The sequence below is a fragment of the Phaethon lepturus genome, unplaced genomic scaffold (genome assembly GCF_000687285.1).
Source record: "Phaethon lepturus isolate BGI_N335 unplaced genomic scaffold, ASM68728v1 scaffold13700, whole genome shotgun sequence".
Classification (NCBI taxonomy): domain Eukaryota; kingdom Metazoa; phylum Chordata; class Aves; order Phaethontiformes; family Phaethontidae; genus Phaethon; species Phaethon lepturus.
This window is the reverse complement of record NW_010511299.1, coordinates 4,413-61,732: the sequence shown is the minus strand read 5'-3', so window position 1 is coordinate 61,732 and position 57,320 is coordinate 4,413. Positions and strand designations below refer to the sequence as shown.

Below are 57,320 nucleotides of genomic sequence, written 5' to 3'. Positions count from 1 at the left end.
GAAAGAGAAACCCACAGGAAATAAGAATGGGAGGAGTTGACATCTTCATAGTGCTTTTATGATTTTCTATTTGCCCATTTCTAAGTAATAAAATTTACTTCTAGTTATTACAGTATGATCACTTCACAATGAAAGCACGTTCTCAATACAAGTGTTACACCAAAGTCTGGCCTAATTTACTGAACAGTATGAAGAAAAACATGCTTGTTGTGATTCTCAAGTGATGAAGGGCATCACCTACCAATCCCATTTGTAGCACATACTTCTCATGGTATTTTAGTTACATGCCAACAAGACAGAAGACATGCTGCCAAATGAAGTTATTTGGAACATTCCACTTTCGAAATAAAAACATTTAACTTACACTTAATACAAATTATGTACAAGATTAGGAAAACCTGAACAGATCCTGAAACATTTTCAGATGCAATATGACTGAGCAAGGAAGAGGGGGAGTAACCCAGTAGCAACCCTTCAAAAACACCAACGTATGCCTGTGACATGAACAATCATTAATATGACTGCTTGAGATGCCACTTTAAAAAAAAAACTCATGTAATGTTAGAACCTCATGAATTATCACTATAAATACATATTTTAAAAAGGAAAACAGAAATAACTATTAACAATGACTGAAAACAGAGCACTAAAGTTAACATACATTGCATGTATTGCAGGCAAGGCAGAGGCATTTTTTAAAGCTTTTGCACAGACTTCATATAATCTTAAAAAAAATATGCTGGCCTTTACAAGGTTCTACTTGCTGAAATAAAAACAATTTCAGTTCATAAAAAGTCACAAGACTTCAGTTTAAAAAAAGGAACAGTTCCAGCCACAGACCAAAAATATATATATTTTTTTAAAACTGGAAGAGTATGGTAATTAGATTATACAAGCATGGTCAGGCTTGGAACCTGAATATACTTCAGAGCAAAAGCTCAGAGGAAAAAAAAATATAAACTATTTGGTAACAAAAGTGTACTATATGTTGTGATACAAAAAAGGTATGGTGAAAATGTACCTTTTATACTAAAGCTTATACAAGTTCCTTGGTCCATAAAAACTATGTTGTGTTCATGTTTTCTAGTTTGCTCAACATGTATCCCAGCCACATTTTTTGTTTCTTGCCCATTAAAAAAACAGCTGAAAAATAGATTTTCAATAAAGTTCTTATGTTTCGGATGTTTGTTTTTTTTTTTATTGTGGCTTCTATATTTAAGATCAGCACTTGCAGGTAACAAGGTTCAAATAATATCACCTAAAATGGAAAGGTGTTTTCCCATGAAACCACAAAAATTGTTCAGTTCTCTTGAATGTAGCACTTAAAAGTCAGTTAAAGTCTAGACAAACAACAGTAGTTAGGAAACTACAGTTGCTGTAGATGATGTGACATTGGTTGGATTTGTGCTGACGTTTGTGTAACTTCCCTCGCTGTTTGTATTTGTTTCACTGGAAGCCATGAGGCTTGAGTTGGCTCTGAGGATTGCTCCAGCAGCACTGCAGTGTGGTCGTGGCCCTGGTTCCGGTGTGTATGTAAAGGTAAGGCTGGTGGAGTAAATTATGCCATCATTACGGACCAAAGTTACTGGAACCTGGACTGGCTGACGGACCCACCTCCAACCCTCTCGAAATGCAGAAATGTCTGGAACAACACATAGCATGCTCTCTGCGCATCTGAAAAACAGGAGAGTCAACTGAGCATAATAAAATTTAAGCTTAAAGAATAGAACAGAACAATTGGAAGGGACCTAAAATAATTATGTAGTCCAACTGCCTGACCACTTCAGGGCTGATCAAAAGTTAAAGAAAATTATTAAGGGCATCGTTCAAATGCCTCTTAAACAGCAACAGTCTTGGGGCATCAACCACCTCTACAGGAAGCCTGTTCCAGTGTTTGACCACCCACTTGGTAAAGAAACGTTTCCCCATGTCAAGTCTGAGCCTACCCAGATGAGGCTTTGAAACATTCCCATGTGTCATGGCACATGATACCAGGACAAAGAGATCAGCACCTCCCTCCCCACTGCCGCTTCTCAGGAAACCTTAGGAGCAAAGAGTTCGCCCTTCATAGGACATTACTTCCAGCCCTTTCACCAGCTTTTTTGCCCTGCTCTGGACACATTTGAGTCTCTTCACACCCTTTTTAAATTGTGGGGCCCAGAACTGTACACAGTGTTCAAGGTGAGGCCACACTAATGCTACATACAGTGGGACAATCACCTCTTTTGACCAGCTGGATGTGGTTTGCCCTCTTGGCTGTCAGGGCACACTGCTGACTCATACTGAGCCTGCTGTCAACCAGCACTCCTGGATCCCTTTCTGCAGGGCAGAAAGCATACACTTGAGTGTATACACATGAGCGTACACTCTTCAAAGCATCCACTAAAACTTAATTGCCATAGAAGTAGCAGGAAATACTGTACCTGTACATGGTTTCAGCTTCCACATCCCCAAACCAGACACGTAAATTTGGAGTGAAGTTCTGTCCTGTAAGTTCCAACATTGCTACATCGCCGCCACCATTCAACTGGAAAAGGAGTGAATAGAAATAAGAAGAAAATCTACAAAAACACATGTATTAATAAAAACAAACACCCCCCTCAGGAAAAAAAAAAAAAAGAAAAAATTCTTCACATGCATACAAGAATGGTAAACAGTGCTGTTTCTATCAGCTGGATCAAACTGAAACACACCTACATGACTGAACTGAAGTAACACATCTAAAAGATATTGCCAATTAATTCAATATCCTGACAGAACTTCTAAGTTTTGATAGTGGCCACTTAGAACAGAAGTCAACAAAGCTCTGAAAACAAAGAACAAAGAATCTTTCAGGGAATGTGTTAGGACAGCTTCAAGTTTTTCCACAGCAGAATGCTGATTTTCTTAATAAGGTTTCAGTGGCTCTCTTTGATCTTTAATCGGCTGTTTTAAGAGCCAAAATCAATTTCTAAATCATCAAATAGAAGTAAAAATCCTAAGGATATCACTACCATAGTATTTTAAGAAATAAAATTCTTAATTTGTATAGAACAATATTAATATTATTCCTGTGATGGACAGGCTCATGTATTCTGAAATGTAGGTAAGAAAAATTATTGCAACATAAAGTAATTTTCAGATTTATAAAGCTAGTAAGAATGTTTTCCTACAGTATTCCACAAAGGTACCATGAAGGTTAAATCAGTATTACAAAAATAATCTCACATACAAGAGTTTATTAAAAAAAACCAAACAAACTTACCTGAAGACTTTCTACAACAGGCACAGGTGTCACTGGAGCATGGACCGGTCCCATCCCCTCATAAAATGTGTATTCTGCTTTATCTGTGCTAATGATTGTCCAAGAAGCTCCATCATTAATCATTTCTTTATTTGGTTCTTTTGGGCATGGAGTGGCCTTAGAAAGAAAGAAAAGCTTTAAACCTGACCTGTAGACTCACTTGCCAAGTCACAGAGCTAAAAATCAACTCAGCCAGTAACAATGTCTACTATTTCAAAAATATGTTTCCTTATGTTTTTCCTCTAACAAAATGACCTAGAGAAAATCACATACATTTCAGCAGAACTAGCAGAAAACTAAAACTTGTGAGAATACTGTAACTCTTACCTATGATACTGTCACCATTCCAAGCTTCTGTTTATTATTGGGTTTTGTTTTAGTTCAGCTTTCAAAGTTTTAACATTATTTGACAGCCATTAACGAAAAAACTAGAGCAACTAGAAGTAGCTAATTTAAAATAGATCTACAGACTGAAATGGAATACTTTTCATTAGTTATGATTTACATCTGGCTAGATTTTTTTTCTTTTTACAGAGTTCTTCACCATCCACAAAATGATGGAAAATGCAAGCTTGTATTGCAGTGTTTGTGCAAAGATATGGGAGAGAAGCTGAAATGACAACCTCGCACATTGGTCAGAAACTTTCAGTCTCCTTGTAAATATTACTAAATTAGTATACATACATATATATATACAGACAGAAAATACACTGACAACTATTTTTCATGGCAACAAAAGCTTCTCTGAACAATACCATCATCTAGCAACCAGTAAGGAAATTGTGTATAAGTTAAACACATACACAGAAAAAAGTGGACTCAAAAATTCTACTTTTAATACCTAAATTCTGTCTTGTTCCATTAAGCTTTAAGGATATCTATGTATGTAACCATAACCTTCACTCTTCAAAACTGTTAGATAAACTTCAATTAGCACAAATTTACCAGTTCAGATGAAAGGAAGCTAAGATCAAAGCTGCATTCTCATGTGGACTCTTCATTCTGATATGATCATGTAAGAAACCACTGAAAACAGCTTGCAAGGTAAGTGTGCAACAAGGATAGTAACTACAGATCTTTCCAAGCTTAAGACCCAACTGATATTTTTCTTAGAAACATATGGAGCTTCTAAATTACTAGTCCAACTTCAAAAGAGGAACTGTTGCATACTATTTCGATGCATGACATTTGTCCTACAGGTTGACTGCAATTCCTGTTGCCATAGACTGACGTACTTAACTCATGACAAATAAAACCATGGATATCAAAAATTAATGACCCTGTACAAGATCCTTGACTGGCTTCTTCAGATCTGCTAAACCCCTGCCACAAAGTGGAAGGCAAATGCCACAGAATTTGTTCTGAAAATTCTGCTATGTCAAAAATAATTTCAGGAACACATTACTCCTTCTGTCATAGAAATCCTTGAAAGATTATGATTCCTCTTCTTCTAGAGAAGCATTCTTCCTTGTCACTTCTCAATATAGCAGTTTACCTTTAGGCACTTTTTCCCCCTCTCTTTCCTTTTATAATTAAACTTTCTCAGCAGGAGGCACTGGAAGATTGAAATGCCTTAACACCATGGTTAGTACCTCATGTATCGACTGGCTTCACATGGAGACAGGATAGGAAACAAACAATTGCATAACACTAACGGACAAAGGACAGAATTCCCCAAGAACTGGTAAACACAACAAGGACACAGACAAAAGGAATCCAAGGAATATAATATATTTGGATTAAAAAAACCCAAACACCAATAACACCCCCCCTCAACCCTCAAGAAAGCTCTGTATTAAAGGCTATTAAATTAAATTATAATGGATTGGAAAAAGTTTTGTTTTGGTTTGTTTTGTTGTGGGTGTTTTTTTGTTTTGTTTTGTTTTTTAATAGAAAGCTAATTAAAGGAAAGCAAAAGGTAGAACTCAACAGTCATTCTCCTTTCAAAACGCACAACAGTCAACAGTGCAGTCCCCTCCCTGAGACTGCTGTTGCAGTCAGTTTTATTCAATGTCCTCCCCAGTGTGCTGGTAAAGTCAAATCTTCAAAATTCTGCATGATCCTAAGTTTTTCAGGTAGTTAAATGCTGTTACAATTGCAAGGATTTTATGTCCAGAAGGACATCAAAATTAACATAGAGGTCAAAAAAGGTGGTAATGAGCTTCAATTTAGATAAAAGTGATATTTCTAAAGAAAAATTCAGTAAATGATGCCCATAAAATACTGAACTGAGAACTGGTAGTTACAAGGCAGGACCCTGGAGTCACCACTGAAAGTCTTCTGAAATCACCAGCCCAACATGCAGTGGCAGCTGCCAAGAGGCAACACAGTGTTGGACACCATCAGAAAAAGAAATTGGTAACAACGTATCAGGTATTATTTTGCCAGTGTAAATACTCTGTTCACCTAATTCTAGAATACTGTGTGCAGTGAAAAAAGAGAAGGTACAAAAGAGGCAACTAAAAATCACCAAGCAGCTGCTGACCTTATAAGAAGAAACTGAAAAGACTGTGACTCTCCAACTGGAGAGAAGAAATTAAGTTGTTGATGGGTAAAGTGAATGCAGAACTGTTGCTCACTAGATTTACAAAACTGGAAGTAGGAATCACTCAAAGAAACTATTAGATCATTCAAAACAAATATAGCAAAAGTTTACTACACAGAAGACAGGAAACCTCTTGAAATTTCTGCCACAGAACACTGCAGAAAAAGAGAGCATCAGCACATTCAAAAGGAATCAAACTGATGGACTACACATCTACAAAATGACACTAGAAGACAGGGTCAGGGATACAGCCTTTAACAGCCCTCAATACAAAAGGTGTGGATGCTGGCAGAGTATAACTGCACTGGACCACATAAAGCAACCAGGTCTGCTTCCCGTAAGCACCACCTCCAGCTGCTGCTGTTAGATATAGATAGGCACTATGCTCTGATCCAGTAAGGCATTACTTCTATTCCTTCTGTATTCTCCAGAATACAGGGACATCTTTAAAAAGATCTGGCTGGTACCTCAGCAACTGAATTTCAGGAGTTTTGTAGGTTCATGCTGACCTGCTGACTTTTTACAGCCTTTCTGCTTTAAGCCTCTAAAGTCTCTATATTGGGCTATTTCCATTCACGCAAGAGAGACTTGTCAACCTAAAGTGAACTTTGGGGTTTTTTTTGTGTGTGGGGTTTTTTTTTTGTTTTGTTTTGTTTTTGTTTTTTGTTTTTTTTTTTCTTTTTACAGTGACCACAGTTTGTCTAGACTCCTACTATAGGAACTGTATTCAACAGTAAATGCTTAAAAGCAGGCAGGTGAATGATGCCAACATGCCTGTTTCTCTGGTCTTGGTCTTCTGGTCCAAAGGAAAACATACATGAAGAGGGACTTCTCTCCTGCCACTGGCAGAAACAGTTTATCTTCCATAGTGATTTCACTTACCAAAGAGTGATAACCGTCCGATGTGCAAGTTAACAGATTTCATTCAACAAGTGGAAGCAGCAGGTACCTATTCCACTAAAAGAATTCAGAATAGTGGGTTGTCCTTTTATCTAAGCCCTACCCATGTGGAAAGTTCAGAGCTCTTATCAGATTAGGCTCCATGAGTGCTGCAGAAACGGAAGAGTGGTAGGATGTCCTGGTAGTCCCACAGGCAATTCCAGGATGTTGAACTAAGGCAGCTGTCAGAAAAGCAGGAGTTGCTTCTTCATTCAGCCGTTCTCATAGAGTAGTTTGAGAAAGATAAAATAGTAAGGCTGATCCTGAGTTATTGCAATCCCCATTTCATAGCTTTCTCCTCTTCTTGACCAAGGTCCATTCTCCTTCACGAGAAAATATATTGATAGATATATTTCTGCTATGTGCTGCAGATAGAACCAATAGATCTGGTCCCTTCTGAGCCACAAGTCATGAAAGTGTTTTCTGAAATATGAACAAAGCTTCTCATATTGTCTTTCCATTGTCCCAATTCAGGATAGAAGTCAATCGAGCCTTTACCAATCCATCTTGTCCCTTCAAAGGGAAATCTTCAGAAAGTTAGCTTCCCCCTTTCCTACCTCTACCTTTCTTACCCAAGAAGCCACAACTGTTCTCCTAAGGAAGTCCGAAGTCTTTCCCGAGTGTGGCCGTCTTCCTGGAGCACACCATTATCTCTCAATACCCTTTGCTATTTGAGCTGCCCTGGATGCTTAAAGAAAGCCGCAATACTTAGGTAGGTCTGAACTTGGCCACAGCCTTGTTACTCTGATGAGAATTAACAAGCTGAAAGTCTGCTAAAAGCATGCTAACATATATGAGACTAAACCCACAATTTGTTAGCATATTGTGCCAGTTGTCAGAAAAATTGTACACTGTGTGGTTTGTGGTTGTTTGGGTTTTTTTACAGCTCTCCCTAGGGGTTCATTCCTGTTACAGTAACTTGCTAGGGACATTTTCCTCCACCTGCTGTAGAAACAAATACTTGAAGACAGAGACAGTTACATTCTTTACAGACAATCAAATTTCTGTGGCTTTACAAATTACTGTGGTCAACTGCCATAGCAGTTTATGCTCTCAGCCAAGAGCAAGATAGCGCAACTCTGCTAAGTTCACCATGAAATAAAACTATCATGAACTCTATCATTTCCTATTTGCTGTAATCTAGAAATGGACACAAATAAGTGGTGCAACTCCACTGGCATATGTCAACATGTTAAGCCACAGTATCATGATTGCACGCACAAGTTCGTAATGTGTTTCCATTTCTTCCATTGAAGAAAATACAGTTCATTGTCTAGAGAGACATGGACGAAGGGTATGAAGAAAGAAAAAACACATTTGGAAAGGGAGACAAAGTTTGTTGCTTTCCATCCTCTGTTTTTTTTTTCCAAGACAAAATCTTAGACTCACATTCAAAACCAAATGCAAAACTGGCATTCATACATATTTTGGGAATATTTGGGAAAACTTTGCAACCACGCTAGTCATCTCTTGAAATAGTTTTAAACAACTCACTTGAAATTGGATAATTCTCTCCTGGGAAAGGCACAAATACATTCTCTCAGTGTCTTTAAGGTAAAATGCACATTTATGGAGCTGCGATACTGGATCATCTGCATCCAATAACGCTGTTTGTTTATCTACTTTTCGAATTATCTGTGAATGAAAATTGTACATATATATTTAGGACAATTTCTGTACTTCATTACATTGGAGATTACATATGTACTGTTAGTAAAGGAAGTGAAAGGTCTTTTTTTCCATGCCTCCTGTTTTAATACCAACATTAGGTTCATAATTCTCAATGGTTTTGAAACAAGAACACAACACTGAAGTGACACTCAGCACTACAGCTTCAATGCGCTGCATGCATATTTATATTCTATCTTCTTTGCTATAAAAGTGGGGGGAAAAAAAAAACTTTAAGCTTCAGCAAAATCTACTCTTGTTCCATTTCCTTGTACAAAAGAGCAGTAAATCAAGCATTAATAAACTTCTACAGAAGCTTCCACTGTTGACAGCATCAACAACATTCTGTGGCAGACTGGTTGATGAACGAGAACAGTTGAAAATAAGGGTTTAATTTAAAGGTATTGAGATGTCCTTAAGTACAGTTTTGCAAGCACAACAATCATAGTGTATCTTAACAATATTTGGTCATTAAATATTACTTAAAGACAACTGCAAATAACAATTGTTCCTTATGTCTGGCAGTTCAGTGAAAAAATATCTGCTGACTTAATTCAGATCTGTTATACTAATTTATTTTTAAAAATTAAAAAATTAATTCCCTTACAGACAGTGGAAATCTGTAGCTTGGAATTTTAACTCAACTTCCAGAAAAAAGTTTAATACTTCATTTTATGCAACATCAGCAGAAGCAGCAGCCAAAGCGCTTGAAGATTTCTAAGCCGACAATCAGAAAGCAATTCTAACGATAATAAATCATTTCTAATAATAAAATGATAAAAGATCATTTCTAATGATAATAAATGGCGTTATTAGCAATATAAGTTTCAAGGTTAACTTGTTTCTTTAAAGTTCTTTGCATTATCTTACAAAATGTCTGCAAGTTACCTTTTAATAGCATCACCTTCAATCAATCTTGTAAGGCAGCATGACAAATGTTCCCAATAACAAACAAAACAGGAACCTTTAGCCTAATTTGTTTTCATCTATTTCTACCTACAAATAAGGTTTCTGGAATCATAACTTATGGCATCTCCTTTCAGCAATAAGAAAATATTAACATGAAGCCCACAAATAAATTGAGATCCTCTTACTGAATTCCATATGCACTGAACCAAATCAATAGTAACCAGGTCTGGATTTTTCTGTCAAATACCATGATTTAAAAAAAAACAAAACAAACAAACAAACAAAAAAAACCAACAACCTACTGAAATTATCATTTTATACCATTTACTCTGAGCAGGCTATCTTCTTCCTTAGCTAGATTTGATATTGGGAGAGAATTTCTCATTTAAATCCTAGTCAAAAGTCTGGGAAGGAGAACGAAAACCTGCCTGCAGGGAAGGTTGGTTTTACATTGATGCATTTTAAAAATTGCTTCTGGTTAAAAGTGGAATTAGCAAAGCCTTGTATGAAATTCATAATGGGCTGACAAACCACAATTTCACAGAAGATCTCATATGAAGCATTGTTTATTATCAGTCACATAAAATTCTACTTAAGCTGGCATTAAGTGCATAAAACAGGAGGAAAAAGAAAAATTTATAAACATACTTAAACTTATTTATAAAAACCATTACTGTGCATCCAGCAATAGTTTGCTTGGTTCACAAACCTTAACTGGTTATAATCAATTTTGTATCTTTGACAAAGACAAAGGCTGAAATTGTCTCTTTATAAAAAAAAAGTTATTCCAAAGGCATTTCCAATGTTCCGTATTATAAATGGACAGTATTAATAAGTGTCCAAAATGCTTTTGCAAGCTGATATCAGTATAATTATGTATCCTTAGAAGTACACAGAAGTGCTTTTAGATTCAAATCAGCAGAGCATTTTTAAAGATGTGCTTAACTCAACAAATGGAATAGTCCTACTGGCTGCAAAGACTTTACTCAACTATTCAGAATCAATATTCAAAGTATTTTGCTACACTGGGACCTACATTACTGTTTTAAAAATAGACATTTTCTTAAGGACAGCTTGCAGATTAACCTACTTTGGCAGGTTTGAATGCTGAAAATTTCCCTATGCTTATTTTACAAGCTGTTCTTTGCTTACAGAATTAATCTGCAGATAGAAAAATACACTTTTATTAAAATGAATGCCATTTTCCATATAAAACAAGTATTACCAAAAGGAAACATACAAAGCCAAAAATTGTAAACAATGCATACCCAATTATGCAATCACATTAAGTAGCCATCTACAAATTAATTACAGCATTGGAGAAATTAAACTGTACCAGTCTTGGGAGTGCCATGCCAGTAACTGAGCATACAAGTTTGACAGTCTGCCCATAATGAATGTAGCCATCTCTCACTGTGAATTCTTCTCCTTCTGATTCATCATCATCCACTGCATAAAACAGGAATTTGTTTTAATCACGGAAAAAATTTGTTTTAAATCCTGAAAAAATGCAGGACTTTTTTGTGGGGATGGAGAGAAACAAAATATACTGCTTCATTTTTACTTACAGAGGTGAATGTAAAATGCTCCCCACTGTTGTGAACTGGCATGGAAATTACCACCTTCTACGTGCAAATATCTGGTGCTAACTGTTTGGGATCGAAGTCTATTAAATAGTGCCACTTTTGTCCCTGATGCAATACATACTGCAAGGAACACATACAGACTTGAGATTATAAAATTACCTCACTATTACATAGAAAAGTAGCAAAAAGTCACAAATACAGTAAAATAAACTGATGAATACTGGAAATCAAGACATATTTCTCAACTATTGGTTAATTCAGAAAATATAAATATTTGTGACAGACCACAAAATCACAAAATTACAAGTGGGATAACATACACAGTGTCTGTTCTCCAAAGGCATGCTAGTTCACAGAATTTTGCCACTTAGCCAAATGGGCCAGTGCATGCCAACTGAAAATTCCTTCTGTTCATAGTTCTCCAACAACTCATCTTTAGCTTGCCCTTGTGAAGTACTTAGACAACTTTCAGTGGTCATTTGGAGTATATTTGAAATATAAAGAAAAACTATTCTTACAAATCATGATCAGCTGAAAGGAAGACAGACACAACTATGTAAAACTGTAACCATGCAACTTGAAATTTTCTCAGATCTGAACTTACTTATCATTCACGAGAGAGAAATGTTAAGTCTGCTCCCCTAAAAAAAATAAATCAGCAACTAGCGTTTTGCCATCAAAACAGGCATGTTTCTTCTACTTGGTTCATATTTACTATCGAAGAATGCTTGGTTCATATTCACTGTCCATCAAAACTATCTGTCTGAATACAAAGTCAACAGTGCATACTCTGAGCCCACGGGCGTGAACTGCACAGCAACAGATTGCCTTTAGTCATGTGGCAAGCTAGCGGCCCCGAGATCCACATTCCATAGGTGAATGGGTTCCAGCCCAACACAGATGGAAGAGCCTTTTAAAGCACTAGTGAAGAGAGAGAGAAAAACAAACAAACAAAAAAGGGTATCTCTTGAGGTGCTCCAGTGGTACGCAGGCAAAAAAGTTTGGAGGAAAAGCAAAAATGCTCCCAATTATACATCAGCACCAGAGATATCTTTAGTTGAAAAACACGGTAAGCAAATAAATCTGGGTGAAATATCACCATACAGATTTCTTAACCAATTACTTAAAAGTAACCATGCAAAAGATATTAAAAATAAAAACAACATGAAAATGGCATGAGACAATAAGAAGGTGGCTGTGATGTGACAAAGTGCAGTTTGGATAACATGATGCTACTCATTTATCACAACCTGAAAGCTTTCTCTTTAATATTGATCAGATCATGGCAGCTTAAGAGATCCAACAGCCTAGAAAGCTGAGGTAGAGCATTCTTTATGCATTTGTCTACAAAGATTCATTCCTCAGAATAAAGGTTTTTTGGTGGACCTTTTATATTTACTAAATAATTAACTGTGCATAAAATTTAGTGTAACCCATCTATATTGGAATACCTTAAAATACACTGATGTGTACAGTTCTGAAATACATTAGAAAAAACAGAAATTGAAAATTTCATTGCATTTAGTTTGTAGTCAGACCTTAGAATAAATAAGATAAAATTCGCAGGAGGCAAAATGAATTGCTACATAAAGAACTGTAAAATACTTACAGTCTGCATTTTTCAGTGACTGTTTCTTTTTAGAAGGTTTGGAGATGACTTTGATCCGTTTACTGAGGAACACACCGATGTCGTCACTATTGCCATAGAACATTTTTACCGATAACATGAAGTGCTTTCTCTTGTCTGAGTCTGATATGTATAATGTTTTGGCAGTGCAATAATTCTGTAGGTGAAAACATGCTGTTGTTTCTTCTTTCAAGTCAACCCAGTTCAAGAAACGATGTATATTTAATCATGAACAAAATAGGAAAACTGATGCAATAGTTTCTAAAACAGATCAGAAACTGCTTTTTCCATCTCTTCCATATGGATCTTTTATGACTACTGTTCAGCTTTGTGAAGTTTAGCACCCAACTTCTGTGCCTTAGCGTCTTTCTTAAAGACCCTTACCAGTACTGGAAAACAGATGATTAGACTACAGCTGTGTCAAAGCCATCTCTGAGTAGTTAGCACTACTAAAAATTACAGTTTAGTAGAGCTATACAGGCAGTAAGTTGGGCATGCACAAGACACTGCCTGTGCAGAAAAGACATTGAGCCAAACTTTACCTGAAAGGACAGGAGATGATTGGGTTTTGAAACATCAGAAAGTTACTTTCTGCTAAGTGTTTACAGTAGGTAATAACAGGAGCTTAAAAAAAAAGAATCTCAAAGATAGCTTTTATTATTATTTTCCTATTCAGCAACATATGAAGCATTTCTAAGTAGACTGTACTGGAAATACTAGGTAGCTATAAAATACTGCTTAATAAAACAACCAGCTAAAATGAGCACTCACGTGCTGCCAGTTCTATTCCACTATATTTTATTAAGATGCTATTTTAATTGTATTTTTATGCAGAAGGACTTAAAGACCACTTCCAGCAGCAGATGTTGTTCAGATACTTCCTTGATGGGATTATCCATTCACTCAAGGCAGGAAGAGGGACACGGAGATCGGGCCAGAAACCTTACTTCAGTTAATGACTAATGCTCACCAAATAAACTAACAGTTTACTGACTCTGAATCAACAACCTACAAACAAAAGGTTAGTACCCTGCTATGATCCCATAAACCAAATCTACCTATTAAATTGTCCTACATATTTCTGAGGGATTTTTTAAAACCCTTTATGTAATATCTGTTACAGTGTAACAAAAGTTAGCAAAATAAGCAAAGGTATTCCTTGAAATATGCACCACGTAGCTATAATATCCTTTGAGTGTTTTATTACAATTCTTCTACCTTTCCTTCCAAGTTCAGCTGCTGCATTTCTTGGTCGCTGTTTCCTATTCCAATGAAGGCGCAAGGCTGCGACTCTTGCTCAGTGCAACCATCCCGTTCCATTTGCTCTTTTTTTTTCTTCCACCCACTGCCCATAAGATACACACATGGAGGAGGACAAAAGAACCTGAAAATGAAAAACGCATTATAAGATTACACACTGCTTTCCAGAAAATCCTGAGACTGAAACTGTTGTGTACCCAAAAATTTCTCAGCCTGTTCACACTTTGCATTCGATTTTATACATCCATGCCTTTCATTTGCCTTGAAGATTTTCTAAAATGCAAATCAAAAAAAGAGAAAAAGCAAAGAAAAATAAGCATTAGATGCACTGTCACTGAGTATCTTTCCAGTTCAATATACGATAGGTAACAGTCTGCATCTCTGTAAAATGAAAACGCTCTCTACACTTACAAAGAAGAGATTCTCAAAGAAAGTAAAGAAGCCTTGAAAATAACGAGCATTTTGCTTTGTAGGTGCCAAACATGATGCAGCGATTAATACACACAGAACAGTTCCACCAACTAATTTAACAGACAATTGCTGACTACAGTTCCTAAACATGTAGTGTTTAATCATTAATAAGGAAGGAGTCTATTCTGTCCAACCTCTTTTCAGTTTTCAAAAGGAACAGATGATTTCACATCTTCATCAGTAACTGCAAAAGATATGATTTAGTCTTTAGCAGCACTGACTGAAATCAGTCTCTAGATGCTACTAACAGCAACATGTTCGAAGTTAAATGCAGCATTAGCACACAATGTATTGGTTGAAGTATCTGCAAATTGTTAAAATGCAAATTGTAATCACTTTTGGTTTTAGTTTAGCCAACAGCTGCAGTGTTTCTAGTTAAGATCAAAGTTAAAGCAGAATGAGTACATCCAGTTGTCAGGTAGCTAAAAAGGCATGAAGGGAGAGCATAACTGAAAGAGCTTTTAATTATTCCATTTATTTCCATTTGTCAGAGTAGTGCTTAACTTGGCACTTCTGAAACATAGAGGTAGGTAGGGTTTTTTTTTTTAAATTTGGCTTGGGACAACTGAATTCATGGATTATTTCTATTAAACACTATATAAACCCTGACTAGTGGAAGTCAGCTTTAGTATGAAAATCAAGTCTAATAACGCTTCTTTATCACACCTATTCAGCAAAAATATCTTTAACAGATATAAAATGCTTTTCTAAGTAACAGAATTCTTAATAGATGAAACCGAAGTCATGAGTTAATCACATAATAATAAAATGTAAATATTAGGAATCCAAATGCAAAGATTTGTAATCATTTCAGTTAATGCACATTCTTTGTTAGAGAAACAAACAATAAAATTTTAATTTTTACTGCAATACAAAATGTCTCGGTGGTTATGATAACAAGCAAAAATTACCCCCTGCAGGTGAAAAAAACCCCAACAACCCACAACCTTTCTATCTTGCCAATAAATCCACCAAGAAAATTTTTCACTTAATTTTTATAACACACAACAAAATTGATTATATACCAGTACACATACAGCTCAAATATCCATGAACATCTTTCAAAAGTATCATGCTGTGGTTTGAAAAAAGACGGCCTACAAAAGAGAATTTGTAGAAAGCAGCTTGCTATGTGACATCAAAAGATCTGCATGTTCGAGAATCCCATTAATTTCTGAAACTGCTCCTACAGATTGCTTTTAAACTTAATAATTCTAAACAAATAGAAACAAATGCTATATTTCCTCCATTATGATAATCCATTTCAGCAAAGACTTGTAACAATTATTTGTTCCTTTTACTGCCTTCATACTGTTCTGCAGCATAGAAATTTTGATAAAGATGGAATTATGAATTAACAGAAAGCCATTTGTAGAAGCAACCTATTCAAAGTTTCACAACTAACATTTTTTCATGTGCTTATTGCATCAGTTTTAACTATTTGTATTTTATTCTTTGGGGTAATTATGGGTCATATGAGGGTTCTGGATTTTTTTTGTCTTCCAATTGAAAATGCAGAACACAGAGAACCAAGGCAGCAAGTAGAAACTTGCCAATTCACAAGGCAGATGTTTCCTGATGGAACTGTCAACTTGAGAAACTACACAATAAACTACCTCAAAAATAAAATTTAACACTTTTGCAGTAGCAGCACAAGAGAATACTTCCACTAGCCCAACCATGAATCATAAAGTTGAAATTTATAGTTGTCTGACATTAGAATGGGTTATTGTAACTTTATTGCTGTAAGAAGTTCTGAAATTTGAAAATCGCCATGAATAGAAAGAGTAAGCAGTAATAAATGTATCAAACAGCAAACACTATGTATCCCCTTTTTACTTCTTACCTTCTGCTACCTGACCTCTTCCAGCTTTCTTCATGAAGATGCTGAATGATGCAGTAGGAGTATATTTAAGAACATCATGAGTTTCTGTTGCACGATAATTAAATTCTCACCTTCCTACTACAATTATTTTACCTCAAAACCAGGAATGCATTTCCTACTTTTCAATTGCATTTATTTCAAACAGCACAGATAGCATGACCTAATTTCCCTCAAATGCTTCTCTACCTTTCCTTAAAGGAAAAATGATCTTAAAAGGACTTTTGTTTGTGAGGGAGACAGTTCAATGACAATGGTCAAGATCATAAAATTCCCATTGAAGTACAAGGTGTATATTTCCTTTCTACATGATCAATCTAATTTGTACACCCTATATCACCCCACATCTAGAGTAAATACCACAATTGTTGTTAAAAATCTATTCTGAGGCTCATCTACTGGTTATGGCAACTTTCAGCTTGTTTTAAGAAAACAAAAAATCAAAACAAAGCAAGAAATAACAGTTTTAGCATTACACTGAGAAAACTTCTACTGTAGACAACTGTGATCACATTTTAAAAAAATATAATAGATATACACACATATACATGGGGTGGGAAAGAAGCAAGAGCAGAAGAAAGAGTCACGTTTTTATAGGACTGACCAGGGGTCAGGCAAGGGCAATGATCATGCCCAAGTACAATTCAGGAGGCCTACTCTACTTTGCTATCCGAGACAGAGGAAACATGACAGTGGCTTATGAACAATACTTTTCAAATGGGGGTTATGAACTAATTCCAAGGTTAGGAAATGCAATTTGGGGGGAGGGGTGGGGAAGAAACTTCAAGTAACAGACACATTTATACAAGAGTTGATCTTTTGGAAACAAACTCACATTGCCAGAAAAAGCACACCACATAGCTAGTCAGCTTCTGAACTCTCTAACTTGAGTGACAGTACAAGATCCCTCCAATAAAGAAATTATAAACAGACTAAAAATTAGTATCAGCCTTTATTACTGGAACAAAGCTTTTCAAAAAAAGAAACCAAACTCCTTGTATTACAAGTAGGTATAGCACCATAAAGCAAACATCACACATTTACCTTTCTTCCTCATGTACTCTTTTGTATTTGTCTTACTGAAAAACGGTTTTTTTCATATCCTTTTTCATTTCAGCTTTATTCTAAACCAAGTCCTCTGAATAACTATGGCCACTAGATGGCAATGAAGACCTGTAAGAAACAAGTTTTAACCCATAGACAAGACAAAACAAGCCACAACAATTAATGCACCCTGTTTAAATTAGAGCACAGAGAAAAACCTTGGAAAACTATGACTTACTGAACAAATAAAGAAACTTTTGAAGCTGAGAAAATTGTAAGTTTGGTTAAAACTACGAAGCAAGAAGAAAGAGTCTGGACATTCACAATTTCAACAGGTTTTCTTACAGCCTCTTCCTCACTCTTCAGTATGGACAAGTACAGTCTGGGGGCTTCTTACTTCTTATTTACAATTCCAGAAACTAATGTATAGAAGAGATTAACTATAAATTTTCTATCCAATATAGTGCGAGTAAAACATGAGTATCCTCATATATCTGATTTCCACAGGGGATAAAAGAAAATGTCTTTGATATGTATAAAATAACTGCTGGGAACAGGTTTCCTCATTAATAAAACATTTCTGATGTAAATACGAATGTAAATTTTTACATGAGAGGCTGGCTTTCAGATAACTATAAAAAGGAAAAGAGAAAAAAAAAAATCACCTCCCCAAAATAAGTGAAGTAATTTAGGTGAAGTAATTTCCAGTATTACTGATGGAAAGTAAGGTAGGATAATGTTTGGTGGAACAAATGAAAATACTCTTCCTTCACCCTTTGATTTACAGGGCCTACCTCTCTTTTTTCTTTAACCACAAGACTAAAGTAAGACTGAGTAGGAGGTAAAAATTGTTCTGAAGTATTAATCTGACCTATAGTGAAAAGAACATTATGTTGGAGGGAAAGACAGATGCGTCTGGTTCTTCCGCGCTTGTTCAGAATTTTCAGTACAAGAAGTAATGGTGGAAAATCATGTAGGATGTAATTTCCTCACTGGATTTGTAACATTTTCTCTTAATAGCTCTTCCCTATACCATGACCAGACTAGCAATTCCTTGCTGAATGAGCAGTAAAACATCAGAGGACATTCTCCTATGAGGTAAACGCCTAACAACTTGATCTAAAAAACACATGAGATCTGTTAGGGATCAACTCTGAGCTCTTTCATTACGGGAAGTATAACAAACAGGAATGTCTTTCCTGGACAAAACCTATTCCACACTTGTTAGAGCTGCATGATGAGATGCAGATTCAGTGCTTCCCACTCGTTGATACAAAGCACAGTGACTGAACCAGTGTAACATTTTGGGATACCAGGTCTCTGCAAATACTGAATGCATTTATCATATCTTTACACCATTTTTCATAGACTCCTAGTTTCTCAGAAGAAGCTCTCTGCGATGCTCCTCCTATGCATCTTCCAAGAATTTGTGATCAGTGTAATTAAAACAATGGCTAATCTTAAATGAACCTAACATTGGGACTGATATTAGCCATGACAGGATCAATCTCCAAAAAGTAAATGGTATCTCCATAGTGCCTTCTTGCACTGTAATTTCACAGGCCATTCAAGTTTGGAAAGACTTGTATTACAGTGGTCAAATATTGGAACAGACTGCCCAGGGAGGTGGTGGAGTCACCATCCCTGGAAGTATTCAAAAAAAGTGTGGACGTGGCACTTCAGGACATGGTTTAGTGGCCATTGTGGTGTTGGGTTAATGGTTGGACTTGATGATCTTGAAGGTCTTTTCCAACCTTAATGATTCTGTGATACCAACATCCCCAGGCTCAGTAACTCAGTACAGCAAACAGAAGCAAGCTGTTACTCATCTGTTCCAACAGATCTGTTCCACCAGACCAACTGGAAACTGAACATTTTTCCATGGCAAGAAAACCAAGCTGAGATTTGTTTAAGGATGCTCCCCTTTATTCCAAATGACTTGAAGGAAAGAACAAGATAATTTCTAACGTTTTCTGAGTCTCAACTGCAACAACAGAAAGTAGAATAGGTTGAGTCTTTGGCACCACCTGGAATATTGTTTTAAATCAGACAATCACCAAAGGAGAAAACAATATTCCTTCAGTCAATTCAGGCCAATCAATAGAGAGAAAATATGGCACTTCAAGTAAAGAAGCCACCCTAACTTAACTTGCCAAGAAGTAAAGGGTAGAAAGTAAAATAAAATCATCTTAAGTCATTGCTACCTAGTTCTGATGCACTCAATGCTCTTTTCAAAACACAGGCTTCTGTTCACAAAGGTTTGCTTTTCCAAATCATCCAAGTCATCCTGTGTTCATCCTACCGAAGTCTTTGCCTTCAGGAGGATTGAGAGGTGTCTACAAGCTGGTTTTCTTTAGGTTCAGGGTGACATTAGCAGGGAAGTTTTTCCTTTGTACCTGCTGGACAATTCCGAGTGAGTGGAGGAAGGAGGTGTGTTTGTCAGTGACCCACATTGTTCTGAGCATGAAACTACTCAGAAGTTTCCTTTCCTTCTTAGGAGCTGAAAGAACTAACAACATCCACTAAAGAATCCAACACAACAACAAATGAAAAATCATCAGGTGCTAGAGTCCTAAGGATGAAGCCATGGATAAGCCCTGGAAAAGGCTATGCTCTCAACAAGAGCATTAACCAGAGGCACACTCATTTCAGTGAAGGGAAATATATAAGCAGAAATTACAGGAGCTCCTTCACTAACAGCTGTAAAACAAGATGCAGCTCAACCATTCTCAGGCTAATCAGTAGTGATAATGTTTAAACTCAGAACAGCACGTAATCCACAAACACCAGTCTGGTTCACAGTCTTTGAGGAACTATGTCTTGGAATCCAAAACACTTCAGTCCTTGAAACTGTTGAATGTTCACACTGTTCAGACGCTGAAGAAAGAAGTCTCAGCAAATGGTAAATATTGAGAAAATATAAGAAGCACAAGCCAAACACCCACATTCATCAGGACTAAACATCACCCAAGTCTCTATCAGCTGAATGCCTTTGAAAGATGACAACCATCTGATAGGAAGCATTAAGCAAAAAGTTTTAAATTCAACTAAAGTCAATCCCTGAGCTTCTTTGTTAAACTGAACAACCTTAAGTTTGGGAAGAGTGAGGCTAATAACAAGAGCCAACTCAAAAAAGAAAGAAGCTTCCTTTCATTACTGATATTTAGGGACAGGTATCAAGAACACTTACAACCCAAAAAGTCTCCATCCATGTGGCGACAACCCAGAATTGTGTTTCTGTGAGGCATATTTAAACCAGACCACACTACGTGAGATCTGTACCGTCTACAGTGAGTTTTCTAAAGAGTATTTCGCCATCTACTAAGCCTCATCAACACTGAAAGGTAGTTATTGTGCTAACCTTTTAATTATGCCATGCATAATTAATGTTTATTAATGATAAATATTTTCCATGACTTCACAACAAACAAGGTTTAAACACTGAACAGAAGGTGGAATTTTGTTTAGGGTTTTCTTAAGTTCTATATTTACTTGAAAGACATGTCAAATTGAAGAAATAATTTATTTCATAAATTGCACTATATTACTAACTAAGAATTCAAGTTAACTGATTCCTTATGGATCAAAAATTAACCAGATTATACCCATGCCATAATGAAGTCCCATGGAAAACACGGATTTTCTCCATAAAAACAGACTTGAAATCGCTTTCTGTCTATAAAGCAGATTTATGCAAGACAACTCACTTCAGAAATGGTATTTAATGTAAAAATGGTGAAAATTAGACTGACCAGTCACATAAAGAAGCCTTAAACCTTTACTAATTTTGCTCAGTCCAGCAATATGAAGAACCAAAGGACACGTTCTGCTACGAATAAAACAGAAGCAATTAAAAAAAATCAAAAGAAAAAAAATTATGAATTAGCTTCTTTCTGTTTCACTAAGTACTTCAGGGCACACATGGATCCAAGGATTTAATAACTGGCATTTTTCTTTACACTGTAACAATAGGACATCATTACTGAAGCTAACAGTCTGTGAATCAGCAGAACAGTACCAGAGACAGTCTAAATGGCGTGGTAAAACACAAGAAAAACTAAAATATTTAAACTGAAAAATGAAACCTTAGTATGTACTCCAAATTTTCACTTCATACCCATACCAGAATGGCAATCATTTCACCATCGTATTATAACAAACATCCAACCATTTTCATTCCTAGCTGTCTTTTGCAAAGCTGTGAAATTCTCTACACTCATTTGACATGCTTCCATTTTTAGAGGTGAATCTGAGATACCTTTTGTAAACAAATGAGGTCATGCTGAGATAGGTAACTGAACTGCACCTCACAAAATCCTAGGTGGTAAAGGAATGCCTAATTCCAGTTAGCAATCCTTTCAAGCAGTGAGAAACCAATGACTAGTTTACCGAACTTTACCAGTACTTAGGTAATGTATGTATCACAGTGACTTTTACAGCATCAAGTGAAATATACACATATATTCAAAGCAACAGGAATTTACGGCTATGCTATGAAATGCACACAGGAGCTTTCAGAAACTGTTAGCAAAAAACAATTTGAAGCTTTGCCCTGTATTCTTCAGAACAATTATGTAAGTTTTCCAAACAGTAATGGAAATTTTAATAATCAAAATTACATTATCTTTTTATTTTTTCCTTCTTTTGATGCAATTTGTTCTCCAAAATAACGATACACAGGACAGCTTTGCAAAATGTTCCTGCCCTCATGAACTGCTCTGGCCCCAGGAGAACAAACTGACTGAAGTTACAGATACGCTGTTTAGAAAGTCACTTTCTTATCTGCAGGCACACCCCTTATTTTTTGGGAGAAATAGGTTTAACTCATCTGCAATGATGAGTTAACTATGTAACTCTTGAATGACAAAAAAAAATCTGAGAATATAACAGAGATCCCTATATTGTCATGAGAAATCTTTTCTGCTGCTGAGCTTGCTGCAAAGCATTAAAGTCATCATTTACTGCTAATAAGGCCTTGCACTGCAACCCTTTTGCATTTAAGCGTGGCAGTGACCAAGAGGGCTGTATATTTATATAGCAGATACACAGCACACTTGTTTGCTTGGGTGCCCTTCCTCCTTCCTCTCTCACTGACTTCCCATTTGATTCTCACCAAGAATTTCAGAAAGATCCAAAAAGCACTTTGAGTAAACCATTCCACAGAGCTGCAGAACCTTGACACTGCCCAAAGGAAAGGACTTGAGACACTGGCTAACAGAAAAGATGACACATATTGAAAAACAAGTACTCAGGCACAGGATATTGAAGAACAGTTGAAAATATAGTCTGCATCTCTGCAGTTCACAGACATCATGGGGTGTGATTTAGATTGACAGCAATGAACCAAGAACTTTGCAGGCTTAATTCTAACATTCCTGTTTTCCAACACTTTCATACGTAAATATGTTAAAATCTCAAATCTCAGAAAACTGTAAAAAACAATGATGTAACATGCAGACAGCATGGGCAACAAACATGAGGAGCTAGAAAGCCACCGTGCTGCTAGAAAGCTATGACCTGGTCACCATTACTGAAACTTGGTGGGACAAATCCCATGACTGGAATGTGGCTACTGAAGGCTACAGGTTGTTCAGAAGGGACAGGCGAGGAAGGAGGGATAGAGGGGTTGCCCTCTATGTCAAGAAATTGATAGAGCATGAAGAACTGTCTCTGAAGAACAGCCATGAGCAGGTTGAAAGCTTATGTGTAAGAATCGGAGACTGAGGCAACAAAGGGAACATTGTAGTTGGTGTCTATTACAGGCTGCCCCATTAAGGTGGGGCAAGACTGCAGGCAGCCTGGGCTGCAGTGATCATGCACTGGTAGAGTTTGCAGTCCTGAGGGATATGGGGCAGGCAAAGAGTAAAGTCAGGACCATGAATTTTAGGAAAGCAAAATTCCAGCTCTTCAGGGAGTTGGTCAATAGGACGCCCTGGGAAACTGCCCTCAGGGACAAGGGAACAGAACAGAGCTGGTAGATCTTCAAGGACATTTTCCATAGAGCACAAGAGCTCTCAATCCCCACGTGTAAGAAATCAGGAAAGGGAGGCAAGAGACCAGCATGGTTGAGTCGAGACCCACGGGTCAAACTAAAGGGCAAGAAGGAAATGTACAGGCAGTGGAAGCAGGGACAAGTACCCTCGGAAGAGTACAGGGACACTGCCCAGTTGTGTAGGGATGGGGTCAGGAAGGCCAAAGTGCAGCTGGAGCTGAACTTGGCAAGGGATGCAAAGAATAGCAAGAAGGGCTTCCACAAGTACATCAGACAGAAAAGGAAGGTCAAAGAAAGTGTACCCCCCTCCAAGAGCAAGACTGGCAAACTGGTAACAATGGGTGAGGAGAAAGCTGAGGTGCTCAACAACTTCTTTGCCTCAGTCTTCACTGGCAGAGTCTCTTCCCACACCTCTCGAGGGGATGGACTGCAAGACAGGGGACTGGAGGAGCAAAGTCCCTCCCACTGTAAGAGAAGATCAAGTTCAAGACCACCTGAGGAACCTGAACATGGTCTATGGGGCCGGACAAGATGCATCCCAGAGCTCTGAGGGAGTTAGCTGATGTAGTTGCCAAGCCAGTCTCCATGGTATTTGAAAAGTCCTGGCAGTCAGGTGCTGTCCCTGGAGACTGCAAAAAGGGAAAAAGTTGAACCCATCTTTAAAAAGGGTAGCAAGGAGGACCCTGGGAACTACAGACTTGTAAGCCTTACCCCTGTGCCTGGGAAGATCATGGAAGAAATCCTCCTAGAAGTTTTGCTAAAGCACATGGAGGACAGGGAGAAAGTCAGCATGGCTTCACCAAGGGTCAGTCCTGCCTGACCAACCTAGTGGCCTTCTACAATGGAGTGACCACATCAGTGGACAAGGGAAGAGCTACCGGTGCCATCTATCTGGACTTCTGTAAGGTCTTTGACAGAGTCCTCCACAACAAGCTACTCTCTGAATTGGAGAGATATGGATTTGATGGGTGGGCTGTTCAGTGGATGAGGAATTGGTTGGATGGTCACATCCAGAGGGTAGTGGTCAACAGCTCAATGCCCAGATGAAGATCGGTGATAACTGGTGTCCCTCAGGGGTCTGTATCTTCATCAATAACATAGTGGAAGCAACTGCAACCTCAGCAAGGTTGCAGACAACACCAAACTGAGTGGTGCAGTTCACACGCCTAAGGAACGGAATGCCATCCAGAGGGACCTGGACAAACTTGAGGAATGGGTCCGTGTGAACCTCATGAGGTTCAACAAGGCCAAGTGTAGGCCTAGACCTTGCACTCCTAGACCCTGCACCCGGGTCAGGGCTACCCCCACTATCCATATAGGCTGGGGAATGAAGGGATTGAAAGCAGACATGCCGAGAAGGACTTGGGGGTACTGGTGGATGAGAAGTTGGACATGAGCCAGCAATGTGAGCTCACAGCCCAGAAGGCCAACCGTATCCTGGGCTGCATCCAAAGCAGCATGGCCAGCAGGTCGAGGGAGGGGATTCTGCCCATCTGCTCCTCTCTGGTGAGACCCCACCTGGAGTCCTGCGTCCAGCTCTGGAGCCCTCAGCACAGGAAAGACATGGACCTGTTGGACCGGGTCCAGAGGAGGGCCACAGAACTGATCAGAGGGATGGAACACCTCTCCTATGGGCACAGGCTGAGAGGCTCCAGGGAGACCTTACTGCAAGAAAGGTGGGGACAAACTTTTTATCAGGGCCTGTAGCAACAGGACAAGGAAAGGAATAATGGTTTTAAACTAAAAGAAGGTAGATTTAGACTAGGTATAAGGAAGACATTTTGTATGATGAGGGCGGTTCACCACTGGCACAGGTTGCCCAGAGAGGTGGTAGATGCCCCATCCCTGGCAACATTCAGTGTCAGGTTGGACGGAGCTCTGAGCAACCTGATCTAGTTGAAGCTGTCCCTGCTCACTGCAGGGGGCTTGGACTAGATGACCTTAGAAAGTCCCTTCCAATCCAAACTATTCCATGATTCTATGGCTTTATACAACAGTGGCAAAAGAAAGGTTAGAACTTCAAAACCATTAATGTGCTGCATATGTGGTCTTTTGTGGTAAACAAATATTAATAATACAAAGTATGTGAAAACTAACCAAATACTATGCTATTTATTTTAGTGAAATTTAAGGTAGAATACCATCATTAAAGAAAATTCTATTTCATCATGATAGGACTAGAAATCTGCATATGAAGGACCACCCTATTTGCTTCTACTAGTCATGTAATAAAAAAATCACATAGCTAAGACTGCAGAAGATTCACCTTTGCCGGAAGACCTTTCATCATCATGTCTTCCTGTAGATTCTGTCCCTTCAAAAACTACCTATTATTGTAACTTGTACTGTATTGCTTTTTACGAGAGAACATTTATCATAAATACGGTTAAGATTGACCTGTCATTCTTTTTAAAGCTATTACAGATCTGCTTCAGAAAAGTATCTTACTGAGGCTAGCAATTTCCCTCTCATATTAATTTGAAATTACTGAGGAAAAAAACCTCCTCTACAAATAGACACTGTCCATAACCTTGTTTACTCTAGACTTAAAATGGAAGGTTTAAAATTGGAGCCATTTTAGTTCAATGGAAGAAAAACTTCACCGATGAATAGAGAACCTGTTGGTAGAAATAGGCATTGCCATATTGAATGCCGCAGGTTTGCATCATTTGTTACATAATTAAATCACTTACGAAGACACATTTTGTTGTACATTTCTTCAGACTATAGTACAATGAGGAATTAATGTGCTACACAACAGACTACACACTATAGTTTCCCTAGCTGGGAGCTGTAGAGGGAAGCCAGGAAAGAACCGAGGTTTACCTTTTTTCATTTCCATATGATTTCTGCGCAACTTTCGCATGGAGTATTAGGACTGTTTGATCACCTCGCTCCTTCAGGTAATTTCGCATTGCTTCCCTAAAAATTAAAAGACAAAATAAGCTTTGAAAGTCCTTCTGGTTTTGTTTGTAATTATAACAATCCAAAGACAGCTTTAGGACACAAAAACCCAAACACCTGAAATTCAAAAAAGGCAACCATTACCAGTGTCAAAATGAGTTTGTTTTGGTTTTTAAGACAATTACACAGCACAAAGTAGCAACTACCTTGCATGGAGCTAGCAGTAGGTGTCTGTGGTCATTGACAATTACTACATTTTCCAGAAAAAAAGATGCTTGTGATGTAAAATCATACCAATGCCAATCACTACACCATGTTCAAATCCCAGTTTTAGCAAGTACCATGCCAGAAATATTTGATTAGAACACACTTTATAAATTCAATATTGTCTCCTTAACCAATTTAGACTCTCATGATAATGACAAATTGTTCTGAAATTTTGTTTAAGCTATTAACTAAATCAATGAAATGTTTATATAAACTTTTTCTTTTGGTTGTGAAGATACTAAGGAAAAGTTAAATTCTTGACCTTATTGCTTCATCTAGTTTTCTAGAAACAGCCTCTACTTCCTGCATACAATCAGGTAAAAAAATAAATTAGATTTTCTATCGTTCTTCATCACTGTAATGACAGACATCATATAAAAGCTATAATTACCTCAAACACACTAACAGCAATTCCTTGAGAGAAGCAAGAGAACAATGCACCCTATCATTCTTCCATATAATAATCTAACTGTTCATTAAGCAGCATGCCAAATTCAACACCCTAGGGTTTCGCTGTGTCAGAGTGCTGACAGGAACACTTTCAAGTCCCTGGAGGAGTTTTTACAGGTTCAATACCCATCAATGCACTCATCTTCAAAGTCATCAATCAGAGAAACAAATTATGAGTTTAATAGGAAATTGTATGAAGAGATGAAACCCTACAGAAGAGAATTTCTTTTGGGTTGTTTTTTGTTGTTTTTTTTTTTAACAGCATCCAACTGCTGAATTCTCTCTGGCAGATCTAGAAAACCAAATACTTCCACTGAAAAGCAGTATTTTGTTAACATGACCTTTTTCCAAAAGAAATCTCCACATATAGCTTCACAGAGGAAAGCAAGTAGATTGGGGGGGAGCGGCAGGTAGTGTTAGACAACAACACCATTCCAGCTTTGCTAATGATGTTTTGTAAATTCTTGCATTTATCATGTCTGCATAAGACAGTGATCACTGTGCTGGATTTTCTGTGTGAACAGCAGGATATGAGACCAAAGACTTGAATTACTGTTTTAAGTCTGGACTAACTTGATCTATTTACATTTGTCATTGATAAAACTGATGTTTATCCATGAAAGCACAGATGGAAGAACTATCTCAAAGCACACAGACTTACTTCATTTACAACCATTGTTTAAGAATATATTTTAAACCACAAACATAATTCACTGTGAAATTATTATTGTACATTTCATTATGATATATATTAGTTGCATTTACGTGGTTTAAACACTTTTTATCTGACAATTTGAAATACTCTATTAAGAGTACTGTCATACTAAATTAAGAACATCTGTTGTACAAAAAACTTTTGACTTGACTACTGTTAAAAAAACCACTCAAAACCAGGAACCCATGCACAAAAATGCTAGGTGATATCTAATGTTTATTTAGCATTGTAGGAGAAAGAAATTCTGCCTTTTCTACTACTGGTCTGTTGCTACAACGGGCTCCTACAATCCAAGCTCCTAGCAGAACTAGGAATGTTCCCCTCCAAACCCTCCCACTGATAAAGAAAACATGTAACCATTGCAATTCTTACGCAACATTTTTCATTATTAAATCTTAAAGCTCTCCACAAAGGTAATACTATTGTAGTTTACATCTAAAAGCAACTAGCACAGTATGAACAAAGTAGCGTTGTTCTGCTGGAGCTTGTACAATGCTGAATAGATTATTAGACAAACAGGACTGCCTTTACAAAAAAAACCAGAATAATTTTCCAATAATTGAACTAAATGCCTTTAAGTGTTTACATATACATTTTTAAACATTACATAAACAAATCATACCTCTAAAAATATGTGTGCCTGTTTTTCAGTTTCAGCATTTTTTTCTTCAGAGGAAAAAAGTTAGGTTGCTTGTTTCCAGCTTCTATCAGTATAGAAAAGGTTTACAAGCTACTGCTTTGAAGGATGGTTAGCAGTTCCCAGATGCCTACCCTGTACTCACAGGAAAGAGTACCTGGCACATCTAGTAGCTAAAATCCTGCACCTTAAATTTAGAGTCACTATAGTTAATAGACAATTTAGTTAAAAGACCTTATGCTGAACAGTCATTATTTTTGTTGTTCTTTTTAAATCATAGAAGATAAATTCTATCAGTAGCTTCTTGGTGATACTAACAGGTGTTACTGCTCAAGATGGAAAACAGTTCATTACTTTAAATATCCCAGAAAATAGGTAAGCTAACAGGAAACAGAAATGTTTGTTCAATTACTTACAAATCAGTATAGATCAATTTTGCATTGAAATGATGTTTAACATTGACACAAGGTACCCTGGAGCTTATCCACAAATGCAATGAGATATCCCCAACACAACATGTAAATGCTCTCCCCCACCCCATGTTTTACATGAGGCATCATAAATTAATTTAAAAGAGAAGTAGGCCAGAGTGACAATGGGTTTCCATGTCTTTATACGGCACTATTACTACACAAAACTATAAAAAAATTGCACATCTTCTGTACTTCAAGCAAACAGTGGGTTTTAAACTCAGTAGCTGCTTACGATCAGCACAGTTTGTGGCACAGAATAAATATCTGCATAGACTGTGTTACAACAGTTTGAAAAAATGGTGACTACTCAACAGCTTCTAGTATAAATACCTCCCAGGTAGACCAGGAGCACATCAGGCACTGTTCTCTAGTCCCTCTAAACACTTTTAAGAATTGACTGACTTGATGGTCCTATTTGATGCTATCTCTGACTGTTTAGGTTTCACCAAAAATTGGTTAAGAACACTCCCTGACACAGTGTTCATTTTGCTCTTACCTGCTGCATGACACCAGTAATGTAATAGCTGAATATTGGCAGTATAAAGTGTTATTTTACATGACCTCACAAGACACTTTTACTCAAGAAAAGAAACTGGCTCCTTCCTGGTGATTTAAAACTATGCAGATTCACATCCTACTGAATAATCTACAATAACTGATATGTGAAGTCAATACCATTTTTAAAAAGGCATTTTGAGTTACCATATTAAGAACAGGCCACTCACTGTTCAAAATTTTACTTCTGGCTGCTGATAAGCATACAATAATTGAAAAGCTTTGAAATTTAAAATTCTAGTATTAGCAAGCCACAATTTTTAAATTTAGAAATCTCTCTGAGAATGAAAAGGGTAACTTTAGAAAACTGTTAAAAAACAGGATTTCTTTAATGCTTACCTGGTGAGCCGTTTCGGTTGAGGTCGCTCTCCAAATTTCCTGAAAAAAGAAGAAGTTGCTAATTTAAAACAAAAGTGTTTAGTCATAATTTTACAGTGAAACACTACCCCAATTTCACTATTTTTGAAAATGCACTGGAATTTGGTATCTTGTCTTTGTAATTTCCTACTATTAAAATATCAACCACCTCCTTCCAACAGCTTTTCCCACAACAGCAGAGGCTTTTTTAATTTGGAACACTAGATAACTTTCATTGCTAAAGTCACATTTACTTTCTCTCTGATTCACTTTTGAAAAGTTCAGATATCACAAGTATGTAAATAACCAGGAGATCTTTGCCATATCATTGTCCAGAAGTACCAACAAAAAACAGTTTTCAACATACAGAAATTAACAGACTTCTCTCCAAATTGAGAGATCACGGTGAACGCTTCCCATCAGGACAATTTTTCAGAAATCTGTTTTTCCTTAATGACTTCTCACAAAAAGGATGACAACGTATTTCATACATGCTGGTAGAGAATTCTAAGAAAAATCTCACTTGTGGAATGTAAGCCAAGCATGATCCAGAAATATCCTGCTACATGCTTAATGGTTTTTAGCCATAAAATGTTTTGAGACAGCTGTATTTCTTTCAGTGCTTTAACACTGTTCTTGAGAGAGAGTATACTCTTTGAACTAGGTTAAGACTTTCCACAAAAGTCTTTATTTACGTTAAACACTGAATTTACACAGGACAGATACATTCTCAGTCATAAAAACATTCTCAGATTAAAGCAAAATGCTCAGGTAAAAGACCTGAAAAAAGAAAGGTCGTACCCAGCAATGTTCATCTGCTCAACCTGGTAATGAAGTATAACCACAAGCTAAAACGAGGACAAAAAAAAAAAAAAAATAGGTAGGCTTAGCTTAACACCTTTCTACCTAAAAATAAACTGAGGCTTAAGAGACTGTGCTTCTGCTGTCACTGTTCATAAATACCTCTGTGACTTGCCAGAGTCTTTGATGAGTGGGCATATCTTTCCCTTTATGCCTCCCAGACAGTGAAAAAACCCTCTTCTAATACTGCTCCCTAGGAGTTGGAGGCTCCCTAGGACAACAAGAACTTGATCATTAAATGATATGACAAGAAATTCCCCTGTTTGTGCAAGTGGATCTGTCCTGAACTCTACAGCAACTGGTGGTGAAATGACTAGGTACATTCTCATTTGAGTAATTCTAGAAATGTACAAAGTAAAAATACATAGCTATTGCCATTTATACAGTTGAGCAGAATAGCACTCTCCTAAAAAGTCAGTGACAAGAACATTCAGCAAATTTTGAAGTTATTTTTCAAGACTTCAGAAACTAGTTTTATATAGCACTGGTAGCACTCTACATAGGGGAACCGAATAAACAAGATGAAGCCAAAGTATTTTTTTTTCAGTTCAAACAAAGAAATTAAAATTTATTTTTCTGACCAAACAGAAGTTCCTTTCACATTTTGCTTTGTGTTGTTAGTATACTATTCATTTGTTTAGCTTTATTTTAACTTTAAATGAAACAAGCTAAAACTCTTGCTGCAAGATTTGTTTTTATATATTTTAAATTGCAAAGTCTTTTGGACACATATGGCATTTATAATTTTTCTCTGTGGTATGTATCACTGCATTGTTGTATTTGTAATGCAGAAAGTTAATTAGAAAAGCCAAACAGCTTTGCAGTTTGGCAGCAGGAAAGTTATATCCCAAAGCCTTTCTGCTTCTACCACTTATCTTTTCAGAATCTGCCTAGCTTCATCACCTGAGCACACCCTGTGCTTCTGATTTTCCCTGGATAACAGCGTGAGTAGGTGTGCGTATCCCACAACACACACCCCATCTCACCCCCACTATCTATGTAGTTACTGTTCTCCCCTGAAGACGTAGGATCATTGTATCTTGGCAGAGGATTCACCTGTCTGTGACTCACTGACTAGACAACAGATTACCTTTAAGCAATACTCTACAGACAAATAACATCCCTACAGATTAGCTCCCTGATTTTCAGTAGAACTACAGTCTTTGTTTCAATCCCTCTGCACATTTTAATTCATCGCGAAAAAAATTAAGATGTGCCTATTTTGGAGCAAAGGAGGTATTACGCACACCACACTTGCTTGTACTGTGGCCAACAGATCCAATCCAAGATGAAGACATGAGTACATCAGAAACTGCATTAACACAAAACAACCTCCCAGACAAAATTTTACACTTCCCTAAGGCAATATCTACCCATGCAGAACTCTTGTGCGCAGCAGATACGTTCCCCTTGCACGTTTGCTGCCTAAAAAGAGCTTTATCAACAAGCTTTATTTGTGTCTACACAAAACAGTTGCAATTAAAGAAATAAACCCCATCTTTTTCTTTAGTCAAATCTTGAATATATAGAAGATATATAGATTTGGCACAGGAAAAAGTGCCAAAATCCCCGTTCTTCAGAGGCAGAGCTAAAGTACTGAGTCATTCTAGAGATGCACAGGGTAAACTCTGATCTTCTGATGCTCAGTGCAGTACCTTTATAAATAATATGCCAGTTTTCCCTAGCCTACTCCATCCAAAATAACGATGTCACTGTAATCAACTTGTGAGCACATATAAATGCTAGCCTTAGCAACACATACCTTCCAGAGAGACAATGCAAACTACATTTGGTAGATCTTTTATTGTTCCTTCAATGTACATTAAAGGGAGAGGTAGAATAGGAAGAAATTACATATTCATACTTAAAGTCCAATTTTTTACTGTCTCAAATTCACATACTTTTTCCTCAATAACGTCATCTTAATGGACAAAATGACACACCTAGCCTTGGTGCCAATCAACAGCACGTTCCCGTACCATCTCAAAATCATTTCAAACATCCCTAAGAACTCTAAGATTTGGCCCTCAAAACACTTAGAATAGTAGACATTTTCACAGGGATAACTATGTTTTAGGAAAAATTAATGTGACTTGTACAGGAATGCTGTAGATCAAATTATTTAAATAAGTGACCAATATGTACATGAATAAGGTTGACTGACATTGCGTTCTCCCACATCCAGTAAAAAACCTTCGTAGCTCAATAACAATAGTCTAAGAAGTTAGAATTTAAGAATGATTAAGAATGGAGTAGGAAACAGAAACGTTACCATGTCATAGCTTTATTCTGCTACACACCCACAATTCTGAAAACTGACTGAAGTTCACTGAAAACGTAGTGGAAAAAAGTTGCCTCAGAGTAATAAAAGATACCACAAAAGTCAATACGGTTGATCAATAGTTTTCATGTCATTGGCTAAAACTCTTTAGCCTTTAGTGAGAGTAAGAGCATGAATGAAAAGTGACAAATAGAGGCAAAGACCTAAGAGACTAATGAAAGATACACAAAATGTGAAAAGGAGATGGTTATTCTCGATATCTCACAAATACAGGCATTAGTAAATATATCTAATATCTGAAAATTTAATTTTACAACAAAAAAATTTTCCTTGCTCTACAAACACTGTTATAACTAAGTTGTGAAACATATTGCTAGAGGATATTGTAGAGGTTGAAAGAACAAACAGGCTCAAAAGATTAAACAGAACTCTGGTACTGAACTCCATTAGCTTCTATTAAGCATAATGACCCGATTTTTTACAACCCTGTTCTTAGGAAAACCTAAGCCATGTTCTACCAGCAGCAAAGAAGTTACCAGGAGGGAAAAAAAAAACCCAGCCTACATTTAACCTGTCTTTCATATTCTTTCCTTAATCATCCATTACTGATGACTAGCAGGCACAGTCCAGTACCTATACTTCTATGAACCAGATATATTCCACAGCAACAAATGCATCCAGGATGCCAGATTTTCATTCACATTGCAAAACTCAAGATATACAAACAAAACATGAAAATTAAAAAAAAAAAAAGTATCACATGTATTTTATTTAATGGTTCATCTGGTTTACTCTTTCCATTTGTTTGCAACTTGATGTGGATACCTGTATTGATAACACAACCTAAAGTACAAAAAGTATCAGTAACTACCATATAGAAGAAAAGACTAAGAGGCTTTTTAATTTTTCTGATGTTCATAGTCCATTTCAAAGTGCAAACCCCACATTATCTACAGTTTTGTACTAAATGTACATTGTACAAGCCACGATTGCTGTTATTTCAAACTTCTGTATTTGACTGGCATGTTGAAAAATGAGCCAGTTCAGACATTTCAAGGTTACTCGTCAGAGATTATAAGAGACTGTGACATTTTTCTTGCATAGGTTTTCCCTGGATTTCACTGTTCTGGAATTTCTTTTTATATTCAGTATTTCTATTTCTACTCTTTGTTTACATCTTGAAAATAGGCAGATTGATGGATAACAAAAATATACAGGAGAGGAAAAATGAGTCACAGTTCTATTCCTATATTGGATATTAAACAAGCTAAATACATAAAATTTGAAATCCTAATTATAACTTATATATCATTATATCTGAATGCTCACCAAGTTCCTTGCCTTCCCTGTTTTTTTATTTTACTGTCCAAGACTAAGAGCTGTTTTAGGTGTACTGTACTGGAATTCTGGACATACAGTCAAGTTGTTGTTTCAATTCACAAAACTAATTCAGGGCAAACTGTATTTTATTAGTATTTCCCTAACATACTGCACAGCAAACATGAATGTGAGCATTAGTCACACTAGAACCACTTGCTTTTGCAGCAAGTTATACTTGTTCTAATAATTCATTTCCCAGTCTGTATTTTCTCCAACCACTAGTTTGTATTCTATTATTTCATGTATTTTATTTGTCTTCTGATGCTTTGCATAAATTAATTTCACTTCCACATTTTGCACTGTAGTAATAACTTTTCTCCCATATCATGTCCCAAATAATTCTTCATTTCAAGTCCATCCTTTTCATTTAGCAAGTCCCAGTTTGCCATTCAAACTTTCATTCAAACTTCTTTGAAATGTCAAAATGGGAAGTGAACTTACTCTTTTTCTTTTTACCCCTTTACTGCCCCTCAAGTAACTATGGAAATAAATAAGTGCACTAACACTAATCTTAGAAGTACAGTAACTAGTTTTGCTCAAACTTTTAATATTCTCAGGTTAGATAAAAACATGACACAACATATAGGTTAAGTTTCAAATGTTTTCAGAAAATATTGGAATGCCAAATCCCATTTGGAATTCCTAGCTCAAGTAGAATATGTATTATACTATAGTTTCCTGTGGCTGCAGGTGTATGAATTTGCACTGTTTCCAGCATCTACAAAGGAGCACACAGAAAAAAGAAAAACCTATCAGTTCTTATATGCCTCTACAAATTTTGGTATTAAGAAGTACCAAACTTTTTCTCTTTTATACAGTCTTACTTTCTGGAGGTAAATTTAAATGTTTTAGTTGAATTTTTTTCCAATGGTTCTATGTGTCAAGTCAACTTCAGAAGGAAAAATAAATAAATTAAAATTAACCAAGACAGTTTTGCCATTTGCAACAACAAAATTATTTTTTTAAAAAAGTAAAAGTAAAAAAAAAAATCAAACAAAAAAAAAAAAACCCCCGAAACCCACACATGCTGTCCCACCCTCAATTTGGACTGAAAAATCTGCGGTCACTAATGTGTTCTAGCATTCTCCTGCCTGGAATATGAAATTCAAATTGCTCCGGTACTGGCCTTCAGCCAAGAACATCCTTTTTACAGTCACTGAGAAAGTCCATTCACCTTTATTTGCCGAGCACAGAAGCCTTAAAAAAAAAATATTTCCACAACATTCAAATAGAGGCAAAGTTTATCAATTTGCCTTAAGAATTCTACTTGGCCTACAGACTGACACAGTCTATGAATCTAGTACGAATAGCATGGAACTTTCTGTAAATAATGCTCTCCAGAGAGGAAAAAAAACCAAAAGGTAGCTGTCAAATTTTACTACAGTAGGAATTAACAGCTAAGCAGAAAGCAAGCATGTTGGAGAGCTCAACATGGGGGGGGAATAGCAAGAAGAGTGATGACTGAGAATGGGAAGACATGAGTGGCAAACTAAGACTTTCTAAGTGAGAAGAATGGGCCTGGGAACTTTATGGGAGATGAGGCACCAGAAAAGCCTGTGGCAAGGCAAAACATTCAGATTTAACTCCAGCATATACAAAGACTAGTAAAAATACACTACAGTTACTGTCTTCTCTGTTGACATCTTTTGTGACAAAAGTTTTCATGGTATCTTAAAAATTTCAACGCTGAAAATAAAAGCAAAATACTTGCCTTACCCCGAAGAAATAAAAAACATATTATAGCAGATATCCATGTGTTGAGATCTACTTTCTTTTTGCCTTAAACAAGCATGAAGAGATCATCACGGGTGTTGGGGGCTAAGCCCAGTAGGCAGCTAAGCACCACACAGCCACTTAGTGCCCGCTGCCATGGGATAGGTGAAGAGAAAAGCAAGCGCAGAAAGCAAGGAAACTTGTAGGTTGAGATAAAATTATTAAACAAACAAAGGAGAAGTGGAAAAGAGAAACAAAACAACACAAGCCAATCACTCACCACCTCCCGTGGGTAGACTGATGCTCAGCCAGCTCCCAAGCAAAAACTGGATAACCTCTCCAAAGCCTCCCCCCCTCCATCTTATTGCTGAGCATGACATTATATGGCATGGAATAGCTCTGTGGTTAGTTTGTGTCACCTGTCTGGTTGTGTCTTCTCCCAGAACCTTGTGCACACCCCAGTCACCGTGGGGGGACAGACACAGGACAAAGTGAAAAACAGAGAAGGCCTTGACGCTGTGCAAACAGTGTTCAGCAAGAGCTAAAACATTAGTGTGTTATCAACACTGTTTTGGTCACAAAGAACACAGCACCATACCAGCTGCTATGAAGAAAATTAACTCCATCCCAGCCAGACCCAGTACGATGAGAAAACTGAAGAAAAATGCATGCTTTCCACATGGGAAACAAGTGCCAGATTTTGAAAAGGCACAGAGTGCCTGTTCATTGGAACAGTTTCACTCCCAAACGTCCAACTGTCAAATCATTTCCAACTGGACCGAAACACCCCTTTTGACTGATCTAGCTAGGGCCTAACATTTTTCCTGAAATAGTGAAATCAGTTCTTTATTAGTCGAGTTACATGATGGCATGCATTACAGTACTTGCTGTAGAACACATTGGAGGAACTCTTTAATAAGCTACAAGAGATGACTGTAGTATCTCAGTATGGATTCTGGAAACAATCCCCAGACAAGTGCTCAGAAGGAAACTTCCCTGGAAGGAAGTTATCTGTAACTGGTTAGTGCAATTGTTCCAGCTCCTTCTGCTGAAGCACAAACCTCTCAACATTGTCAGAAATAAGATATGGTAATCACTAATCCAGGGTAGTATAAGACCCAGAGACTGATTAAGTGGCAAGTCCCACTTGCCTTAAATAAAGCTGTCAAATAAATGGGTTTTGAGACAAATACAGTGTGCTTCACATAGGCTTACTAGGGGATAGAGATGATTAAGAATACTAATACAGAATAGGGTGACTAAAGAAAGCTTTTACTTCCTCAGAGGAGGCCTGAAGGAAAAAATGCTTGAAACAGGAGGAGTCCAATGAAAAGAACTTCATATTTTTATATAATCTCTAGAGAAGTTGCAGAATACACTGTGCAATTCAGAAAGAAAGAACATCAGAAATTCCAGCCTCTGCTCTCCAACAATATGAAGTGACAATGAAATTTGCTGAGAGGTTGAAGTTAAGTTCCAACATTTCTAATTTCTACCAAATAGCTGGTATCTCAAAAGCCATTAAGTGTGACAGGATTGGGGAGGAAGAAATACTGCCATTTCAATACTATGGGTATATTGTAGTTAGGAGTGTAGCAAAAGCAACCTCTGTACTTTGCTTAATCCTAGTTCTAAAACCACAGTCAACTGTCAGATGCAACCTTCTCCTAGACCTCTTATGCAGTCATGAAACTCGTGAAAGAATGTGAAGAGTTTGGGGTTGGACAGCCAGACACAAGCCTTTTAAAGAAAGATATTAAAATAAGACAAGTCATTTACAGGTATTTTTTATCATTCTCCCTCAACTTTAAAACTACCTATCTGGAAAGCTAGAAAGTCTTCCAAATGCACATTCAGCCTTTAGCACAAGACAACCCTCATCATATCAGGGCCAACTGCTTCTACCATAAGAAACAAAAATACTTTTCAAAGAATTCATTTCAAGTTGCTATGGGATCAGTTACAACAAACATATTAAACAAGGTGTACTACAAGCTCACTAAGTTTACTTGGCCTACTGAGGTTATCTAAGATCTAGGAAAGTGAAATACTAGGTTTTCTAGTTTTACATTTAAAGTTTGAGGATCAATATAAAAGCACTCCCTTTCAGACGTTAACAGAGACGTCATCTGAGAAAAGCTGAAAGAGATGAATTCAAGTAGCATGCTGAGACTCTATTTTCTCTCTTTCTTTTAATCCTCTATCCTCTGCCTATTTCCAGCTTCAATCTGCTTACCACAGACAAATTAGCGAGGAACTGCAGAAGCACTGAGAAAAGTTCATACTCATGGCCTTTAAACATGCTTAAAATTATCAAAGCCAACATATATACAACCGTACCCATCTACAGGACACACTGAATAGTTCTCAGGAGCTATCCCTTAATCTTCCATTTGCTAAAAACATTTCACACAGGTTAAACAGTGTACTGCAACCCACATGGGAAGACACCCTTGTTTTGTTTTTGCAGATTTGTACATTTACAATAACATATTACACCAACAGCAAAAGCAAAGCAGCAGATGTATGTTTTAAACCACAGAAATTTTCTGTTAATGTAAGTATATTTTCCTGTGCATAGACTTCTGTGAAGACAAGATACAAATACTGAAAATATTTCTGTGCATTCACCTACATAACCATATTCTCTTACAAACATTTTAGAACACAACTCCCAAGGAAAAAAGATTATCTATCACTAGGAAACATCCCATCTGGTGGTTTCACAGACACAAAGAGAATTCCTATGCATTGAAAAATGGCCATTTATGATCCTTCATGAGCTGGCATATAAAACACACCACAAAATTTCATACAGTATTTTCTGCTATGATTGTTCTATGAAATCCTTATTAAATGTAGCTCTTGATTCACATCACTTTTAATATTTGTTTGGAGATAATTGATGCATTTTATTTCTGTAAGTGCACCTTATTACACACTGATATCCTTTATTTTTTAAATGAAGCTGAAAATAGGGCATTGTCATGATTTGCCAATAGTAAAAATGCACAACTCAAAGTGATGTTCTCTAGGTTTAGCACATGATTAAAAAAACAAAACACCTAAAAGGACACAATTTCTAAGAGATTAATGCAAAAGACATATAATTGGATATATGAATTCAGTTAAGATGGAAGTAAACACAAACAATTGATATTCCTTATGCCCAAACAGAACATTTCACATTTATCTTTTCCATGGATGAGGATACTGAATAAATGAACCATACAAATGGCTAAAACAAAGAAGACCTTCAAAAGGAGTATTTTATCCTCTCCAAAACAAAAATGAGTTTGATATCCACAGGTTTGATCATTAACTGAAACAGAGACAGTTGTACTACCAGTAACATCCAGTGCTAAACAAACACCACACTGGAAACACAAGCTAAAAGGAAAGAACTAAAATAAACTCATATTGTCAAAAGAAAGGACAGGTGATGAAGTAATTCTTCTGTCAGCCACTCTATACTCCACAGCCTACAATTCCATAAACCCTTCATTCTTCACAAAGTTCTGAGCGGATTTACTTCTCTCAGGCTACCCACCTCCATGTCCCACACATATTTTTTCTTTGCCCTCCACTGATCTTTATAATTTCTTGTAACTTAATGCCATACAGCCTAAGACGACCCAACCTACACTATGAGTGTCCCTAACTACTGGGGCTTTATCTGCACAGCATTCTAGAGAAAGGAGTTTTTAAATCCTTAGACTACACATCCCCTAAACATTTTATGGTCTCTTACTATTTCATTTCACTTAGCAGAACCACAGAAGTTGTTGCTGTCCTGCTTCCTCAATAAAAATACTGCTGTGTCCATTATTCAATTCTAATAAAGGTGCAGAAGACACTCAAGATTATGCAGATCCATTACTTTGCAGTGACATATATATCTTAGGAGTTTGGGTTTTTTTGCTATGAACATAGATTTGTCACGTTACAAAAATCTAAGTAACTAAATACACAGATAAATTATGCATTTCAGAGGCTCTTACTCTTTCTATAATATCAACACCTGATGTACTACAACTGCTGAAGAAATGACACCTATCTCCCCTGTTGCTCCCTCCAGGTGCAACTGTGTTTGTAAGCCCAATCCTCTAGAGCTGATAAAGTCAGCAAAATGACAGTTTCCAGATCACCCATCACGCTGCAGGCTGGTTCATCATTCAGGATGAGCACATGCACTAATAGAGTCACATGCAGTCATCAACTCACTCTCACTTTCACCTGCCACAGGCACTTAGGCCCTGATTCTCATTAGTTTGTCTACTGTAATAAGTATTGCCATAAAGACTTTGTCCTGAAGATTAGGAGTTGAACATAAAGCTAACCCATTTAAAAAAGTAAATACAGTTTTCGTGTCCACACATAACATACAAAGAGCCAACCTCAGCCAATCTGCTTTAAAATACTGACACAATGTACCGTCTTTCTTCTTCATCCTACAAAAGGAGAGAAAATGAATTAAAACCTTACCGATCAAGAATGTTTAAGGGACATGAACAATGCTAGCATTTCTCCTACTCCTAAAGTCCTTTTCTTCCCTGTAAAGAGCGAATGATGGGTGGTCCAACTGCATTGTGGCTCTTTGGAAGTAGGGGGCACAGCAGCCCCTGAAATCACAAAACAAGTTTTTGATCGATACACAAAACATTCCCTCTCTTCGGGGGGGGGACGGGGGATGGGGGGGACGGGACACACGACCCACCTGCTCCAGGGTGAATGCCACCAACCATGCACTATCACACCTCTGTACTGCATGATCCTGTACCGCTCCAGCCTATACTTACAGAATTTAAGTCCTCCAGCACAGGGAGCATGTTACGTGTTTGAAACAAGTCTTCTACTGTACAGTGCTATATACACGTTTGGCATTATATCAAATACTGACATAAATACAGTAGAAAAAGCTCTGCTTCATTTAGTCACGCCCTCTCACTGAGAGTCACTGGTTCAATTAGAAACTCCCTCTCCCTTTTCTGACCTGCTTTCATCCTCCCACATTGCTTTCATTGTTGTCCTCTCTCCTTTCCAATCCCCATAAAATCACAGAACTACAACTGCAATTTAAATACAGCTTGCATCGTATCAGTAAATAGGCTCACTTTTAAACAACTTACAGAAGTAAACAAATTCACTTCTCTCCAAATGTCTACCTACGTTTGGAAAAAAACTTCATCCAGTAAATCACTATACTTGTATGTGATTCTAAAAATAAAAGGTCTAATCCAAAATGGACATAATTTTAATCCAGATAGAACCCACACAATTCTGCCACACTAAGACAAGAAAGTCAGTAACAACAGCTTAAGAACAAGAAAGTGCCTAAACATATATCTGGAGATAAGTTTTCCCTGCTTTTGCTTTTTGCTGTGGATACCTGCTGCAAGAAGCTACAGTAGCCCAGAATTCTCAAGTATACTAAAGAACTTAGACATCATCAACTTAAAGCATGCCATTAAAACGTTAGAATGGTGTAGAATGTGAGAAACATAATCAAACAATTACTCCATTTATTAAGATTCCTTTATATTCACATGCTATTATTTCTTTTTGATTGACTCCCTAATAGCGTTGGCTCAAATGTTCAGTGGAAACTGCAGATTTGCACACACTTACCTTAGCAACTGAAAGAGTTATCAGCTTGAAAAATCAGCATGCCAACAGAATCTCAGTCCCTAAAACACAATATAATTTGGCTCAGCTATTGTAACTGCATAGGGAATGTGCAATATAAGGCTCATTAGTTTTATCTTCATCCACTCAAACAAAAAAAGAGTGACTCTTAGGAAAAAGGAAAACAACTGCACGTAGTTCACAAAATTGACTACTAAAATAATGGTAAGCTCCTAATACATAAAAAACAGTCTGAAGCATGCTTCCACATGTAACATCCCACATTCAGAAATTTCAGTGATAACTACTTTGCTCAGTCTACAGTTGTGGTGATTCTTATTGCCCATCTAGCACAGTAAATTTCCCCCTGGATGTCACCTTGCACATCCCCTTTGAACAGTATTTCACAAGTGAAGTTGACTTTAACTTCCTAAGAAAGTGATTCTGTGTCCCCTACTAAACAGTAATTTAGAGTACCAGTGAGCCTTTAAAAAAGAAGCAGCTACCTTTTCTTTTAAGAAATTACATTTCTAAATATGGTAAGAACAGAGCTATTGAGTAACAATGCAGTGCTTTTTACAGTTACCATCTGCCCATAATTGCAAATAAGATATAGTCTGAAGAAGGTTTTTTTTAGATGCATGAGGAATCAACTTTAATGAACCTACTGACTGTTGCCTGATTACTTGACAAAAGTCACAAATTAGACACAAGACTAGACTTTTTAAACCACTTTCCTGGCAATACAGGAACCCTCCACTGTACTATAGTACCAGAGGATTTCCTCAATCTTGCTTTCAATGTTTGAATGTCTGCAGCATTCAAAGAACAGTTTCCCCTCTTTAAATATACCTTCCATCCTTACCTGGAAGATAAACATTCATCTCCTGTGCAGAAGGCAACTTAAAAAGGTTAACAAAAAAAGTACAAAAAACTAAGGTTCATGGTTTTCTTTGAATTGCCACCGTTCACTGTAATGCCAAAAATACATAATAGAAGCAGAAATTGTGAATGATTTTGCAAGGAAGTGGTAAAGAACCATACTGAACTCGCAAAGGAAGAAGATTCTCAAAAAGCCAGCCTAACCTCATTAACCATAAACGCAAATATGTATTTCTTTTGAACACTTCAAAGAGATAACAGATTCGTGACAGAGACAGTCATTGATCAGCTCAAAATTTCTAACCACTGCTCTGTTAAAGTAATAGGTTAATCACTCTTCCATGTACTTTTCCTTACTCTAGACCCACATAAAGGGGCTTCATTACTACAGTGACTGCTTCCTATCAGCAGAAAAACAAGGAGAACATACTAATCTGCCTCTAAGGGGCTTACTGTTCTGCTCCAAACACTTCAGCCAGCTTCCCCTGCACCACCTGCAGAGCTCAGACCTTCAGAGGAAGCCAATTTAGCCCATCAATCTGTCACACCACTAATACACTGGGAAGCAGCAGAGAGAGGGAAACCAGTGTTTTTGGTTGCAGAAAGCTGTTTGGTCACCTCGGCAAATTCAACTTCAACAGAAGCCAAAAAAAGATTACACAGAAAGAGCAGCTAAGCTTGTTTTCTCTTGCATTCTAGCAAGCCTGTAACTCTCACGGGAAAGAACTGTATGTAAGAAAATAAAACACAGAAGAATTCTGTAAGGAAAATGACTTGCAAAAAAACAAGTCTTAAGCATAATTAAGAGGTCTTACCAGCAGACTAACAGCCTTAGTCAAAGTTTAGCTTAGGATAGTTATAAGACTCTCACCCCAAATGCAATCAGAACTTAATGCAAAATGACAGCTAAGTATACTAACATCTCTAAGGTTTAAGCAGACCAGCTCTGACAAGTCTTGCTGTGAGAGTTTTAAGTCACCACTGCCTCTCCCACCTCTCTGCGAGGTCAGGGTAAGCAAGTGTGTCTGTGCCCCAGCTGCTGCAGCTCACAGTTGGACTGTGGCTTCACGGGCAGCTGAGCTGATTTGTCACCACCAAACACAGGTCTTGCCCACCAGCTTCCCTGGCTATGCTGACCCACACCAAACTGCAGTACTTGTGAGACCTTTCCACAGACAAATTCAGATCAGTCACCCAGAACACAAACCATCTTTTGAGGGAGGGGGATGAAAGGAAGGAAGGAAAGTAAATTTTATTGATTCAGTCATGAACCCAGTAAGTGCCAGCACCACCACAATGCAATCAACAGGAACACTCAGAGGAGAATGCGACCTCCCACTTTGGCAGCTATTAGAAATCTGGTGCATCCACAGCTTCAGTTTAGACCCACTTCATTGTATTTTAAATAATGTAATAACTCTCCCCACACACAATTCATACATTCCTTTTAGATTGTGTTTTAGGAACTGTAAGCTCTGACAGCAATAGCATATACAGTGCTTAGAGCCCACCAAAGCAAAATTTCAAGAGTCATTTTTAAAAATCTTCACTATATTTTTATACTTCTAAAAAACACTGTTAGGAAGTGGGAATGATTCCCTGTCATCTCCATCCTCCAGCAACTCAGTCATTTCAGTCAACATTTTATATTTTAGATTTTTTTTTTTAACATGGTATTACTACAGTCTGCACCCTCTCCTTTCATTCCCTTTCTTCCTCCAACTTCCATACTGCTGTAATCCTTCAAAATGCAAAATGGAAGCAGCTCCTTACACCCATTAAAAGGAAACTGCTAAGTTATATACGCTTAGTTCTATATAACTATGTCTCATCCAGTTGTAAAACAATTCACAAATGATAACCTATCCTCTCCTTACATACTGGTATCAGCTCATAAGCAGGTTTCCATGCAAACAGTAATTTCCAAATCGGCAAATAAAATTAATCTCTTCAGTAGATTAAAATGATGACACAAAGCCTGTGAATACATACACTTTTAAAGAAATACATATTTGGCTCTGACCTGTTTTACAAAAATCACAGGTTTTCCTAGATTTCAGATGTTTTCTTATTGCATCACCCAGGAATTATGTGGTTACACTGACATTAACTGGGTGCAGTTGCAAAATGAGCTGTCAGTATCCTAGAATTAATCAATCTCAAGTATATTGTTTCGTAATTAAGTTTATGAATACATCATCCCATGAATATAAAAACAGCAGCAATAAACACACATCTCAGAAAAGAAGGGGAATTAGAAGGTACTTTTTCAACTTTCTAGGACAGCTAAATCATTTGGAAGCCATTCTTCACAGTCAATCTTTTTCACTGTGGTTGTGCTAACGGTCTCCAACTGGGGAGCATTTTATATAAGCAAATTTAAACCTACAAGTCACATAAGTGGACAACAAAGTTAGGTGATGTTCCCTCCACAGTTTACAAACCTGTGTTTTAATAAAAACATAAATGTTTTAAAAAAATTCAAAAGCTTTGGATTTGTTGTTGTTGAATTGATTCATAGCTAAATTATTTCTATGTTTCCAAGAGATTAATTTATACTTCAGCTACAGCCCCTGCAATAATTAATAAAGCATTCCCACATAGGAAAGACTCAGGTATTCAGATTCTCATTTAACATATACTTGATTATTGAAGGACAAAGAGGTATGTATAACAAGTATATTTCTGTTTAAATTATATAAGCTAGAAGTTCCTTTTAATTACTGCTATTTTTAATTGCAAAACTCAAATATTGAGAAACAAATTGCTGGAGAAATGCAATCTCCACAATGTCTACCATCAGATACAATAATACTTTTAATAACTGTTGCGGTAAATGGGTCAATGATCCCTGAACAAGATAATTAAGTGGACACTCCAAAAATACACTTTTACTCCTCCTTATCACAGTACATTTACAACAACCATATGAAAAGATTAGATTATGTGTCTGGGATGTCAGCAGGCTAACAACTTATCATTCTTTCTCCTGGTATTATAATATTACAGTTCTCTTACATAGTTACACATGCTCCTATTGTGTCCCAATTGCTTTTATGGGGCATTTTTCATAAGAAAAAAAATTTGCAGAGCACAAATGCAAAGCAGTTATTATTGTCCATTTTTTAAAATGGAAATTGTGTGAATCATACTTAATTCGAGTAGGCTTGCTTTTCAGGTTTGTCAAGTTTAAACTCCACACAGATGCAAATTACTGGTAAAACTTCTCCCTGCATCTTAATGAGGTACACTATAAACTATGAAGCCAACTTGAAAACCAGAATGTTTCTGAGACAAATTTTACTTGACCTAGGTATTCTAAGTGTTTAAGGAACTATATTTTAACAGAAAGTTTTACCCAGCACTTAACTTCTGCATGATCTTGGAGCTGTGACTGCTGCAACAGTAGTTTCCCAGAATAATGCCTGTGCTGGCACAAATTTTTGTGTAAGGATTTTGCTGCATGATAAGCGTGCCTAAGCAGTGTTGCGAAGACTCCCAACTGCTGAGCTCTGAACCCAACCTCTTTTCAAAACATTGTCTCATCCTTTCAAGTACATTCAGGCCAGAAGGGAAAAGTAAATTGTCAAAACTGTTTTGAAGTACTAAACAACCAAATTTAAGAAGTCATTTCAGTTAGCAGCTACTGCCGTCTCACTCGTATCTTGACCGGTTTAAAAATGATTGCCAAAACAATGCTGCCAAGTGTGTAGTATGTGGAACACACTAATCAATAGGGAGATTTCCTTTCTGTAATTCCTGCCTACTGCTGCTTCAAACAGGGCAGACTGAGCTCCCCAAGAAAAATGGGAAAATCATGGACAACTGCAATCATTAAGGTTCAGCAATCGGATAGAAAAGCTGAACTCCTGAATTAAAACATGCAGACAGATGCCCGTGCAGTGAAGATAAGTGAACAAAAAAGTCCCATCCTAAAGAAAATCGGAGGATGACCTATATTAGAAGTTACAGCTTAGAATTCAGCATTTTAGAGAGATGGTATCTTTTCTTCCAAGGCATTAATGCATCCTGGGAAATGTGGACATGCTAATGTGTCCACAGAGCAGGCTTAGTTTCTACTAACAGCTAATACTCCTTCATTGCTTAAGTTTCCCAGTCTACTAAAAAATGAAGCTTATGCTATAAAACTGATTAGCCATCCTTGCAGTAACTTTGGAACCCATAAATCAGTTCTAAGTTAGTTTAAAAATAAGAAAAGAGATTTTAAAGACAATTAAGTTGCTATGAGTTTTACAGAAACTGAAGGCTGGATAGACATTTTCAAAATACTAACGTAATTGAAAAAGACAAGCAGAATTTAGAGATTACATACTGTTTCACAGCTGGTCACTTTGCATATGCCATTTGGATAGATAATAAGTATATGCCTTAGCTATACTACAGCTACGCTTTGCCCATTAGGGATGAAGGAGCTCATGGTATTGTCCTATGAACTCTCCTCACCATACAGGGCAGAAATACATAGGAAACACCAAGTTCTTTAGTCCTGCTGTTTATAGAACTTGGGAGACCCAAAAAAAACCTGTTGCATGACAATAGCATGTGCAAAATGCAGCCTAAGCAAATGAAGAAAATTCAGAATGCCAATTCTGAAGTGCTTAAATTATCTTATACGGTTATGGGAAATTTTAAACACTGTCAAAACAGCATTCACGCATATAGAATACCAGCATTTCATCTTATAAATCTCTTCAGTTTATCTACATGCTGTTCACACTGGCATAAGAAATACAGAAACCAAGTGTCTGCTTTACAGTCAGATTGTAAGCAGAGGGTCTCCAGAATTTCTAGTGATAATAATAAATTATGAAATGCAACTTAACTGCTGAGTTACACACAATTTTAGGGCCCCTGACTTAAGTGGATTTTAAAACAAAAAAAACCCCATGAGTTGCATATGAAATTTATTTGTGACTATAAACCTCTTGGAGTAGGTATCAAATTATGTTATGTTTACTAGCCTGAAGAAAGCCTAAGAAAACATTCTGGCAATTTAAAGATAAACACTAGAAACGTATTTCACTGTGTAACACTTTTTTTTTTTTTTTATTTCCCCAGTGGTTCACAGGTTGTTGTAATAATTTTGCATGCCAAGTTACCTACCCTATTAGCTATGATGGCATCTAGCCCTTTAAATAGATGGTATTGCTATGGGGACAGAGGAAGAACTGCTGGACTGTTTCTATGACGAGAAGGGTAGTGGGAGAAGTGAAATGTGAGAGGCAGGTTTGGAAGCCTGAGGTATTTTTCACTTCTGTTTTGTATTTTTTCCATATACACAGGAAACTCCCTTGGGGGGGAGAAAGACCAACTTCCCTACAGCTAAATACAAGAACATGTGTAAAACAGAAAAGCCATTCAATGTTTCCATACCTTAAGAAAAAAACCAAAATTTAAAGAATCAAACAAAAACTTCAACACTGAGATAGCGAAATCTAATTTCCCCACCTCCAAAATTTCTTCAGACAGCAAAGGCATTGCAGTAGTAAAAAATTCAAGAGAAACAAGAGACAAAAGAATATTAGGATGCCTCCACGCACATCATCATCTACCTTCATATTTAGAGAGTTCATTTTCTTCCCCAACCCCAGACTACTGTCCATACATTCCCCTCCATCCTCATCTGCTGCTGCAAAGCAAGTGAGGAAACGATGAGGAAGAAGGGCAGAGTTAAGACAGTCCCCCCAGAGGTGCAGGGCCTTTTGCTCCCACTGCTAGTGGATGCAGCGGTTATTCTCATTCAGGCCAAGGCTCCAGCAATCTATTTGTCCACCTCCAACAGCAGGTTTAATGGACAGCTGAAGAAGAGTAGGAACTAACAAGCCTAAGTGGTATTTCCCCTGAACATTCTCCTGCCTATGACTATTTTCAGTTCAAGGGATTTCTGAGCCCAGTGTTCATGCCAGGAATGAACACAGCTTTTATTAATAACTGGACCTCACATGGTGCAAGCATACTGTAGATAGTAAAGGACACATACTAGCACACTCTGGAGACCAGTGAGGCAGAGAAGAGACCAAGGGAGAGTTCTGCTATAGGACAGGGCTACACTAGATGTGCAAGGGAATGCCAAGGCAACCTGGCATCACCAGTATGATCAGCCTCGAAGGGTCACCCCATCCCAGAACTAAAATTCAGTTTTAACACATCAGCAAAGCCAGTTTCATATTGGACTAACATTTGAAAAGCCTGCAAACCATATGGCTCAGAAACCGCAGATGCTTACCGCTGACCTGAGCGCTGCAACAGAATGCCACAGCTGGCTGAGAGTAAGCACAGAAAGCCAGCTGTCAAGTGGGGTATAATACAAATGCTTATTGATAAAATTAACTATGAACAGTAAGGGAAAGCATAATGAATCTCTACTAATCATGTATTTGCTTTTCAGAACGCTAATTTAAATAAGAAAAGAGAGTTGTGTTTTTTCTTTTTAAATAGAAGCTGCAGATCCAGCTGAGTTTTTTGGGAGTTTTGTGGGGTTTTTTGGTTTGGTTTGGTTTATTCAAGTTTTTCTCCCCCCAAGGAAAGGATTTTTCCAGTTTTCCCCCAAGAAAGGACAACTATAAAGGACAATGTCCTTTAGGAAATATATCATTAACTACACAGAGAATGCCGTGACAGGCACCCAACAGCCGCTCAACTATGCTACTTTTAGTAGTTACAGGATCTGGTCAACAATGCCAGCACATCTTGGAACAAACCTAAAGTATACTCACCATCAGAGCACCACTCTTCACAATACACAAGGAGTATAGAGAGGTCCCGAGAGCTCCAGTTATCCTGATTGATTTTGTAACGAAAACAACACAGTCCATCCTCTCCGGTACACTACAGCCCCTGTTAAAAGGGCTCCCTGAACCTGCGTGACACCCAGCAGATAGTCTGCAAGCAGTACGAGTTATAGGTGAATACAGGCTACTTACAGGAGCAATACTGTGCCAAGATCTAGGGCACTTTGAACTCAGAGTCCTTAAGAAGATGTTTCTAACAGCTACAAATAACTGTAGACACTGTAGAAAACAGACAGAATAAGGAATCAAGAGGACCGAGACAGAAAGGGAAAAGCAAGCGGACAGTGCAATAAACGGCCTCAGGCAAAAGAAAATGTAGTGGATTCCATTACAGATTATTTGGCAAAGGAGAAGCTGATAAATGACTCAACTCTTAGGAGAACAGCATGAAGTTACTTTTGGCTTCCAAGACAGAAATTAAGAAAGCAGCTGAAAAAAGGAAGAGGCCACAGACAGAAGAAGCAATGAAGATCTGGGACAAAGCTTAAGTGTTTGCTTCCTGTTTCTCCAACCATGGTCCAGTGTTGCAAGACTGCATGTTGGAAGGTTCCTTTTACCAAAGGAGAAAGGTTGCACACATCGAGCTGGCTGGAACTATTATTCAATTCTGATATCCAAAGGACATGTCTATTTGACTTTTTAAATTTTGTTGCAAAATGGAGGGAAGTGCTGTAGCCAAAGAGGTACACACAAGCTGCTTAATTACAGAGAGTAAACTGCGGCTCACTGTTGAAAGCAGAAGTGCACCAGTGTTCCACATCTACTTCAGGAATATTTTCATGTAACCCTTCAAATACGTATTTTTTGTGATGTAACAATGGCAGAAAAGTTCATGAGGAGCGCATCGCAAAATCTACGAACTACTGAAGTCTCCTTCTCCAATGAGAAAAAATGTAGGAGAGAACTATTTCAATCAAACTGGTATAATTTAACCTATATTAAAACACCCCAGTATGAATGGTATTTCTCTAAGGTTCTGAAAAGGTATTAAGAAAAGCAAATCTAATGTTTGTATTCATCCACTGCACCAAGCAAAAAGTCACAATTTTATGCAGAAAGTTACTAATGCTCCTTTAAACCATCTTAGGTTAGGAGAAACCTTTTGTATAGTAAACACTAATTCAAATTGTATAACAAAGCTGTAAAACAAACAACCTGAAGTTTATCTGTATACACACACCCACACCCCTTTTTGGGCAATGCTTATTTACAGAATTTTCAGCTTTCAAAACCTGTTCTCAGCTTTCCTTTGTTTGCTTTCATCACTTCAAAAACAATCCTTTCTCCCAGTTCTGTTGCTTTAGAAATGAACCATGTTAGTAAGAACAAAGCGTCCTGTTTCTTCACAGCTTTTAATATACTCCCTACGAAGCCACTAGCAACAGATTGCAGTCTCTGAATTAATTCCAAGTCCTATTTTATCCATCCCTCTTGGAGCAGCAAAAGGATAACAAAATAGTAATAGCTTCCCATACACTTCTAAGATGATGGAGAGGACTGAAACATGTTAAAAGAGAGAAGGGTAGTGAAAGGAAATAATTAAACTCCTTCAAAATAAAGTGATTGTCCACTATGTCTTCCTCCTACCTCTCCCAAAATCCACTTTCTGCCTTCACAATATTAACACTCCCCACATAATTTAATTTTCTTCATCTCTCTGTATCAGTGTTTTGCCTTTTGTTATACAAGACATCCGGGGTTCTTGAATTCTTTAGATTCTATTTTCTCTCCAAACCTCACCAATTCTTTAGCTGGGAGAGAAGTAGCATACCAGTGCTCATTAGACATCCCCTCTCACGATCAAAGACACCGATATGGCTAAGCTCCAAGTTCTGAAAAGCAAGGAATAGGGTTTGGACTTGACTCAAAACATACAGTTGTCAGATTATCACATTGGTTGAGCAGTAACAGTGACTTCCCCATTCTGTAGATAATGGAGGTGATGCTCCACATCACTTGTGTATACCACAAGTCTTAGAGGACTAGTAACAGCAAAAATTGGGTGGGGAAAAAAAGAAATATGACAGGTCCAGAGTAAGGAGCAATACTGTTGGGAAATACTGTGGAAGTACTGCTCTGGACAAAGGTAAGTGAACACAGACTGCCCAGGAACAGAGAGAATAGGGCTTCTAACAGAAACATCACAGAAAAAAGGGTGAGACAAAGTATTCTGGTGTACTACTACATTAAAAAAAAAAAAAAGATGTAGAAGCAAAACTAATTGAGAGCTGATCACAAAATTCAGGAGAGAACAAGATTGAAAGCAACTAAGTAAAATAAAAAACACCAACATTTTTTTGATATCCTATATATAAAAATATAACAAGAGGAAGCACAATTGACCAGATCTAAATTGGAATCGGAGGAAAGGAATGTCAAGCAGTGGCTATAAACATTTTTCAACTACTGTCAAAACAAAAATGAGAAAATATTAGTTGGGAAAACAACTGTATCTTCCACCTTAAAAGAAAAAAAAGTACTACAATTACTGAAGGAAATTGCCCCAAGTCAGGCCATTAAGCAGGAGAATACTGAATACAACAGAGAAAGTATCAAAAGTGCCACAAGTAAAACCTACGTTAAGGAAGTACCTTAAACAACAATATCCACAAGTTGAATCCTATGCACCAGAAGCGCAGAGAAAAACTTCCAGTAAGTGAAGAAGCCTCTTATATCTACAGATATAATATTGATTCACTGCCTAATAACTTCCGGCAAACATAGGTCTGTTGCTTTTAGGGTTTTTTAAGAACTGTTCTACTGAAAAAGATAAACTTTCAAATTTGAACTGATGCAATATGACTTTCACGACTATGCAAACTGACGTAGTTAGCAGAAGACTGGTTAGACAAGTGCCATACAGCAATAAGGTGAAACAGCTAAGAGTCAGTTCAGTTTTTCCGACTGCTTTATAAGTATTGAACAATACAACGAAAAAATACTAATATTTTATCCAGAAAACTATCTGGATGAAACACTGGAAAACCACTGGATATGTCCATAGAGTTCTTCCTTATGTATTTTATTTTCATATGGAAATCCAGCCCAGATTCAAGGAACACTCACACAAGGACTGGGTTCACACTCTGTCTTGACAGGTACCTTCAGCATATCTTCTGACCTCACCTTTTATTTACTGCAGTCTCAAAAGCTACATGGAGATGCAGCAGCTAGTCAAAGAGAAGAACAATTATCCTTACAGATCAAGGGATCCAATAAGAGTTGTTGTATACTTTCTAGTAGCCTTTAACACTTGCAAATGATTGTAAGAGCCTGGTCCACTTCTCCTTTGCTACCATTTGAAGTATGATTTATCACTTCAACGAGCTAATTGTGAGTAAAACTTCTCAATAAGACCTTTTCCAAACATTGTTTCATAACGACGCCTTTGTTTTGCCTGTTAACTATTGTGAAATACAGGTATTCTGATCATCGCAAATAAAAATGTGTAAAGTTTGCACATTTGTTTTAGGACAGTTCTCACATTTGTTTTAACGCTGTTCTAAGTATTTTCAGAGTGCTGCTATCTAAACATAAGCACTGCAAACACAAATCTTATTTACTGTATTATCAAAACTGAACATGAACCTAGCCAACATTTGTATTGTTAATTAAAACAGGTACTAGAGTAAGTTTTTATGCCTTCACTTTCCTTTTTCTGATTACCTTTATGATAAAAAATTAAGTCAGATTTAGAGAATTCCCTATTTCCTATCTCTACATAATATATTCTATCTTGCAGACAAACCAAGAGGCACAATAACACCCATAATCATCAGCAAAACAATTAATATTGGAAGCCACCCTTGTAAATTTAGACTTACACAAAGATCTCTGAAACATTTACATCATGATTAGGATTCAAAGTTAGTACCACCTCTGCTGACTGAAAGTTTGTCACAATGCTTCAAGCATGCTACAAGACTCTTCCAAAGAGGAAGCCCAACCCCAAATACTTATTCTGATTAACTGCTCTACATAGCTTATTGAGAGATTTGTGATGCACATGTAAACAAAACAAAACCAACACCAACCATGCAATACTAAGAAAAAAAAAAAGAAAAAGGAATGCAAAAGGAAAAGAAAAAAAAAAAAAAAACAAACCAAAAACAACACCCCAGGACTCAGTGCTGGCAAAGAAGTGCTGAACAGCAGAAGAAAAAAATTTGGCCAGAAAAATACTTGGACAGAAAAGACACATCCAAAATAGTTTTGCTATATCCCTCTCACTTCTGGAAGATATTACATTATTAAGTATTTTACTAGTCATCACCGTATATCTACTACAAAACTAAGAGAGCGTGAAAAGAAACACACACATGCAGAATAATACCAGTCTTTCAATAAAGCTTTTTCTTTCTGAATTCCTACACTCACTACTGAAGCCAGAGCTGGCTGATTTGGAAAGTGGTAAAATATTTTGAATTTTAAAAATAAATACCTAATACAGAATAGTTTTTTCAGTAGTATAACGACACAGCTACAGCACTCTGCAGCGCCACTTCATTTTTCTTATGCCACATCTATCCACTGGTCATGCCCTATCCCTTGCTTTTATTTCTCAATTAAGAGCAGCATCTTTCTAGTGTTTATTCTAATATCCCTCACTATCACCAAAACATATTAATTATGAATACAGTCACTCTTAGTCTTCCTTACCATACCTTTTTGTTACACAGATTGGAAACCCAAGAAAGTCTGGTATCTTCTGACCATCTTTCACAGTCGCAGTAGGGAGAGAAGACATGATGCCACCTGCCAAAACCCAGCAAACTCTGAAGAGCGAACGGCTCATAACCACACAGAGCAACAAGAAGGGAATCAGGAGTCAGTAGTTCTATTTCCACCTCTCCATGGACTATGCGTTTGACCTTGGCAAGTCACTGTTTTTTTTGTGCTTGTTTTTTCATGTTCAGGACATGAAGGGCTTTTACGCAGATGGCTGGAACAACAACAACAACAAAATAACTGAGTAAGTTTAATTATTATTTATCCTATTATGCCAGGCCTTAGAACTCTTCCGCAATGGCATAAATTCAGAGCGAGCACAAGCACCTCTGATTCTCTAGACCTTCATTATGAAGTTCCCTTTACGTAAGGGCACTTGGTGAAAGCCGTAACCCATTATCAGAGGACCCCCACACACTGTATCAAAAACTGATAAAAGCTTAGTTTCACGAATTCTTCTGCTGAGAAAACAAGTTTGACCTTATTTTCTACACTGGCAGTTCCTAATCCACAGTTTGCAAAAGAAACACTGCCTCTGCCACTGCTCACAGACAAGATTAAATTATAGAGTTAAAATAAGAGTTGCCAGCAAAACGAAAGTAGGATATTGCCTAGAGTGTATTTTTTACTCTGTGCCATTTCTATGGTCCAGCAAAAATTAGAGACCAGTATTTCACACAATTCTGTTCCCTCTCTCAGGCTTAGAAAATTCTGAATTTCATGGCTGCCTGATCAAGTTTCATTCTGATAACAAGTTTCCTGGTAATCTCCCAAAGCATCACACACTGGAAATATACCACAAGTACAGCTTTGAAAAAAACAACGTGCAGATGAAATGTTCTACAGACCAAGCAATGTTATCAAGAATACCAGTAGAAAGACTTTTTTTCTGGGACATACAGAAAAATGTCTACATTTGTCCATACTCATAAAGGGAAAACTATAAATGTTTGTTCTGCTACTCAAATAACTCTAAATAATTCGATTAACAGTCAAAAGACTGACTAGGACCCATTGCAATATACACCCTTGAATCTCACCTAGGAGAAGTAGAAAAATTAAATGAAGTAACAGGTGTAATCTCACGCAGAGCAGTCAAAAATGACCACTTGCCAATACAGCTTGTTGTCTATTACAAGTGCTCTGGATTTTGAATAAACTTCTTAAATGGCACTTCATATCAGTCAGTCATGCAATTACAATGAAAAGGAGATAGTTTTTGCTCCGGAATAAGAAACAAATGAGGAAAAGTTATATCTTAACCCAATCACTTTAATGTCTTCATGTTTTCCAAGTAAAGCAATGAAAACAACTTTACTTAAATAATCACAGAAATACATACTTAAGTTCAACAAGAATGTTTTCAAGACTTATCTACATAAAAAGACATGTTCAAAAAAGAGCCTGACAAACTTACAGAAGAAACATGCTGTTGAAGGAAATGTTCAGCTTACTTTAGAAAGAATAAATCAAGCCCCAGCAGCATATGTCATTCATCGAATAATCTGATTAATCAAAATAGTAAAACATTATAATGATTATATCTTATGGCAAAATTTTATAGATCAGACAAGCTTTTAAAAAATTAGCAAAAGTATTAAATGGAATACAAAAATAGTATTTATCCTTGTGAAGTTATAGCCTCTGCCTATTTGTAAGGATGTAAAACTGGGACCTTAATCAAGAGATTTCTCACAGTGTACATACTGAAACACCCACCTTCTTTGTCGGTAAAAAAGTTTACCACCACAAATATGTAGTTTATACATTTACAAGCAAAAGAGTGCGAAGATGCCTGGTCAAAAATCACTACCTGGCTAACTAAACTCCAGTTGAAGAGTATGAAGTATTTTTCAGATGAAATTATTTTACATAGTATACAGAGGCTCTGAAAAGTGGCCTATGATGTCACATAGAAACACGCAATGGAAGAGAGTTTCTTGAGGTTGTGAAGGGTACTTAACATTTTTTTTTAAAAAAGGTAGCAGCCACAAAATAAACGCGCACGCACCAATTATGAGTAAAGAGCACCACAACATAAGTAGAACCCCAGGAAATGAGATAATGTCAAACTCTAAGTTTAGCACTTTTCCAAGCCTCAGTAAGAAGGTAATGATATGGAAATTGCTACTTTCTATTAAAAATTGTCTCTTCAAAGACATTTACCAGCTGTTTCCTTTTCTGAGTTTCTACACTGGCAAGAGATTACCATAATTCCATATTATTTCCTTGCTTCATACAATCTTATTTATTAATTATTGCAATTTTAAGACAAGTATGAAAAATGTAGAATATTAGACTATTATAAGCATTTCCACATAAAAATAATGAAATTTCAGTAAGATCAAGACTATAATTTTACACTTATGATTATAAACTTTCCTTGAAATCCTATAGACATAAAAGGTATAGCCAGTTTTGCCAACAGAATTAAGATTTCACCTGAGAATACAGAAGTGACATTTACCTTTCCCCCTTCTTCACCTAAATACACAGGAAAAAATAAGCAACTCTTTAAAATCAGGCAGACACTACAATTGCTCAGTTTTGTAAAATACTGCAAGAACGTAAATAAATTAAAAAAATTACTTAAAAGTACACCTTCCCTGTGAAATGCTCTTGGGAGGCAGTGATTCAGCACATTACAGTGCCATATAGGCAAGTTAATAATGTGCTTGCAATTAACACCCGAAGAATTTAGGGTGGCAAATATTACAAACATAGAAAAGATGTCCTGAAACTTTAAAATTCTGCTGCCATGATTTGCTCTCCAAATGTGAAACTAGTATTTTGCATAAACTTCATTCTTCATTCCCAATAGAAATTGAAATGTATTGCATAAGATAGAATACTTGTTTGTATTAAATATGTATTTTACAAATCTAAAATTACAATCTTTCTCTTCAATCTTATCAAAAAACAAACATAGCATAGAATAGGTATGTAATGCACCTTAACTATACTCTTCACCAAAATAGAGGTACTAACTATAAAACCTTCTTTGCAAAATCTTTGCCCAAGAAGGCACCACAGGTCTTTTAGGAAGGCTTTTTAAGTAGCTGTAGGCTACTTCAGCTTCTTTTCACATTCTTTTTAAGTATAGAAATTCCTTAAGTTCAAAACAATGAAAAACAACCCTAGAATGAATTATTACTGCAAAGTAGAAATTCACAAGTCAGAGGAAAGAAACTCTCATTCACAAACCCATGATCATTTATACAATTCATAGTATGGTTATCTCGGCAAAGAGATATCAGCAAAGGATACTGCCTTTTAACTAGCAGTAAAACACATGCACATATTATGTCTAATAAAACAGTCTACAGATTATCTCTGGAGAAATCAAGCTGTAAAAAGATTATTTTCAAAGTTTCTTTGTGCTCTATATCAACCAGAATAAGTCAGCAATGACTAAGAGCTACTTAATACAATGAATAAACAATGAAAGCAAATAAAATCCAAATCAAGAGCTTA

General features: G+C 37.0%; 1 protein-coding gene across 1 annotated transcript; it reads right to left on the bottom strand.

Moving 5' to 3' along the window:
* Positions 1-521: 521 nt before the first annotated feature.
* RBPJ (recombination signal binding protein for immunoglobulin kappa J region) lies at positions 522-29,584 on the bottom strand. Its single transcript, XM_010283539.1, has 10 exons — positions 29,547-29,584; positions 26,033-26,128; positions 13,776-13,941; positions 12,540-12,714; positions 10,913-11,050; positions 10,681-10,793; positions 8,262-8,402; positions 3,245-3,400; positions 2,424-2,527; positions 522-1,674 (listed from the first exon to the last, which is right to left on the bottom strand). The coding sequence occupies exons 2-10, from the start codon at positions 26,119-26,121 to the stop codon at positions 1,359-1,361; spliced, it is 1,398 nt and encodes a 465-aa protein (XP_010281841.1). The 5' UTR covers positions 26,122-26,128; positions 29,547-29,584; the 3' UTR covers positions 522-1,358.
* Between the last annotated feature and the right edge of the window lie 27,736 nt (positions 29,585-57,320).

Bases quoted from the DNA above. Each gene is read 5' to 3' on its own strand.
- RBPJ (XM_010283539.1), bottom strand. From the start codon at position 26,121: ATGCGAAATTACCTGAAGGAGCGAGGTGATCAAACAGTCCTAATACTC. The intron at 3,401-8,261 runs GTGAGTTGTTTA...TTTCTTTCTAAG, and splicing joins AGAGAATTATCCAATTTCAA to GCCACTCCATGCCCAAAAGA. The intron at 1,675-2,423 runs GTACAGTATTTC...CCTGTTTTTCAG, and splicing joins GAAGCTGAAACCATGTACAG to ATGCGCAGAGAGCATGCTAT.